Below are 72,089 nucleotides of genomic sequence, written 5' to 3' on the forward strand. Positions count from 1 at the left end.
AGCTGCATATATAATTTGAGTTTTTCTTGTCGTCACATTAAAGAAGCCAAAAGAAAAAAATTTCTATTTTTTATTTAACCCATTATGTAAAATATTTTTTCCACACACATGCACACATGCGCTGTGATCACTATCGAGCTTAGAACTCTATCCGCTCCAGTCGAGATGAGTTCCCAGCCCAGGAATGAGACCTGTGCTCTGTCTTCCCCATGCACAGACGCTCTCACGGGTCCAGAAGCCTCCAAAGAAAGCATTCCAAGGTCCAGGGTCCACTAAGTCACTGGGACCTCTTCAGCGAATATCCATGACTCGGGCTTTATGATCCATCTAATCAATGCATGTGCATGACCTCCATTCCCACCCCCTTCTGTGTGTGAGGGGAGGGGGAAGGGGGACCTGTGTAGCTCCTAATTGCCCTGATATTATGAAAAACAAGGACATCTTGATTACTTCATTGCCTCTGCCCCAAGAAACCAGAGTCTAAGGGCCCAAACAAGTTCTTGCCTAACCTTTTTTTTAAACATACTGTATATATTTACACAGCCCATCATATAATATATTACTATTTTCACTTGTTATAAATATAAACTATTGATATTGTATTACATTTTCATCCTCAGCTTTGAAAATCTAGTGCATACATTACAGTTACACACATCTCAGTTTGTAACAGCCAAATTTCAAGTGCTTAATAACCACATACAGTGGAAGCCCGGACCTCGATGCTAATCTGCTCTAGAAGGAACGTCAAGAAGTGATGCAGTCAAGTTCCGAATCCATTTTTCCCAGAAGAAATAACTGGAAATAGACTGATCTGTTCTCGACCACCAAGTTTTTACCCTAACCTTACCTTTTTATACAAAACAGTGGACAGAATTTCAAAGTAAATAAGTTCATAGTTACATAATATAATTTGAGTAAGAAACACAACATTTTAAAAGTTTTTAACAACTACAGTATGGCCCATACCTTGAGATGGATGAGGATCTGGGTCTGTGGACACCGATGTGGAGAGGAGGGATGGACAGAGTCATTGTTTGGAAGGGGAATCTCCTTCCATAAAATCAACTGGTAGCTGCTTTTCAGGAGTTTTTTCTCTTCTTTGCCTTTTTTTCACTAGGACCTGCCTGGCTTTCTCTAAAAACAAACAAACAAAATCTGTCTAATGTGGTCTGCTGTCGGCGTTTCCGTAACTGCTTTCTAAAAGGGTTTACTAAATTCTCATCAACAGTATTGATAACATGGTTAACCAGCTCCTTATCATGATAACGTTTTCAAAACACTCAGGACCCTTTTTTTTTCATCTAAATAAGCACAAAAAGCCACAAATACTAAGAAAATCATAGCAAATGCTTGGAACACCGCCACAAAAGGTTTAAACAACACGTACTAACAATGTCAACTAAGGCCGAGTGACCGAAACACAACTGCTTTTGTTTACAAAAATCACGTGCAATGTGTCAGATTCCCATGTTTTGTTGGCACTCCGGTGCAAAATTTTCTCAACATTTCACATCAAAATCCGATTGTGTCGAGTGCGGATCCGGTCGAGTGCTGGGGTTCTACTGCACAGCTAGTAGTTGTGTTAAAGCTTAAATTCTGAGCACCTGGTTTGCAGAAAGCTGTGGACGACAGTAGCAGCCCTGGTGGCATAATGGTAATGCAGTGGGCCGCAGTTGGAAACTACAAGGCCAGCAATTTGAAACCACCGGCTGGATCCTCGGAAGAAAGACGGGCTTTCTACTCTTGTAAACAGTTACTGTCCCGGAAACTCACAGGGGCAGTTCTGCTTTGCCCTAAGAGGTTGCTGAAAGTCGGCACCCCGCAGACGGCAATGAGTAAGTGTTTCATGACAGCGGCAGACCAAAATCCATTTGCAGAATCCCCACATCGATTAAGCCTCCATTGAATTCCTTCTGATCACTAACCAAGGATGAAGACAATGTGCCCTCAGGCAGGCTGCACTGGAAAGTGGATTACCTCCACGCATCCCCAGCCTGCCCGGGGAGGAGCTGTCTCTGGAGTCTGCATGGGTGAGCCCTCCCTGCGCAGTCTGCAGGGAGCGTAGCCAAGAGTCATGTCCTACCGGTCTCGCCCCGACTGCCTGGTCAAGGCCCTAGATCAATCTTGTAAACCCTTCTCTGGAACAAGGTATGTGGCCCAGTCGTGGTCCCGTTCCTGCTTTTACAATTCACAACCATGAGTGTGTGGCAGATCGCTCTGTTCTATGCCTATTTAGTGTCCCAACTGTGACTCCTGGGTGCCATTTTGACCTTGTGATAGTGGCCTCCCTCATGCATATGATGCTTCTGTGACTTTGTGTTGTCTTGGCCCTTTTAAGACTTAATAAAGGTCCTCCTTCAATGACATTTGAGATCAGGGCCTCTTTTGTACCTTAAAGCAAAGTGCACTGCATTTCTAGGAAGGTTCCACCGCACATGCATGCTCTTATATGATGTCAGGTAACTAGAAATAAAGAGGGCCAAACAAGCCTCTAGAGCTCTAGGAGGGCAAAGCACAGAGAATACGTTCAACGGGCGCCTTGCTGATGGGCATAGAGCTGCAGTTAGCCTGCACGCACCTCTCTGCAAATGATACCTTTTCGTCAAAAATAGATGTCATGTGCTGATTTTATTAAAATTAGACAATCAGCCACCACCAGCCAGACAATTACTGTGATAAATATACAAGCCTATGAAGTCTACAAAGTAAATGTCGCTCCTTAGAGGCGATGCCTTTGAGCATCGCCCTCGCTCTCCCGCTGCTCTGAGTCCATTCCAACTCATGACAACCCTGTCTGTAGGACACAGTGGAACTGTCCCAGCAGGTTTCCAAGACTGGAGCTCATTGAGCTTCGTCTTTCTCCTGCAGAGTGGACCTGCTGACGTTGAAGTTTGCAGCCCACTTGTAACCACTGCGCCATCCGGGCTCACAGTCTGCACAGTTGTACTGGGATTCTTGCTGGTTCCCAAGTCTACTCTGGCCCATGGCACCTTCCCGCCTCCCCATGTCCCTCTGTGCCCACTCCCAGCCCACATCAGAAGCTTTCTTCTTCAGAAACTCAGTTGTGCTGCTTGTCCCGAATGTAGCACAAATTGCAAAGGGTACAATTTCCTGGCACCCTAGCCTCCTTCATCTGCGTCCTCTTTCCTTTGACCCCCATATACTAATTAGCATGCCTCCTTCCTACCTCCAGAAAGGTCAAAGAGTGTCCTGAACTTCTAAATAACTATATTAACCTCCCATAGCCTCTTCTGGACTCTAAAGCTGACTAATTCTAGGACAGTCCTCATTGGCTCAATCTGCTTTCAGGCAAGTATACAAGGGGAGTACCTGGAAAAACAAACAAACCCTGGAATTGCCCAGGGTGGAGCAGAGCTTTCTTAGTATGCATTCCCCACCCCACCCCACCCCCTTAGGGGAGGAGCATCCAGCCTCTCACTCAGAGTTAGTGCACCAAGTGGTGTCGCCTGGGAAGGTTCTCTCAGGTCACAGTGAAATGTTTCTTAAAAGCAGTTTCAGTTTGCTCAAACCTCATTTTTTGTGATGGCCAATTTAAGAGAACAGCGTGAGACTGTGAAATGCTGTGTCCTGCTCAGGAAAAATCCCCCAGAAACTGTGGTAATGTTGAACACTGCTTACAAGGACAGCCTATGGGGAAACTCAAGTGTAGGAATGGTCCTCTTGTTTGAAAAAAGGTGAAATGTCCATTGATGACAAACCTTGTTCTAGATGTCTGTCAATTTCCTGAATGGATGAAAATGTCAACTTGTAGTCCATTTGGAGTTTATTTCACCAGGTCAGACTGTTAATCAAGCTTTCTACTTAGAGATTCTGAAAAGATTGTGTAACAGTGAGCTACAAAAAAGGCCTGATTTGTGGCAGACGGGGGACTGGGTTTGCTCACGCAGCCATCTCAGTGCACCAGTTGTGGGTATGCCTCTCTTGTCCCATGCACCTTATTCACCTGACCTCACTCCTTGTGACTTTTTTGTTTGTTTGTTTGTTTCGGCGAATGAGGAGGGGCATGAAAGGACAGTGGCTTGATGACTTAGAAGAGGTGAAGAAAAAAATGAGGGAGGTGCTGTCAGCCATCCAAACAGATGAGTTTAAAAATATTTCCAAGAATGGAATCACAGGTTTGACAAATATATTAAATGTAATGGAGAGTACTTTGGAGGTGATAAGGTTGTTGTTTTGCAAAAGAGAAAAAACTTAAATTAAATACATAGCTTTGAAAAAATACTCCAATTCTGTTTTGGGTACCCTCTCGTGCCTTGTGTATTTAATACAAGACTTCATGTTTCTCAGGAGTTTTACACATTATAAATACCCTTTGTACTAAGGAGGTGAGGATCCCCATTCTTAGTTAAGTTCCCATCAAGCATCATCAAGCAAGTAAAAGAATGTGTATCTTCCTGGAGCGGTTAAGAAGGTTACTAATTAAGTTCCAACCTACCTTGTCCTTAGTTCGACTACAACCAGACCGGCTCCTTAGAAGCAATTTTTGCTTAGGACACCTTCATACTCTGGCCACCTAAGAGACTCTGTGCTTAAGTAAATTCTTAAAAGTTTTTTTACTTTCTTTTGCTGCCTACTCAATCTGTGGGTAGAATTCTTGAGCTGATTGTATATAAAAAAGTATATTTAGCTTATGTTTACAGAAAAGCAGTGAGTGCCAACATGAAAATGATATGTGTCATCTAATAAGATTCACCGTGGTTGAATTAATTGGCAATAGCCTTGTTTTTAAGGAATCCACTGTCATTGAGTCCTTAGAGAAATCTAGGACTCACTATAGCTGCCCCTTAGGGTTGCCAAGACCGTAAGCTTTATGGGCACAGACAGCCTTGTCTTTCTCCCCCACCCAGCAGTTGATGGGTTTGAACCTTGCAGTTACTGCCCAATGGCTAACCCACAGAAGTCCCTTTGTTATTAAGTATGCCTTTTTTCACTCTAAAAGCTGAGGAAATAGCATCACATCTTGAAGATCCCATTCTTTTTTGCTGTTAAACAAGGATTTTGTTAAAATGTAGATTCTGGTTCAGTACTTCTGTGGAAATGCAAATTCTCAGCAGGAGGCTGAGCCAAAAGAAATGATTATATGCCCTGCTAGAAAATGAGTCTTGACCCCTCACCAGTTCTCTCAGCAATAAAGAATACTCTCCTCCAACTGATATCTGTCAAGGTCAAAGGAGAGTTTGAACGTGTTAACTTAAATGTTAACTATTGCTTAAGCAGGAAAAAAAACTGACATTATTCACACATTTTTAGAGTGATTCATGATGAGTGGGATAACATGTCAGACTGTATCCCAGACACTAATAGCTTGTCAACAATTAAGCATTTACTTAAATCAAGCCAAATTCACTGAAATATAGCTTTATTATAAGACTGGAGTCAAGGTTAAAAACAAGTCAACAGGTCAGGTAAGTATGGTTTCTGTAGTTGCTTTTGAGGTTGTGTCATGAATGAGCTCCTGAAAAGCAATGCTCATGGCAGAAGGCCAGCAAGATTTTGGCAGCCAGGGAATTAGCAAAGGATGGTAATCCTTTAGATTAAAGGCAAAACTGGAATTTGAATTGTAGATCTTGGATCCCAGCCAGCACACCTAGGAAGTCTGTGCCAAGAGACTAGATGGGACTGGGTATAAAAGAAGCCAGTGCCAGATCAGTTAAAGTAGGATATGGGTACATCAAGATACTTGGAGGTCAGGTGAATACATTGGCAAACAGGAAGTTGCCAGGTAGTTCTGTGAAAAACCTAAAGTGATTCTTTGCCACCGTTACTACTGGGTAACTTTGAGCAAAAGCATGGATAGAGGTGGTTTAAAGGAGCTGCCTCTAGAGCTAAGGTGGCACAAGCAAAGAATACAGCAGACTTGCTTTTTCCTAGCACTAATCCCCATCCATGACTTCATCCTCTAGGATCCTAATGCCACCCAGACATGTCCTGATGCTGAAGAGTTGGTGCTTACTAGAGTTTAACTGCTTTACTATTGATTGAAAATATTTAGGCCTAAAGAGTTTGAAATTTTCACAAAATGACATTATCTCCTAATTGTCTTGATGCTAGATTTTTGAGTTAAAAGTATGTATAAGGGTGCTTTACTCAATTGATATATGTATGGATTGTGATAAGAGTTGTATGAGCCTCAATAAAAGATTTATTAAATTAATTTTTGAAAGTATGGTAAAGTGGTCGATTAATTGGGATTCTAACCACAAGTTCAGTAGTTCAAACCCAAGAAGCCACTCCTCGTGCTAAGATGAGGCTGTCTGTTCCCACAAAGCTTCTGTCTCAGAAACCCTCGGGAGCATCCCTATCAAGTCAGACAGTGTTGCTGACTCAGAAGTCACTCAGGCAGTGAGTGAAGATCCTTTGCAGGCAGATCGCGCAGTTGAAACATGCATAGGGAAAGTGTTTTTAGAGGTTTGAGAAACACCTAATTGATAGAAATGTGATTTATTTTTCCAAATGTTGTCTTTGGATTGTTTGCTGTTGGTGGGAAGTACCACTGAGCCACAACAACCCTATGAACAACAGAATGAAACACCACTCAGGCCCGCATCATCTTCACACTTGTGTTGGAGCCCATTGGTGAAGCCACTGTGTCAGTCTATCTCATTGAGGGCCTTCCTCTTTGTCAATGACCTCCACTTCACCAAGCATGATGTCCTTCTCTAGGGAATGGTCTCTCCTGATAACAAGTCCAAAGTGTACATCTCACTTGCTTCTAAGAAGCATTCTGGCTCTGCCGCTTGCTTCCAAGACCGATCTGTTCATTTTCTGGTAACCCACGGTACTTTCAGTATTCTTCACCCAAAGCACGGTTAAAATGAATCCAATCTTCTTTGGCATGCCTTATTCATTGCTCAACTTTCACATGCATATGAAGATGCCGCTGGAAATACTGTGGCTTGGATCAAGTGAACTTCAGTCCTTAAAGTGACAACCGTGATCTTCAACACTTTAAAGATCTTTTGCGCAGTAGGTCTTCCCAATGCAATGGTTTGATTTCTTGATGGTTGCTTTCATAAACATGGATTATTGATCCAAGCAAAAGAAGCTTGCATATGAACAATTGACAGTCTGTTCCACATTCACACTGCCTCATTTTGGCTTATGATAATAAGCTTCTACATCATCTCTTCTCACAGACATAGTCTATTTGATTCCTACACATTCCATCTGGTGAAGTCCACATGTATAGTCACTATCTGTATTATAGAACAGAAGATACGAGTCATAAAGAAGTTTTCGGTCTTGCAAAATGTGATCCCGGACTTTGTATTTATTAGCCAAGGTCATATTTTAAACCACTGATCCTTCCTTTTTGTTTGAAATCATCAGTAATTATCAATGCACACGAATAGCAGGCTCAATCAATTTCAAATGAAAGAAGTTAGTAGAACTCGTCAATGTCTTTGTAACTAACTAGCTTTAGTGGTTGTGTGAAATGTGAGCAATAATTGTGGTGACTTAATTTCCTTGTAGGCAGCGAGAAATTGTCCTATCCCAGACAGCTTTGGACTTCCCAGGAGATGCTGAAATCACTTTTGGCAATTAATTCAACGCCGTGCCTCTTCAACACCATTCCTCTGGGATTTGTTATTCTAGCATGATAAATCACTGGGCCACCTCAAAATGGCTTAGAGAGTCCACTTCAGATTACTGATATCTAGGATGTCTATGTTTATGCATTCCTTTTAGTTTTTCATGACTTCTAATTTTCCTAGGTATGTTCTTGGTACATTCTGTGTTCGGATTATTAATGAATGTTTGCAGTTGTGTCTTCTTATTTTTTAATCATGGCCCATCAGCAAATGAAGGTCCCCAAAGCTTTGCTCCATCTACTTGCTCTATGGTCTCCTCTACCTGGAGGAGGTGGCTGCTCCCCAGTCATCTTTTAAGGGGCTCATCTTCCAGCTCTGTATCAGACAGTGCCGGTGCTGTTCAGAAGGCTGTCAGTGTCTAGTCCCTCTAAAGCCGACTGCCTATCTGTCTTCCTTGGCAGTTTTTAGTTTAGAAACTCCACAGAGCCCTGTTCCGTGGGGGAAACATTGCTAGCATTTGACTTACAACCGGCATACCTTCCAGCAATACAACAACAGAGAAGTCATCCCACAACAATGGAAAGACGAAGGGTGGTGGTGGTGTTATAGTTTATAAATTTATGATTCATTGTCATTTCTTCTCTCACTGTGCCTAAATAGCCCTAAATTTGAATATGTATTTTTCTTGAAGTATCATTTCCCAAGATTGTATAAACATGAGGTGCCATAAATCATGCATTTGCTCCTGTCAATTGTGAATCCAATAATTCCTACATCATTTTAGTTGACACAAGCCCTCCTCCAGTTACTTAATAAAACTTAAAATCAAGGAAGCTGTGAATGTTTGTGATTAAAAATTCCTTTGTACCAGACAAAACTGAGCATGAAGTTACATTATTTAGGCTATGTTGATTACACCACTGAGCCACTGTCTGTTCTGTGGAAATTGGTGAGAGACAGAAACGAAATCAAAGGTAGACTTGAAACACACCAGCAGCCACCTTAACCATCAGTGTGCATCACCTTTGTCAACTCATAGTGAATTCACCTTCGGAGCTTCAGTCAGCCCACTTCTCATTGGTTGGGAAACTGAGAGGCGAGAGGCAGGGTGTGGCCCTTGGATGTGTTTCTCCTTTTCAGCTGGTTTCTCTGCAGCCGTGTTTTCTCACTTCTCGTCTTAATCATCATATCTGCTTGTCTAAGCAGCAGTTGATGGATAGACACCCTGTCGTGAGAGCCACCTCGTTCCCCGGATTAACTTCCCTGGTTAAAATGTCCGCAACTGTTAGCACAATTTAAAACTCTGGACGCGTTCAGCCCAAACTCCCTCCGAAGGGTTCATTTGAGCCACTCGTTGACAAGCAGGAGGGTGCCAAACAGGCATGTGGTCATCTTGGAAATTATGCCCTTACCATGTTCTGGGAAGTCTGTGACTAAAATGTTCTCTGAAGTTACTTGTGTGAACTCTTCTGAGAAAAATATCTGACTTGAAAACAGCTAAACTGATCTGAAGAAGGCAATGTCTTTGAGGTCATTGAAGTTTAGATCGTACTGCCTTGACTTCAGGAAAGCTCTGCCCGTGTCCTCGCATTTGGGAACCTCCCACTTTGACATTTGTGCTGCCCAACAGAATTTCCCCAAATAAAACTCCGTCTTTTCTACTCCAACAGAGTATGAGAAGCTTTTCTTTGGCATTAGTTTACATTACTGAAGTGTGATTTCAGAGGCTCATTGCCTATAAACAGCTCCATCCAGCCAAAGACCCTGCCTCTGGCGTCACTTCCACACACTTTACAGGCCATCACAAGGTAAGTAATCGGACACCGCTCATCTGCACTGGCAACCCTTTGAGTGTCATGGTAGGATTTGTTTACTGATTTTTCTTGCTAGTTTGGAAATATGAGACCTGGCATATTTGGGAACACAATTCAGCCACCCTCTGGTGGGACTCCAGCCACTACATAAACAAACACCTTGGTCTTTAAATACATACGTTTTTATATAACTGGCATCCCCTCACAAAAGATCCTTTGAACAATCAGTGGCCCCATCTGGGTCTTTCCAATGGGAGAAATCAATATGTCTGAAGTCTAAAAGAAAGGACTAGATGTCCAACTGGCGATAGTTTGGTTACAAAGTAGTGAAAGCAGATTTTGTAGATTTGTTATAAAGGAGTCTCAGACTCTTTAAGACTCAAAATGTGGTCAAGGGTGGACCACCATAGATGCCCTTAAAGGGCTCACCACAGACAGAGGGACGGCTGTGTAGAGGTAAACTGGAACATGAGATGGGCAGAGCATGGGGCCGCTCGACAACCACAAGGAAGCATTCACGCAGCTGCAGCACGCGATCACGCACAACACTGACCAAAGCCCGCCAGAGATTCCCTACCAGGAGTTTTATTTAACACTAATAAATCAAAGTCTCAACCCGAGAGATCCTTGATAAATGAGACAGGATTTATGCCCCTCATCCATTGGCATGCTGATTTGGAGTTCATGCTAAAAAATAAATGAAGTACATATAACATGAATGTACTTAAAATAAGCGAATCTCATTGATTTCTGTGGGAAAATTAGTTCCTAACTGCATTGTCTTCTTTATTTTTTTAAGAAATTCTGTTTTGTGCATTCTTTCAACTAAAAGATATGATAAAATCTATCTGAGACTCTGACAAGTTTAGTTTACTTCAGACATGTTTTTCTATTGAATTAAGTCAATCTCATCCAAGATTTACTATGTAGATTTTTAAAAACTGGATCCCCCATGCTTGCCTGGTGTAATGCTGAACAAAACCTTGAGTTTGAGATGATCTCACAAACTAGTGCATTTTTGTGTGTTTTGCCTCATTTTGTATCTGTATGTCTGTCTTGTCTCAGAAAACTGTGACTAGCAGTTGCTAGTTTTGCTTTATTTAATTATAATAAACTAAATTTTGTTTTCCATGTGACAGCCTTTTAAGTCATAGAAAAACTGCTACTGGTGACTGGTTTATGAATTGGACTTTCAGTAGCTATATTGAGAAAAATCTGACATAAACTGATTTATTTACAGTGTAGTGAAAAGGAAAAATTGTTTATATGATTGATATAATAAAACCTAGAAAATAACAAGTTACACCAAATTACTCCCTAAAGGATCTTCTAAAGCAAGCAAAAGACAGGATTATGAAAATAGTCAATCTTGAAAGAAAAATTTTAGAAGTAAAACTTTTCAAAGTAATTTCAGCTAGATATTACATGAAATGTGTTTTATTTAGGGCAAAGGAATAATTTTTACTAATTTCAGAATAAAAAGACAGAAAGATAAGCTACTTAATAAAGGAATAATAAATGAAACTGCAGAAGAAATAGTGTTTACATGTGACTTGCATTTTAAAATCCTAGGCTAATTTACATGCATGCAAATTAATTGATATTAACTGATTTTTAAAATAATAATGTCTTTGAGACCGTATTGCTACAGCTAATGTTTTCAAAAGATTCCAATCAAGATAAATAATGTGGATATTAAGAAGTTCTAAAATTGGATAAATTGTGTTTTAATACAGTTACCCAAAATTAGGAAGATTCTCAACATAAAAGCTAAAAAACCTCATGGACAAATCTATGATTCACTTGAAAGGGAAGGTCCTTTCATCAATACATACTTAATCTGTGTTCTGAACAAATAATCTGGGACATTGGACTATATGAAGAAGAACACAGCATCAAAATTGGGGGAAGACTTTTTAATATCTGCACTATGCAGATAACACATGTTGCATGCTGAAAACAAAGAAGATATGAGGCATGTGTTGATGAAGATCCAGGACTGCAATCTTTCAGTGTGGATTACAACGCAACGTAAAGAAAACAGCAGTCCTCACAAATGGGTCAATACTAGGAAAGAAGAAGTATCGTGATAAACAGAGAAAAACCAAAGTTGCCAAGGGTTTCATTTTATTTGGGTCCACAATCGATATTCAAAGAAATAGGAGTCAAGGAATCAAACATTGCATAGGGCAGATGGGCAGATCTCAAATCATCTCAAATCTGACTTGGAAAAAGTACAGCCAGAATTTTCCTTATAACTGAGGATGGAAAGAAAGACTTCATCTCATGTCCTCTGGAGATGTCATCAGGGGAGACTGGTCCCTGGAGAAGACATTATACTTGGTAAAGTAGAGGATCTACCAAAAAAAAAAAAAAGATGACCTGACCCCATGGCGGCAACAATTGGCTCAAACGTAACAGTTGTGAGGGCAGTGCTGGACTGGGCGGGGTGTTGGATTCTCTTCTCCACAGAGTCACTGTGAGTCAGGCCTGCCTCAAGGGCACCAAACCACTACAATAATATGCCCGACTCTCTTTTCTTAGCTCTGTATGTGGTTACCAGATTACCACTTCCCACATTACAAATTGACTTAATTACTTTAATTTATTTATTATCATTGAATATGGCATGAAATTCTTCTCTACAAATTGTAGACAGGCTAAAATTTCCAATACCATGCTTAGAATCATGTATTTTAAAGATACTAAATCCTTAGGGGTATATCTTTTATCTTATGGTCTAACTTTCACTGTATGTGTGTACCTTTTAATTCCAATTCTTTAAAAAAAAAAATGAAGCTAAACAAACAAAAAATCACCCTTCTTTATTCTACCTGAATGTTTCATGGCCACTGTTTATTATTGAAGTTCTTTGAATTGTTCCCCCAATTGAACTTGTTTGCTACTATAATTTGTCAAAAGAATTACTCTCCCTGAAGATAAAACCTAACAACTTGAGAAGGTAAAGAGAATAATTACTAAGCAAAAGGTCTTTCAATCAATAGAAACCCCTTCCAGAAGAAGGATTACTAAAATGTTCTCTGGCTTTGCTTGTGCTTATTTTGACAGTAAATGAACTGGTGTGAAGAAAGAATTTTCTATGAAATAACTGGGTTGGGTTATGCTGTCCCACCTCGGTGAACGCTCTGCCCATTATTAGCATGTGGGAGCGTTCTGGGCTGTCATGTTGGGCTGTCCAACTCAAGCTGTGCATTTCCTCAGTAAAACAAATGGTCTTTTCTATTATGATAGTGTGTGAGTTTTCCTTCAGCTGAGCTAAAAGGTGTTTCTAAATTCACTCCTGACCATAGACTGAAAAGAAACAGCCTCCACCCTGTCTTGGTTCATAATTCTTAGAAGCAGCAAATCATGCCACCCAAGGCCAGGCTTCCAAACCCCATTGAACATACTGGTGAGATGGTGATGATGATGGTAACTGATATTAATTGAATTCTTGCTAGATTCCAGACTGTGTTTCTAACACTTTTCAGTATTGTTACATTTAATCATCACCACCATATATGATACAGACTAAGATTTTGTTAATCTTATTCTTTGATGTAGACATTAAAATGTTATTGATTGAACGAATGACTTAAAGTATGTCTGTAGATTATTAAAATACCATAGATTCCCCAATGGAGAAGTTTCACAGAATGGAAGGAAAAGGGTAGATAGAGTTAAAAGACCACGGAAATAGTGAAATCCTCTAGTTGGCGGGGTCAGAATTTGGAGGGAAAATTTATACAATTTGTATCTATAGAAGTGTCGGTGTGTAGGTTGAGTCGATAGACGGGAAATTATCTTTTGCTTTATGGCTGTGGAAAACTTCTCAGTTACTCTGCTAGCATTTTCTCCTCCAAGTTGTTTCCCCCACTGATATTTAACTCAAAAATAGTAACAAGACAAGAAGTCAAAACAGTGGCTCATCATATTCACCAAATCTCATCATCAGGACTATATTTACTGAAAATTTTTTTTGAAATTTATTATTTTAGGGTTTATTTTTTAAATAATCAAAACCGTGTGAAATCATGACTGCTGTGTAAATAAACTCATCATCTGCCAGTTCCTTTGATATATTCTCACACCATGCTGCTCTGTGCTTTATACATTTTCTTATCACTTTTCAGGCTTAGCACGTTTGTTTTTTCTTAAAAATATCTAATTTCCTTTCAATTCATTCCTCCTTTGGCTTGTCCTCGTCATCTTGAATACATTGTGTATGTATGAAGATGGCAGTGTATATAGATGAACGATGTGAATCAGAATATATTAAACTGACACTGTCAGTCTTCTTTCAACACCAACCTCATGAGCATAAATTTCCTACTTTTTTTTTAAGGGAATGAAAAAAACAAGCTTCTTACTAAAGAAACCCCTTTAACTATTTAAGACCAGTTTTCTGGACTCATTTCCCAAATAAATGTCAAAACTCACTATTGAAAAATAAGGAGAATTCCATCTCGATTACCCAGAGTTACTCGACAGCAGCAGACAAAGAAGCGTTGTGTGGGGATCTCTGCAAAAGTTGTTTTGCATTGTTTTGTTTTCCTGGAAAAGAGTTTTTATGAAGTCGATCTGATTTAGTTTGGGCTTTCATCATGAAATGGAGGGAACTGTCTAGGTAGGTGCAAAGGCCTTTACATATAAAGAATTCATATTTAAGAAAGGAAAGAAGTTTTATACAAAAGGTGATAAAACCAAAATAAGAGTCCTCTTTATAAATATTAGTACCATTTAAAAATCTAAACTTTTAAAATACTAGTGCTTAAAATATTTCAACTAATTTGTAATTATCCGTAAATTATTGACTCAATATTTTATTTCTGTAGCATTAACGAAGAGCAATGTCTTCATTAAACAGTGAGATAGGCTGATGGCATTTCATTGAGCCTTAAAATCTACCAACTCTTGTTGGACATTAGCTCTTAGAATGTCTCTAAAGTCATACACTTGAGGGAAAGCAGGCAGGCACACATGTCAGCTCTTAGAGGTCAAGGTGAATGACAAGCGGTAATTTTCCATGAAAGGTAGTTAATTGTTTTATTATTGAACATGACAAATATGAAAATTTTAAGTGACTTAACAAAACAAGAGATTTCTAATCATTATGTCAAAGAGATTTACAAAGTTTTAATTTATAGAATTTTCACTGATATAGTCATTCATCTTTAATTCTAAAATTTACAAGAAATTAAACTTGAGGTTTTAATTGGCATCCCAAGGTTGTGTTTTCAATGGCATGAGTAAGCGTTATAAATTAAAGGTTAAAGTTTACTTTTAGAGTTCTTTCCACACATGCTAATATGTTGCAGATTTCTTCATTGTCCACTCCTTAAGCACTCATCTCCCTAAGAGGACGTGAGAGGTAGAACGAAATAAGGCACTGGGTGTAAAGAAATGGAAAGGTACGGCCAAAGAGCTTTGCACTGAAAGAAATGGAAAGGTACGGCCAAAGAGCTTTGCACTGAGGCTTCTCTAGTCTCTATAGCCCAGGAACTGTCTGGAAAGGTGGGCCCTTTGATTTTGCAAATTGTTGTTGTTGTTACTATTAAACATCAACATAATTAGGGGGTACCCAAAAATTATCCTCCAAAATACTGACCCAAAAGTAATACTCTTAGAAATACACTTATCCGTGTGTCTATCTTTAGATCCATGTGTTGGCCACCAGTTTGTGCCCCTGTGGTGGCTGGTGTGTTGCTGTGATGCTGGAAGCTGGGCCGCTGGGATCTCAAATGCCAGCAGGGTCACCCAAAGGGAACAGGTTTCAGCGGAGCTTCCAAGCTAAGAACTGACCACGAAGAAGGACTTGACCCCCACGCTGAAGGAAAGAGCTGCTGAAAATTTAACGCATAGCTTCAAACACATTGTCAGATACTAAAGGCCTAAAAAATGGAAGCAGAACATTGTTGGAGATAGTGCCACGGGAAGGGCCCGTCAGGTCCAAGGGCACTGGAATTGTAACTCAGGAGGATCTGATTTCTCAGAATGGAGTTGCCCATGGCAACATCTGTCCAGAGAAGCCTGTAAGAATGGAGCTTTCAGTATCTTCATTTGCTGATGGGACATGATTCAAGATAAGGAAAAACATCTGTAAAAATCTGCTAATGATCAGAAAGTGGAATGCGTGAAGTATGAATTTAGGAAAATTAGAAGTGGTTGCAATGAAATAGAAAACACAAAGTTCAATGTCCTAGGCATTAGTGAACTGAAATGGACTGGTATTGACCCTTTTGAAACAAATCATATGATTTACCATGCCGTGAATAACATATTCAAGAGGAATGGCATGGCTTTCGTTGTCAAAAAGGAAATTGCAAAATCCATCATGAAGTGAACTACTATTGTTGGTAAGATCATATCTATCCACCTTTAAGGAAATCCAACCAATAAAACTATTATTCAAATTTATGCACCAACAATGAAAGCTAGTGATGAAGAAATTGGAAAATTATACTATAACTTCAGTCAGAAATTGATGCAGTCAAGATGCATAGATAATTATTGGTGACTGTAGTGCAAAAGTTAGAAACAAAGAGGAAGGAAACAGTTTGAAAATATGGTCTTGGTAATAGAACTGGATCTGGAGATCACATGATAGAATTTCGCAAAACCAAGGATTTGTGCATAGCAAATACTATTTTCAACAACACAAAAAGCAACTATACACATAGGCTTCTATAGATGGAATACAGAAATCAAATGGACTATATCTGTAGGAAGACATGATGAAGAAGCTCAATATCAGCAGCTTAAACCAGAACAGGGACTGACTGGAAAAGACCCCCAATTGCTCATATGTAAGCTCAGGATAAACCCGAGGAACATGAAAATAAGTCCACGAGAGTTGAAATACAATCTTAAGACTATCCTACAAGAAATTTGAGGAACATCTCAAGAACAGATTTGACCCCTTGAACACTAATGACAGCAAATCTGGTGAGCTGTAGGAAGACATTGAGACCGCCTGGTTATCAGACAGAGAGTATTGTAGATTAAAATAATAAATCTGACTTCAGTGGTTAAAACTTTGTCATTCAATCTCCCTTTTGATACTCTGTGTTTGATCTGGTTTTTAATATTTTCTCTGGTTTTCCTATTGGGTTTATCTGTGTTGTATTTTGAAATTCTTGCTAGCCTTCTTGACTCACTGTTATTATTTTTCTATTTTTTCTTATATGAAATCTAGGATTCTTAAATCTACAGAGACAATAACTAGAATAAGCGTGGGATTTTGAGACATAGATGGAAAGCTAATATTAAGTAGTACAAGAGAGAAGAAAAAGTTTTAAAACTGATTTTGATAACAACTATACAACACTTCTTGCTATGACTGAACTATTGAATGGTATGATGTCTGGATTAGGTCCTAATAAAAAGCTTTGAAAGAAAAAAATACAGGAAAGAAAGGATCAAATTGGATGTCAGAAGAGACTGAACCATAAATTAGCTAAATAAAATGGAAGAAATTATTTTCAAAGAGATGAACAGAACATTTGAAAGGACAGCTCAAGAAGACAAAGCCAAATACTATAATGAAATGTGTCAAGACCTAGAAGTAGAAAAGCAAAATGGTTGACCAGGCTCAGTATATCTTAAATTGAAAGAACTGAAGAAAAATTCAAGCCTCAAGTTGCAATCTTGAACGTTTTTGTAGGCAAAAATACTGACTGATTCAGGAAGTATCAAGAGAAGATAGAAAGAATAAACAGCAACACTGAACCAAAGAGAAGAAGTCAACTTCCTACCATTTCAGGAGATAACGTATAACCAAGAACCAAGGGTGCTAAAGGATCAAAGATAAACTGCACTGAAGGCATTAGCCAAAAACAAAGCTCCAGGAATTGATGGACTACCAACTGAAATGTTTCAACAAGCTGATAAAGCACAGCTACTTGGCCAACTGAAAGGTGACGCCACAGAATACTGAAACTATAGAACAATGTCATTGATATCACACACAAGTAAGGTTTTGCTGAAATCATCCAACAATGATTGCAGCAGTATATTGACAAGGAACTGCCAGTTCAGGCCAGATTCAGAAGAGGACATGGGGCAAGAGATATCTATCATTGCTGATGTCAAACGATATTTATTTTTGTTTCATTGATTATGCAAAAGCATTGAAATGTGTTGACCATAGTAAGCTATGGATAACTGAGAAGAATGGGAAATCCAGAATCCTTTATTGTGCTCATTCTGAACTTGTGCATGCATCAAGAGGAAGTTGTGGGAACAGAACAAGGGACTATGACATGCTTTAATATCATGAAAAGTGTCCGTCAAGATTGTATCCCTTCAGTATCTTTCTTCTATCTGTATGCTGAGCTGATCCCCACAGAAACAGGCTTTTATGAAGAAAAATGCGGCATCAAGATTGGAGGAAGGCTTATTGACAACCTGCAATAAGCAGATGGCACAACCTTACTTGCTGAAAGTGGGGAGGATTTTCAGCACTTGCTGATGAACATAAAGACTTGCAGCCTTCTGCATGGATTTCATCGCAATGTAAAGAAGACTAAAATTCTCACAACTGGACCAAAATTCTCACAACTGGACCAAGAGTAACATCATAGTATCATGATAAATGGAGTTTAGGTTGAAGTTGTTAAGGATTTCATCTTGAATCCACAATCAGTGCTCCTGGAAGCAGCAATCAAGAGACAAAAGACATGTTGCCTTAGTTCAGTGGTTCTCAACCTTCCTAATGCCGCCACCCTTTAATACAGTTCCTCATGTTGTGGTGACCCCCCTCAACCATAAAATGATTTTCATTGCTACTTCATAACTGTAAGTTGGCTACTGTGATGAATCAGGTGAGCCCTGTGAAAGGGTCGTTCCACCCCCAAAGGGGTCGCGACCCACAGGTTGAGAAGCACTGCATTAGGTAAATCTGCTGCAGATGACCTTTGTAGAATATTAAAAGCAAAGATGTTGCTTTGAGGACTGCTGTGCACCTGATCCAAACTGTAGTGTTTTCCATTACATGGAGTGTAGCCAGAGTGCTCCTTGCCGGCAAGGATGGCAGGATTTAGTTGTATATACTTTGGACATATTGTCAGGAGGGACCAGTCACCAAGAAAGACATCCTGCTTGGTAAAATGGAGGGGTGGTGAGAGCAAAGACGGCCCTCAAGGAGATGGGGCCACACTGGGAGCTCCAGGGAGCTCAGGCACAGGAATAATTGCAAGCATGGTGCAGGACCCGCCATGCTTCATTCTGCTGTGCACAGGGACCCTCGGGGCTGTAGCCGACTCAATGGCACCTAACAACAACATTTATGAGCTAAAAGGTGGGGAGTCCTATCACTGCAGATTATGTTGGGGGGGGAGACACTGAAGGACTTACTGACGTGGGAGATAATAGTTATTGCTGTCATAATTCATTAGAAAAGAGTTTTCCTATCTTAACAGCAATCATTTCCGAAAGCAGATGTCCTCCAGATGAACTCATTTGAATATCCATACATTCTCACTTTCTGATTCTTTTTGTTTTGTTTTAAGTTTGTAGGACTGCTTAGAAAACAGCTGTCTGAAAAGGTAAATTTCACCTGTTAAGTTATTATGATTCCTAGACATTGTATTCCTCAAATCTTTCATAAGTGCTATTTTTTTTCATGGTGCTGAAAACCTGGCTGAAATTTAAAATAAATCAATCATCTTGACTTTCTGATAGCCGCATTTTGGTGTTTTTAAAACAACATGAAGTGCCTGCCTGTGAATATGTTTCTCCATATTGAAACCCCCCTCAGTGAGTTCAGCCAGTTAGTCATGCATAGCTAATTTGCCTGAAAATGCGCTTGGCTAATTTTTGCATATATTTTGGTATCAAGTTTCATTGCATTAAAAATATAAATAAAGTTAATATTTATATTAGCTTGATTTTAAAGTTTGAAATAACTGAGTGGAAAAGTAATAGATAACAGAGTCAAAGTTGGAAATGTGAAACTAAGGTAAGATTATATAGATTAAAAAAAAAGAGAGAGAACCAGGATTGGTGTTGCCTTGAAAGCCTGTGGTTAAACGTTAGGTTGTTTTGGTGTAATTTTACTGTAAATATAACCTATAGAGTTATGTATAAAACACAGACTATGAAAGACATAAAATGCAAACAAACAAACAAAAATATATGAAGGCTGTGGACTTAGAATTCTCTCAGAATTCTGTACAAATGTGGACTCAGAGCTTAAGTGCTTTGGTATCAATAGAGATCTTTCAGACAAGGGTCACTGTACCATTACCCAATGCCTGTCTTCCATGACAGACTTTTATCAATATAGTCAAGTAAATAATGTTCAGTTCTGTTTGATTTTGATTGTTTATGCGCTCATTTTTATGCTTTTGTCCTTAGTGCAAGATATCTCAACTGTGTACCACACTTTTTCCTTCCCTGAACTGTTCTTTGCTGAACTAATTCTTCCTCATCTTTGAAGATAACTCAAAAATCATTTTAAGAAATTTTATCCCATTTCATCCCTAAATAATTAGTTGGAAAATTTACATTTGACAGACAGTATTGCAAAGGTAGGGAAGTTGTGGCTCATTGGTAGAATTCTCATTTTCTCTATAAAAGCCTGAGGAGCCCTGATGGTATAGTAGTTACCCTTTAGGATGCTAACTGAAAGTCATCAGTTCAAAACCACCAGCCGCTCTGCAGGAAAAAGGTGAGCTTTCTACTCCTGAAGAGCTACAGTCCCAGAAACCCACAGAGGCAGTTCTATCCTGTTTATGGGGGAGCTTTGAGCCAGAATTGACTCAATGGCCATTGGTTTGTATGTGGCAGTCCTGAATTAGATGACCTAGCAATATACCTCATGGAAAGTCACTTCCTCCCTGGCATTGGGACTTAAGCATTGCTATTATGATGAACAGGTTTCCGTGGAACTTCCACACCAAAACAGAATAAGCAGAAAGACCTGGCAATCTAATTCCAAATATCAGTCCACGAAAACTTTATGGCTCACAATAGTCAAATAGAACAGAAAAGGCAGCATTCTGTCCTGGCATGCATGGGTTCATCAGGAGTCAGTTTGCCTTAATAGCACCGAACAACACAGCAGACATACTGGCCGATCTTTGGGGCACAGAGGCCAGTAAGAATAGACGCTAGATGTGATCAGCCAGTACCCATATATAGTCGGTGACACTCAGCTGTGCTCAAAGGGTAGAGGATGATAAGGTGCAATGAGGTTTGCACACGATCATGGTAATTCTCATGCTTTGAAATCTTTTCTCTACCTACCTCCTTTTAGTCTATGACCGTCCTTATAGACAGGTGCCCATCATACTTACTCTGAAATCCTATGTTGTATGATACTTGCTATAAAGAATACTTGATATTTTGAGTTAAAATAAAGTTCTATAATAAAAGAAACTCACTTGAAAACATTTTTATATTATGTTATTTTTATTATAATAATAAACCGCTTTCTATTATTTCAGAGCTTTTACTACTGGTAGTTCATGAACAATGAACCCACTTCCTTTATCCAGCTGGAACACCTCCGGTGACTTTTTAAACAAATCCTGGGATACAGAGTTTGCTTACCCAAATCTCAACATTGTGGATACAGTCATCCTCCCTTCCATGATTGGGATTATTTGTTCAACAGGGCTGATTGGAAACATCCTCATTATAGTTACTATAATAAGGTAAGGACTTTTTTTAACCTCCTTAAAAAACTCTTAAGTAAACTCTCCCCTGTAGGTTTTACTGAATAAAATTACATTTGGAAATATTTTATTAAAACTGTTAATGAAGATTCTATGGATATATTATCATGTATGAGGTAAACGCTGATTAGTAAATCACAAAATGGGAAGACATAAGCTAATGCTTATGGCAATGCTAGATCACCTGAGTATCTTTTAAAATATTGATACTCAATCAGGTCCCAGAATTAAGAAATAAAAATCTCTAGGGCTGGGTCCTGGACAGGGGGTGGGGGTGTCATATATTTGGACATGAGAGAAACTCTCCCTAATTACCCAAAGATCTGGTGGCTCACACTGGGTAGACTTGCTTCATCAATATACACCATATCCCGAACAAGGTGAGGGACATCTGCTCCCCATAGCCAATGACCTTTATCCATGTCTTCTACCTCATTTGGGGACTTTCTCCTTCCTCCCAAGTATGGACCATAATGTTCTAAGGATTTGACAAACGGACTTAGAGTTAATGCATGCACCCTTGCTGCTTGATATTTTTGCTCTCCTGATTATGTTTATACTTTCAATTTTTTCATCTTTAATCAATAAAATTTAATTTTTATCAATAATTGAATTTTTTAAATCCTGGACTCTGATCATACTTATAGTTCACCCTGATCTCTAAGCATACTTACAGTTACCACTTTGAAAACAAACTCACCTATGCTTACATATTATAAAAGACATGGTTCCAGAATACTGCATGTGTTCAGTGTTGCGACTGTTATACTGTGCATAGGGGACCGTTAGAGGTTGGAACTGACTTGATGGCAACTAATAGCAACAGCAAGAGGAGGAAAACCATTCAGGCCTCGCATAAGGATTTGGGGAATTACTTGGCGTTAGTGAGACATCTAAGTGGAAAACCAACAGTTTACATAGGTGAAAATAAGGCAACTTCAGAAAGTGGATCCCAGGTGGGGATGGATATAAGGAAAGAAAGAGAGATTACAATAAAATCGTTGGTTAGTTTTGATTGTGGTCACAAAAAGGACTGAAGAGGTAGGGAAAGGTTTTCAGTGACAAATGCTTATATAGTTTATTTTTGTTTCTCTCAAGCCAAACTCACTGCAATCAAGTTGATTCCAACTCCTAGTAGCCCTTTAAGACGGAGTAGGACTGTCCGTATGGCTTTCCAAGACTGTGGCTTTCACAGAAGTAGAACTCCTCATCTTTCCCCACTGCATATTCATAGTCATAATATCATAGTGATTACAGTCTATACTCTTCAGAACAGGTCACAAAAATGTTCAAGTTTATGTAAAATATTTCTTGGACCCGACTAGTGATAACACTAAAGCTTTTTGCTTAGAAACTGCTTATTCAAGTGAAACTTTCTTGGTTGCCAGGGCGATAATGAGCTGGTGCTCATGTTTCTTCTTGTGTCTCTTTTTAAATATCTTTACTATGAAAGAAATATTTTCCAAGTCATTTTATACCAATGCATCTTTGTTAACACCTTGGGGTGTACTCCTTCCGCACCCTGGCTTGGCTGCAAAGAAAATGCCCTCTTGGTTATTTAGGGAGCCTCGCAATGACCACAGGCAGAGAGCAGGCGCTCATTCGGGGAGCCAACAAGAGTTTCTGGCAGGCAGGGCTGCCAAAACATGGATACGTTTAATTTAGCAAGAGCTGGTTTTACTTTAATCATTCAGCTTTGCTCAAAACAACTTTAGATTTCTCCTTTACATGCTATTAAAACAAATTACAACAAACTTCCCTAGAGCACATTACATTTACAAAACGTACTTGCCAACTCACTTTACACTCAAACGCCCGCACCCTTCCTACCCCTTTGTGAGGAAAGAGGCCCTGGAGAGTACCTAACTCCTCCATCTGACTTAGCTGGCACCCGGACCCAGATTCTTGTGCCTTCACTTCCAAGATCCAAATTATTCCTTTCATGCTAATGAAAGTAAAGAAACGAATGAACAAATAAGCAAAATGGATAGTTGTTTGATTACCTGGATAGGTAGAAGAATACACACAAAACCAACTAAGACCATGAGTGAGCAGCCCTGGGAAGATGCAAAACTGAGAGTAGCTGTCCGTAAGAAAATGACTAGTCCCTTTTCTCCTGGTAGATGAAAGGACCTAGCTAGTCCTCTTTGAAACATTTGTTTTCTCTATCTCTATAAAGTGCAGTATTGTTTTTCTATTTCACTATCTTTAATTAAAGAAATAGTTTGTACAGTGGGCTTCTAGTCTTAGTAAATTCAGGCATTCTTTAAGATGTCTTGAAAAACCTTTGAGAAGTATCAAGCATTTTAAAGTGGAAGTAATAGTTCAATTACTTGGAATATATGGATCCTTAAATACCTAGTGTGTGGACAGTACTGCCCTAGAGGTTATAGACATACCAAAGAACATTGTGTCAGCATCTGCCTCTCTAGTCATAGTCTAGTGGAGATGTTCAGACTAAAACACATGAAATTAGTCCGAAAAGAATAGAATTAGAAAAAAATACATGGCTCAACTACTGTGTTGGAAGAGGACTTAAAGCAGTGAAAGATTAGTAGGAAATTTTAAGGAGGCCTCGGTGAAAGGCAAGAGCCAGAGAGAAGAGGCTGACAGGATACGAGGATGACCGCCACCGGCCTGTCAAGAGGGAACAGGGCAGATATTGCAGAGTCGGAGAGTGGAGGTGAAAGCTTTTATCATGGAATCCTGGAAGTCAGCCAGTCAGTCGGTCCTTGGAACAATTTCTAGCTCATTCATAGTTGCCTATTTTACCTGAAAATTTCTCCTCCTATCTTTCTGAGTATTTTTGTCTGGTTCTGCTAAAGCATGTAGTGTCTCACACACCCTAAGAGGCTTGCTCTCTTTAAGGGAGAAAGAAGTCTTTAAAAGGATGTTAAGCAAAAACCCATTGTCGACGAGTAAGTTCCATCCCAAAGGAACTGGCCCCAAAGGGTTTCCAAGACGGTTAGCTTGACTAAAGCCGACTGCAGCAGCTTGCTCCTGCAGCGTGGCTGACGGGCAGAACTGCTCATCTTTCCGTTAGGAGGCATGCATTTAACCAAGGCAACAGCAGGGCTCCCTCTCACAATCAACACTTATATTCAAAGGCTTCAATGGTGAAATTTCAGAATTTTGAACTAAAGAACCTTCCCGGATCCCTCAATTCCTACCAGTAGTAATAGTCTGCTTCTACCTGCTCATGTACAGACAGATTTGGGGGGACCGGAGGGGGGGCAGATTATGGAATTTGAAGTCTTCTAAATGTCTATGGTGAGCTATAATGCACAAAAATATATTCTCAGCATAAATAATCACTTAGCAGGAAACAAAGAAGACCTTTCCCATCATACTAATCTGTTCATGCTGATTATAAAAATTGATTTCCTTATATTATTACCACTTTATAGATTATATGTGAGAAATAGTTGAGTAGAGAAATATGAATAAACTCATTAAATGAATATTCTAATCTTTCAAAAAACATTGAGGTGCAATTGACTATATCTAGCACTTCCCCCCCCCCCCATTTGATTATGTGGTAAATTATTCTCCAAAAATGTAAGGAAATTTTCTGTTTTTACATTGCTTTGCCATGAGTATTTGTTACTCAGGTGAGGTAAAATTACTTAGAATAGCTTATCTATTCATGTATTTGGAACTCTCACCAAATGATTGGGTAGAATCATGCAAATAGAGTATGTGAAATACTAATACAGGGGATTGGTCAGTTTTGCCATTTCACTGAATACATAAGAACGAGCCATCTCAGAAAGAGGGAGAGAAAATTGCGTGCTCACCAAGAAAAAGGAGCCTGCAGTGGAGCACATGCAAGATCCATGAAGTGGCAGAAGGAGCAGAGGCACCAGAGGCCAGAGCACTGAGATCATGAAACAGAATAGAGGAGCCTCACTGTGACCATGATGCAGAACAGAGAAGCAACATGATGACAATAAGGCAGAAGAGCTGGTTTCCTGGCCAGCCGAACACAGCAGAGGTCAGAGGGCCACATTCCTGGTAGAGTAGTGACTGGAGAGAGATATGCCTACCAACCTGGTTTAGAAGAGGCACTGAAGACGAAGAAGAAGAAGAAGAAGAAGAAGCAGCAGCACTGAGGACAAAATAACTGTATCCTTAATATCTTATCACCTGTTAGATTTCCTAAAAAAATTCCATCATCATGAGTATGTTTTAGGAGTTCTGTGTGATCATGGTAACACTAGAGAAATAGAGTGGCAAAGCAGGCTAAAGAAGAATGGAGGGTGGAGGCATGTCTTATCTTTACTTTGGACCGGTGTGGCGTTCGAGCCCCATTCTCTTTTGTATAGCCAAAAGAAGTCAGACATGACCTCCATACCCTTGCCTCAGTTACCCTCTTAAGAAATGAATGGCACGGTGGAACGACTAAAACTGTGCTAAAATAGGAGGATGGAGACACATTTAAATGGGATTTAATTAACTTCCCATTTGTGGCGGAACACATCAGAGAATGAGCATCAATAAAAGTAAAAGTCAATAAGCTCATTAGTGTGGCTGAGAAGGAGGTAGTGAACTAATTTATGAATTTGTCAAAAGTAGACTAGTATGTTCCTTTAATAGACATACATGAGATGGAGCTTCAAGAATAAGCTCCTTTCGGTGACTTTTTAAAAAAACACAAAGTGGTCAGGAAAGTCATCAGGCCAGATCATGACCCCTCTGTTGCATCTACTGGACTGGGCAGGCCAAAAGAATGTCAGTGTAGAGAATGTTAGAGGAAAATGCACATTTTCCAGCATTATATCTTCCCCCATATTCCCAGAAGGCCGATTAATGAACTAAAGTGTGTTTCACAGTCACTGCAGCCTCGGGGGACAATTTTCTACATCAGTCGCCTACCTCCCAAGCACATCCTTCCTTTGGCTGCTGACAGAGAGTAAGACTCTCTAAGAATGCTTTAGCGTCCGCCCCCCCCCAAAAAAAAGTTCCTATTCTGTCATTTCCTTCTCTCCTTATCCTGTCTGGTTAACTCTCACTTTATTTAGTCACAAAGTACTAAATATACCTTCTTTTTAGCCCTTCTAATAGCCCCTAAAGGAGCCTTGGAGGCTATGATTAAGCACTGCACTGCTAACCCAGAGGTCCGTGGTTCAAACGCACCAGCTGCTCCGTAGGAAAAAGATGTAGGATCTGCTTCCATAAATACCACAACTTTGGCAAGGCTATGAGGCAGTTCGATCCTGTAAATTGTAAACAACTCGATGGCAGCAGGTTTAATAACACCTGTGGAAATCCCTAGGTGGTGCAAACGGTTAAGCACTCTCCTACCAAGCAAGAAGTTGTTGGTCCTAACGCACCCAGAGGCACCTCCAAGGGAAGGCCTTGACAACCCCGTGGAGCGCATTGATGTCTCCTCTAGAAGACCTGTCCCTGTCATGAATTAGAATCTGCTTAACCGCAGCTGGTGGGTAACTGGCTCCGCCCCTTATAGGGCGATTACAAGACGGGCAGGGGTTGGCCTGAAGAAATACTGTCTAGTTGTGGAACTCCGTTCTATGAAACAGACAAGGAGGAGAGAAGATTTTGTTCGGAGTCCTCTCCCTTTCCCCCACCCAATTTAAGCTGCAGTTAATTCCTGTGGTCCAGATCGCTTCTCTTCCCAGAGTGCCAGCCTGACGAGAGCTCCTGGGGGCACAATCATGTTCTCAGCTGCACACATACCCTACATGTAAAATATTAGACTCCACTGTCACTTCTGCTCAAAGGCACCGGAATATTGGTGGAAGACTCTTGCTACAGTCCATTTGGTCAATGGACCAAGTCACCTGTGCAATCTAAAAAAGTTGAATGACATCCCCAGGCCACAAACAGGAGGGTATTAAAATGAAAAATGAAACCCCACGTTGGTTCTCCTTCATATATATTCTACTATGAATCTCAGAACCTCAAACTCACTGCCATTGAGTCGATTCTGACTTACAGGGACCCTGATGAAGACATGAATCTAAAGCAGGGCAAATAGCTTACTTACTCTAATACTTCCACCCCTGGCTGGCATCTCTAACCTCACCAATCTGTCCTAGATCGTCTATATGTGGCTCAAAATTCTTCTCAGCACTGTGCTTCTGGAAGTCACAAATATTCCACAGAGTCTGCCTCACAGAGGAATTCAGTTATAGTTAACTGCTGAATGGGGGGGATTGGGAAGGTGAGACAACAAAGAACTTAACAGGGGCAGGAAGTCACTGCTGTGGTCCACCACTGTCTCCACTCCACCAAGCTCATTTTCGATCCAAGCCAGCTGGAGCGTGGAGGAACTTATTTTACAGGCACCAAGAGGCTAGGCCACCTACAGCCGCAGCAGTAGCTACCAGGAGGAGGCGGAGGAAGGATTGAGGGGGCTGCAAGAACAAGCTGGAGCTGTAGAAGGCATGCAGCGCTGCAGCCATTGCTCAGATGCCGCCAGCAAAGACAAGACGTTTCAGTGAGTCCACATCTCTCCTGCCCCCCAGCCCCCATTAGTGTTTCCTATTGGCTGGATTTAGCCAGAAGCCAGTTTGCAAGGGAGCCTGGGGATAGTGTAGGGAAATGAATCAGAGAGATAAACTTGTAAATGATTGCCAGAATGACCTGCAACTGTGGTGTTATGTTTTCTTAGTGTTATGTAATCCATACCAGGCATTGTTCTCTCTGATTCCAAAAGGTGAAGATGTTTTTTAAGGAAAGTATATATATCAAAATGCATGTGGCATATTACAGTAACAATCAGTGATACCATCACTAGCATTGCTGGTGTCACCAAATATGTAGTCACTGCACACACATGATGTGGCACTCCAGCATATCAGGCACATGTTTATTTAGAATTATGCTGGTTGACCGTTGATCTTCCTCTTTCTTTCAAACATTATAGGTATTTTCCTATTTGATTGGATATTTTTCTAAACTATGTTTTCTAACAGCTATAGCATATATTGAATGATATAGAATATAATTTATGTGTTAATTTGTTTCATTCCTCAACTTATTGAATGTTAGACATGTTAACAACAGAGCAGCCTCGGTGGCCTGGGTGCTAATCATAACGTCAGCAGTTGGAAACCACCAGCTGCTCCTCCGGAGAAAGATGGAGCGTTCTACTCCTGTAAAGTGTGGCAGGCTCAGAAACTCACAGGGGCAGTGCACCCTGCCCTGTAAGGTCCCTATGAGTCAGCATTGACTCAATGGCAGTGTGTTTGGTTTGGGGTTTATGTTCACAATATGGGAAACATGATAGCCAAAATCATCACCAGGCCCATGTTTCTGAATATAAGTATTTGATCCATTAGCTCTGGCAATAGGAAATATGAAGATAAATTTTGTCAGAAGAAAAGGCTAACTATACAATTTGTACAGTTAGAAATTATAGTTTGAAAAATCATTGTTATTTCTATGCTGTCATTTTCAATAAAGAAATCAAAAATAAGTATAACATTATTATTATTATTACCCTAGCATGTTATGTATTTGCATAAGAATTCTCTTTGTTGTATTCACAATACCATCTAGAAACATTTAAATTTAAAAATTGCTAATTAATGGTCTGCACTGTTCCCAACAGTGCAATTTACAGAATTCATTGTCAGCAAATGGCAAGGGCCTTTCTAAAGGACAGCAAGGGCCTTGGAGCTCATTCTTGGCAATTAGGACCTAAACAATTGCTTATGGTTTATATCCCAACCCAAATGCAAATCACATATATTTATATGTTAACATGTGAGCCTATATTATTTTCAGTATGGAACTATTTATTATTTATTATTCTATCTAAACTGTCATATGTGTCATCTCCACCTTCTTCACCATTCCCCATTCCAAATGGTCTGACGAAGGCAGGGGCGGAGAAAGCGAGAACTGCCAGTAGACTGTCCTTTGGTTAACCAGCTCTTTGCCCAAGCTTCTTTCCCACATTCCTCCTGGGATCCTGGAAACAACCTCTTACATGCTGAATAATTAGCTCCAGTGACTGCCCTGTGCAATGTATATTTCCAAGCCCTGGGAAACATATCCTCCCTCAGCTCTGCATCGTTCATGATTGTGTCCCAATTTGGAAAAGAAATGCACAGGCTACAGAGTTTGCAGCTATCTTCCAAACAATACACATTAACTTTGGATCCACAATAAACTAGCAATTAGGGCTGATTCTTACAGTTCTTTACATTTTTCTTGTCCTTGTCTTCAACTCAGGTGCTACCTCTATGAAAAAACTTACCTTAATTGTTTCGGGGGAGGTCCTCTCTTATGTGCTCCTTGTACTGATCTCCAGCTTTCTTTCCTCACAGTGTAATGTGATTATTAACTCTGCTGGTTTGCCATGCTATGGTGATTTGTATTTTGCTCTGATACTGAACAAGTCCATGAGAGCCAAAATACAACCTTGAGTCTATCCCACTTGAATTTCAAGAACATCTCGAGAACTGATTTGACCCATTGAGCACTAATGATAGGAGACCTGATGAGCTTTGGGGAATATCAAGAATATAATTCATGAAGAAAGCAAAAGTCATTTAAAGGCCAATTTTTAAAAAATAGATTAAAGTGGATGTCAGAAGAGATTCTAAAACTTGTTCTTGATTGTTAAGCAGTTTAAGAAAATGGATGAAATCAAAGAGCTAAATGGAAAATTTCAAAGGACAGCTACAGAAGACAAAGTCAAATATTATAATGAAATGTGCAAAAATGGAGAATTAGAGCCAGAACCAATGCTAATGAAAGAAAAATTCAGGCTACGCTGAAAACATTAGCCAAAACACTGGAAGCACTAACTCATCTATGGTAGGAAATTTAGCATACAACTACTTAGCCAGTTGATTGGCAGAGAACCGTAGTTGTGCCCATTCCAAAAAAAGATGGTCCAGCAGAATGCTCAAAATATAGGATAATATCATCGATGTTACATGCAAGCAAAATGTTGCTGAAGATCATCCAATGATCGTTGCAGCAGTGCATTGCCAGGGAGCTGCCAGAGGTCCAGGCTGGATTCAGAAGAGGACATGGAACAAGCGTTATCATTGCTGATAACAGGTGGATCTTGACACAAAGCAGAGAAATACTAGAAGGGTGTTTTCTTGTGTTTTATTGACTCTGACAAGGCATTTGACAGTGTGGATCATAACAAACTGTGGGTTGCCTTGAGAAGAATGGGAATTCCAGAACACTCAATCCTGCTCATGCAGAACTTTTACTTGGATCAAGAAACAATTGTGTAACCAGAACAAAGGAATGGTGCGTGCTTTAAAATCATGAGCGGTATGTGTCAGGGTTGTTTTCTCTCACCTTACTTATTCAGTATGCTGATCAAATAATCAAGAATATTAGCAATCTGCGAGATGCAGGTGACACAATCTTACTTGCTGAAATTGAAGTCTTGGAGCACTTGCTGATGAACATCAAGGATTTCAGCCTTCGGCATGAATTACAACTCAATGTAAAGATGACCCCAATCCTCGCAACTTGACCAAGAGGTAACATCATGTAAATAGAGAAAAGATTGAAGTTGTCAAGGATTCTGCCTTGCTTGAATCCATAATCATTGCTGATACAAGCAGCAGACGAAAGATCAAGATGTGTTGCATAGGTAAATCTGTTACACAAGACCTTTTTATAGTATTGGAAAGCAAGGATAATTGATACTCCGAAGACTAAAGTGTGCCTGCCCCAAACCATGGTATATTTCATTGCCTCATATGCATGTAAAAGTTGGACATAAGGAAGACGAAGGAAGAGTTTATGCACTGGAATTGTGGTGCTGGAGAAGAATATTGAAAGTACCATGGACTGCTGAAAGGACAAACAAATCTGTCTCAGAAGTACAGCCGGAGTACTCGTTAGAGGCAAGGATGGTGAGACTTCATCCATCTTATATACTATGGACATGTTGTAAAGAGAGAACAGTCCCTGGAGAAGGACATCATGCTTGGTAAAATGGAGGAGCATTGACAAAGAGAAAGGGATGAAGCGACACAGTGGCAGCAACAACGGGCCTAGGCATAGGTGCAATTGTGTGGATGCTAGAGGACCAGTCAGTGTTTTGTTCTGTTGTGTACAAGGTCACTATGCTATACTGAATTGTATACCATATACTGAAGATGAGTCCTCACAGTGCAAGTCAAAATATGACAGGGAAGAGCTACCTTGTCAACGTTCAATTAACCATAATGATGTGGATGAAGTACAGCTTTCAGGACATCCATTTTCTGATGCACCATGACTCAAAATGTGAAGAACAGCTGCAAACATTCATTTATAATCAAATCCCAGAAATGTGTGTGAAAGTCATCACAAATAAAATGGAATTCAAAAAGATCTAAATCCTTGGCATTTATAAGTTGAAAGAGCTAGTATTGAGAATTTTGAATCAGACAAACAAGGTCTAAGATGACAGGAATAAAAAGTGAAGGGGAGTAACATTGTGTTTATCTTTAAAATGAACGTCTCAAGATTTATCCTGAAGCACATCATTGTCAAGAACAGAATAATACTCATATGTCTATAAGGGAAACTAGTAAATACAACTATTGTTCCAACTTATGTAGCAGTATGTTAAAAATGAGGAATGTGTTTACCAACTTCTGCTAATTGAAATTGATCAACAATGTAAGTCAAGATGCATTGGTAATGATTGCTGATGAAATCTGAAAATTGGGAAGGAAAAAGAAGAAACAGAACCTGTGGAGGTCATATGATAGAATTTTGAAAGACCAACAGCTTATTTATAGCAAATATTCCTTTCAGCAACATAAATGGCCGTTATGCACCCGAATTTCACTGGATGGAATGCACAGGAATCAAATAAACTACATACAGGGAAAGAGGTGATGGAGAAGGTTAATAGTATCATTTAGAACAAAGCCAAAGGCTTCCTGTGTAACAAAACATCAATTTCTCAAATTCAAATTTAAGATAGAAAAAATTAAGACAAGTCACTGCAAACCAAAGTATGATCTTGAGGACATCCCACCTGAATTTAGAAACATGTAAGAATAGATGAGATTAGACGAGCAGATGAATTGTGGGATGACATCAAGGACATCTTAAATGATGAAGGAATAAAGTTAGTAAAGTGACAGGAGCTACAGCTCTCAGAAGAAATGATGGCATAAAAGAGCGGAATAGAAGTTTTCAAAGGATGCTTTGAGAAGACAAAGTCCCAGATGCAAGGGCTAGAGCTAGAAAAATCACAACCAGAATTTCTAAAGCAGATAGAATTTAAGAAAAAAAATCAAGCCTTGAGTTGCTTATTGAATGATTGTAGGGGCAAAATATCAAATCACCCTGAAAGCATAAGAAGAAGGTGGAAAGAATGCGCAATTACTGTGCCATAAGGAAACCTGGAATTCAGTATACGGAAGGAGGCTGTCCAAGCTGCCCTGGAGGCATTAGTGAGAAGCAGGCCCCGGAGTTGACGGAATACCACCTGAAACGCTTCAGCACGGAGATCCAGTGCTGCAGGCACTCACTTGCTTCTGTAAAAAAAGTCGAAAGACAGTGACCTGGCCAACTAGCTGTTAGAGATCAGTGTTTCTGCACGTTCTAAAGAAAAATGATCCGATGCAATGCAGAAGTTATCAAACAATATTATTAATATCGTATGCAAGTAAACTGTGGCTGAAGATGATTTAAAAATGCTTGCAACACTGCATACACAGGAAACTGCCAGAAATTTAAGCTAAACTCAGAAGAGGACGGGAAATGAAAGGTAGCATTGCTGATATCTGGGAGATCTTAGCTTCTAGCAGAGAATTCCAGAAAGATGATAGTTGTGTTTTATTAGCTATGCAAAGGTATTTAACTGTGTGGATAATAACAAAATGTGGATAATATTGAAAGATGAGCTCTCAAAATACTTAGTTGTGCTCAGGCAGAACCTGTCTGTATAGCAAGAGGCATTCATTTGAACAGTATGGTTTCAAATCGGAAAAGGTGTGTATCAAGGTTGTATCCTTTCATCGTTCTTACTCAAGCTGCATGCTGAACAAATAACCAGAGAAACGACTATATGAAGGAAAATACAACATTAGAATTATTGACAACCTGGGATATGCAGGTAACACAACCTTGCTTACTGAAAGGAAATAGGAGTTGATACACTTAAGGAGGATGAGCCAAGAATGGCGACCTTCAGGAAGGACTACACCTCAATGTAAAGAAAGCAAAACTCTTCAGGACTAGGACAATAAGCAGCAACATGGTTAGTAGATAAAAGATTGACATGGTCAAGGATTTCATTTTACTCAGAGTCAAGATCCATGGAAGTAGCGGTCAAGAAATCAAGGAAAATGTACTCCATTACACGAGGGGGCTGCAAACGTTCTCCTAAAGTGTTGAAGAGAAAGGGTCCTTTTGAGGACTAAGGCATATATGATCCAGGTCTTGGTATTTTCAGTCCCCTGATATGCGTGAAAAAAACTGTACAACATGTAAGGAAAACCAAATAAAAATTGATGCACTGAATTATAATGTTGGAAAATAATATTAAATATACCACAGACCGCCCGAAGAATGAATAAACCTATCTTGAAGTAGTATAGTGTAAAGTTTCTTAAAAGTTAAGTGGTAAGACATGGGACAGGTGATTATCAGGAGGGAGCAGACCCTGGAGAGGGATCTCATGCTCGGTAAAATAGAGATGCAGCCAAAAATGAGGAATAATTTCAATGATGTGGATCAACCCAGTGACAACACCAGTACGCTCCAACATCACAGATATCGTGAGGATGGTGCAGAGCAGGGCAGGGTTTTATTCTATTGTGTGGGATTGCTGAGTCAAAACTGGTATCATGGAGCACAGGCTGAGCTGCTAACCCCAGCAGTTCAAACACAGGGGCCGCTCCTCGGAAGACAGATCAGCGACAGCCTCAGACCCTCAGGGGCAGCTCTACCTGTTTTATGGGGTGGCCATGAGTCAGAGCCGACTCCATGGCAGAGGGTGTTTGGACGTAACAGCATAGTGTATATGCTCCTTAATAATAAAACAGGCAAACAAGTCAACAGTAGCTATCAACTGATTCCAACTCACAGTGCCCCCTGTGTGTTGCAGAGTTCAATGGCGCTCCCTAAGGTATTCCGGACTATGACTTTTGCAAGCAGATCCCCAGGCCTTCAAGGCGAGCCTCCATCTTTCAGTTGACAGCTGAATGTCCACTCTTCCCATGACCCATGTAGTATATCAATGCCATTGTGTGTGGTCCCGCTTTGTGAGTAGTTTTGTTAGCGGCCCTCGAGCGAGTTCTGACTCGTGGCGACGCTGTGTAGAGCAGAACGACACACCGCCTGGACCTGTGTCATCTTCACGATTGTTCCTATGCTTCACCCCATTGCTGCAGTCACTGGGTCGGGCAAGCAAATTGTAGAGAGGAACGGTAACTACAGATAACAATATTGTGCCTGGCAGATAAGGAGAGTGCTCAGTAAAATGTCTGTTCAATTAAGGAATCTCATCTACCAGATAAAAAAATACTCATTTATCATGAGAAGTTCTAGCTCCTTTAAGGCAGGGATCAAGTTAATTTACATTCTAAATTTCTGTTCTCAGAAAAATTGTTTTTGCTTACAAATGAGCATTTCACATCTACCCAGCATGGCAGTCACTCCCCTCAGCAGGAAAGAAACACCAGCTCTTTCTCAATCTCTTCTACCAATTCACTCATTTCCGATTTCTTCTCTCTGTCCACATTCCAGGAACTTCATTAATACCCCCTTGTTCGTGGATTTGATTTTACCCGGATATTTCTAATTGTTTTAAAATAAAAGCAAGTCTCAGGAATTGAACTTATATCTACAGTGGGAAGAAATGTCATTGGCCAACTTAGTTCCAGGTGCTTTCGTTTGGGGGTGTCATCAAGGTGATTTTGACTCATTGCACTCATTGCACACCCATATGCAGTAGAACTGCCTCACAGGATTTTCCTGTGATTGTTACTGAACCAGATCTTTCTCCTGCAGAGCCAATAGGGGTGTTGGAAGTGGGTCATATGGAACCCCCAGCCTTCTGTGGAGCAGCCGAGTGCTTGCTGAACCCAGGGCTGCTTGTCAGGGACTGTTGTTATGAGGTGCTGTTGAATAGATTTCAACACGTAGCTACCAGCTGAGCTCTCGCACAGTGCTGCCTAACCTGTACTCTTTATGCAAGCATATCATCAACAGCTCTGCTTTCTGTGGAGCCAGTGAGTGGGTTGGAACCACCAATCTTTCCATTAACAGCCGAGTGCTTAACCATTGGCCAGCAGGACTCATTTTTTCAGATGCTAGGAATTAGTGAAGACTAAGCCCTTTGCCAGAATAAGCGCAAAGCCAGTGTAACTGGTTTCTGCACAGCAAAACCACTGCACAGTTTAGATTTAAAGCAGCCTCACAGAAATCACTGACCCAGCAGTTTAGCTGGGTGATTTGGTTGGAGAATCTCTCTTCACGCAGCCAAGCTGTCCTCCAGGGCTATGGTCATCAAAAGCCTTGATTGGGCTCGAGGATCTGTCTCCAAGGTAGCTCACTGACACCACTGGCAAGATGAGACTAGTTGTAAGCATACCATTCAAGCATTTCCACGGGGACCTTTTCACAATGTTGGGTGAGTAGCTTTAAGCACGGCAGCTGACTTCCACCAAAACTAGTGATCTAAGAGCAAGAAATCCCCAGAGTTTTAAAATCCTAGTTTATTACATCACATATGGTTACTGTGACCACAGTCTACGGATTAGAACCCACTCAGCTGCATCTCCTAACGGTCTGATCAAACATAGTGGAACTGCCTGCTCCCCAGGGTGTCCCAGGCTGTATGGTTTTACGAGGCCGACTGCCTCAACATTCTCCTGAGGAATAGTAAGGTAGCTAGCTAGTGGATTTGAACCACTAAATTCTTGGTTAACGGACCAAACGTTTATCCACCGAGCAATCAGGGATCCTTGTCTTTGTTAGAAAGGAATTACTAAATCCATTTTGTATTCAAAGGGAAATGAATTATGCTCTACTTTTTTTAAATCGTTTTGTTAGGGGCTCATACAACTCTTATCACAATCCATCCGTACATCAATTGTGTAAAGCACATTTCTACATGCATTGCCCTCATCATTCTCAAAACATTTGCTCTCCATGTAAGCCCCTGGCATCAGCTCCTTATTTTTCCCCTCCCTCCCCACTCCCCACTCCCTCATGAACCCTTGATCATTTATAAATTATTATTGTGTCATAGCTTGCCCTGTCTAACATCTCCCTTCACCCACTTTTCTGTTGTTCATCCCCCAGGGAGGAGGTCACATGTAGATCCTTGAAATCAGTTCCCCCTTTCCAACCCACCCTCCCTCTATCCTTCTAGTATCGCCACTCTCACCACTGGTCCTGAAGGGATCATCTGCCCCAGATTCCCTGTGTTTCTAGTTCCTATCTGTACCAGTGTACATCTTCTGGTTTAGCCAGACTTGCTAGGTAGAATTGGGATCATGATAGTAGGGGGGGGGGGTGGGGAGTGGGGGAGAAGCATTTAGGAACTAGAGGAAATTTGTTTTTGAAAGGACTATCAAAGAATTTGTTAACAGTTTTGTTGTGTTGTTTTGTTTTCTTGTGATTTTAGGGAAAGTTTACAAGGCAAATTTATTTTCTATTAAGAATTTACACATATTTTGTTTACTTTCATTAATTCCATGGGAGCCTTGGAGCCACAGCTGGTTATGCTGGTTATGAGTCTGGGGAGACCAGAGAAACAAATCCAGAGACACTCATATGTGTATAAGAGAGAGTTTTATAGAAAAGGTAATTGTATAGTAAGAAAACACCCCAACCCAGTCCAGTCTAAGCCCATAAGTCTGATATTAGCCCATATGTCCGATACCAATCTGTAAAGCGCTCTTCAGACTCATGAAACACATGCAATGATGCGGAATACAGGATGATCACAGGCCAGTGGAATGGGAGTCTTTGGATCCAGTGGCACTGTAAGCATCTCAGCACTGGCAGGGATCTCCACGTGGCTCCTCCAGTTCCCAGGGAGCAGGATCTATCAGTATTATGCCATGTGTCTTGTCAGCAGAGCGTCTCCAAGGGAGTGAGCAGAGAGTCTCTCCCGCCTCCAACGAGGGAAAACCAGATTTCCCAGAATTCTCAGGAGGCCTCATTGGTTATATCTTGATTGATAGGCCAGACTCCACCCCTTCACTCATAATCCTCTCAAATTGACAAACAATTTTATAACTTCCACAACTGCTAACCTCAAGGTCAGCAGTTCAAACCACCAGCTGTTCTGAGGGAAAACGAAGGAAGAGGCTCTCTGCTCCCATAAAGATTTACAGCCTTGCAAATTCAGAAGATCAGTTCTGTGCTGTTCATCGGGGTCTCTGTAGGTAATAATTGACTCAATGGCAGTGGGTTTGGGATTTTTACCATTAGTTGAAATTCCTTCATGTAACAGTATTCTTCCAATTTCTCTGGGTTCCCTTTTTCCCCTTGTCCATCTTTCTTGCCCCTAACTGCTTTCTGAGCTTTGGTTAAGGGAAAATACTGCCTTTTGGTCTCCTATGGTTGATTATTCTGAAGAAATGTTCCTTAGCAATGATTGCCTACTTTATAGCCCAGTCTGTTGCTAGGCTGCACAGGGATCCTCAGAGGTGGTTCAGTTCCAAGTTTGAAAGGTGTATAAGGGTCACAGTCTCAGGGAATCCACCAGACTCTAGCACACCAGTAAGTCTGGTCTTTTATGATTTTGAATTTTGTTTTATATTTTCTTAAAAGTCTTCCCAGGTTTTCTGTGGTCTCAATACGAGTGGGTAATAGTGGTAGCCAGGCATCCTCTAGTTCTTCTTGTCTTTGAGTTCTGGAGCACCGAGTATCGAGTCTCCGGTGCAAGTGGCCCTTTAGCCCGGTGGGCTGATTGTCTTCCTGAGTCTTTGATTTTCTTCACTGTTGTTTACTCTCAAGGGAAGGAATGGCTACTAGCACACTGTCAATGCTTTTTATCCTGGTCTCAATGTTAGTTTACAGTTAGTTTTCCATTCAACCATTCATACACATTTTGATTCATGACATTGATTCCAATCCCTGCAATGGAACAGCACTCTTCCCACATCACTCACCACAGTAGGATGTAGGATGCTGTCTTTGTGAAGCATGCTGTGCCAGGATTTAGTGCCCCCCCCACCCCACCCCATCCCCAAGACAATGATCCTAAGTCCCCAAGCCCAGTGACTCATTCTCTTATGGTACTTGGTTATGGCCAAAAGTTTTTATAACTTTATACCCCGCTGGCTACATTATACAAATGGATATTGTAAATCCACTATATTTTAACAGTCTCTTGTGGCAGTAATATAAATAGTTAGGATGTGGCTGCTAATAATAGGTTGGTGGCTTGTGCCCATCTAGAAGTGCCTCAGAAGATAGGTCTGGTCATCTGCATTGAAAAGATCACAGAAATGAAAGCTCATGAGTGTAGCTCTGCTTTGACACACGTGGGGTCACCAGGAGTTGAAATCAAGTGACAGCAATAGCTTGCCATTGGTTTTGATCTTGAAATCTACAGTTAGTTATAAATAATTCAAAATGCTTAAATATACACAAGACTAGGCATTCTCATATGCTTTTGTATAGATTTTACCTTATTAAAATTCATCGTGGCGATTGTTATCATCTAGCAGGTGCATAAATTGAAACAAGTACACGTTTCAATGTAATTTCTCGATTTTCCTCCCTTTCTTTCAGGTCAAGGAAAAAAACAATCCCTGACATTTATATCTGCAACCTGGCTGTGGCGGATTTGGTCCACATCACTGGACTGCCTTTCCTTATTCACCAGTGGGCCCGAGGAGGAGAGTGGGTGTTTGGGGGAGCCCTCTGCACCATCATCACCTCCCTGGATACATGCAATCAGTTTGCCTGTAGCGCCATCATGACTGCGATGAGTGTGGACCGGTGAGCGAAGGGGCTTGGAAAGCCACCCGGGACTCCTCTAAGGGGTTCCGATTTAAGTAATGTTGGTGCAAACCTCTCTTTCTTTGCTTATGTCATCATAGGACTGATTCCTTAAGAACATTTTTTTTTCATGTGTCTCAGAAGTTTGCTTTTTAAGAGACAATTAAAAACACTAAAGTCTCTCTCCCCATTCCCCTTGTCATTCATTATTACCTTAGTTTTAGTTACAATTCACTGCAAGAAAAAAAAATCACAACATTATGCAATGTTAGAAACCAGAACCAACTCCCTCTGTCATATTGCAATAAGGCAGCTGAGGCCCAGACCTGCAAAGGGATTCGCTGAAGGTAAGCGGGGACTCAGCAGCAGAGCTCCTCACTGCCTGCATCTACTACCATCACCTCAGTGCCGACTCTTAGTGAACCTACAGGACTAAGGGGAACTGCCTCCTGGGGTGTTTAGGCCTTACATCTGTACAGAAGCAGGCTGCCACGTCTTGCTCCTGCAGAGACTGGCCGTTTGAACCACTGGGCTTTTGGTTAGCATCCAGGAACTTAACTGCATCACTGGGTTCCCAACCTCTCTATCAAGGTTCATTGTTCCCACACTCAGATTATCACCTAGCAGCTCCCTCTGAGTAATCAGCAGAGTGGATAGGGTTCATGGCTAGCTCTTGAGATGGCTGGTTATCAGGAAAGCCATCTTTTATACTCATCAATATATTGCTCAACGAAAATTGTTGCCATTTTACCTCATTAGAAGTTTGTTTCCACTGTATTCTAGAATGTACAGTGGCTATATCCACCAATCCTATAAGCTAATGATATTCATGATTCAATCACTGTGATGATGATGATGATGATGATGGTGGTGGTGGTGGTGGTGGTGGTGGTTCCACTCATGATGGAATGACTGAGTGGCAGATCCTGGTTCACATTCAGGCCACCTGACTCTAGAAACGACAAGCAGCTCATGACAACTTCACGATCAGGCTTCTGGGAAGCATGAGAGCTAGGGTGTTTCTTGCGCCGTTCAGATGCCAAAGGCTCCACATGCAGACATGGGCCCTGAAGACAGCCATCACACGCACCACTCATATGCGCTCTAGGAGACTCTCATTCATAGTCTACGTCGATTCCATCCCCACAGCTCAAAGCTTCTATGTCACCCTCACCCCTGATCTACATATTCATCCTTAGTTTCTGTTTCTTTTATTTTTTATTTGTTTAGCTCTACCTACCTATGAAATGTGAATTCCACAGAGGTAGAGTCTTTGTTCACTGACATGTCCCAACCAACTACGTCCCAATGCCTGGCCCAGAGTTCAAAACCACACCCACTGGCATCAAGTCAATTTCAGCTCATCAAGAACCTGCAAGGACCGAGTAGACCTGCCCCGGAGGGCTTCAAATATTGTAAATCCATAGGGACACAGCTGCTTAAAACATTTGACGAGACACTGGATACAACGAATGTCAGTCTTGAAGACAGTATTCCATTTTCCTGGATCCATTTAGAACTTTTCCTTGAACACTGCCTGTTTTCCCTGTTGAAGTGGTCCTTCCCGGGAGGAAGTGGTGAGCACATCCTCAGAGGAATGAAAGGTTAATATGAACCTGCCACTCAGATGGAAAGGAATAATGATGGTACTATTTCATGCATCATTATATCCTGCTCCGTTACTGGAAAGTACCAGCCTATTCAATATGTTTCTCAATGTATAATTCACACCATATTTTCTCATTAATGTATAGAACTGAGTACCTCAGATGATGCCAGCCAATGCTGACCTGGCCTTGAGGGACGCCTAGTGAACTTGCCTGTGCTCAGACACTAGGGAATGAATCTTGCACATGCCGGCCCTGTTTTAGATGAGCAACTTAAAGAAGAGTCTGACTCTTGTGAATAATGCAAACATCTTTCTACCCAGTACATTGGAGATAGGAGAGTCTGGACAGCAGACAGGGCATAGTAGAGAAAGGCTTCATGATCTTGGTAAGAATTCCAAAGGTGTCTAAAAGGTGATGGGAATTACTAACGAGTTTAAAGCTGAGGATGCATGAGATCAAAGGAGAGCTCCCCAATCTAGTAAGCCCATGACTCCATGAGCATTCAGAAAGAATAACGGCTGGGTTGCTGGCAATCACTAGCTTCCTCTCTTCTCCAGCAGGGCAGGTGGAGAGGCCAGGTGGCCACCCTACGCACAGCCTACACCATCTTTCCTTAGCCACGGGATGTCATTACAGCGGCGTGCTGAAGAAGGCTGCGGAGACACCCACACTTGGAAGGTTCTCCTTTAGGCAGCGGAATTGCTAATCTGATTATTAAATGTTCTGCCTCATTTAAAAAATGGAATGAGGAAGAAAAAAATGATTCTTACATTTTTGTGAGTTTTTTTAAGTAGCTCTACAAAACCTTGGAGAAGCTTAGGGGACCGTTGAAAACAAACTTTTCGGGGCAGAGATGGTTCCATGGGAGAATTCTTAGCTCTGCCTGGGAGACCCAGGGTAATTCCCAGCCCAGTGCAGAACCCCTTGTCAGTGGTGGCCTCAGTGTCACTACAATACTTGGCAGATTCCGGCAGTCTCCAGTGGGATGCCTAAGGAAGGAAATCTTGGTGATCTACTTCCAAACATCAACCAGTTGAAGACTGTCATAACTCACAGGGGTTCACTCTACAACACATCACTGATTCCTCAGGACAGGCAATGGTTAGAGGGCCCCTAAATCTTGGACCAACTTAATGGTGATTAACAATAATAACAAAACCATCTTTTACATTTAGTTTATTTTGGCTAATATTGTCTTTTACCTCCAACGCCAGCAAAACTATTTTTTCAAATACTGTCTCCATAGAATCTGAACACTTTCCATAGTTTTGTTTTCAGGTGGCTCTGGAAGTTTGGGGATTTGTCAGAGGTTAATATGTCCTGATTTCAAGTTTGATCTATGATAGTCTTTTTTTCTGAATCTAATGTAAAAAGTAATTTTTCACAAAACCTATTCCCCAGAATACTAACTCATTTCCTTCCTCCAGCCTCCCGGCTAAATTCCTTGGAGAATGTATATTGTCTAAATAAGTCAGACTCATTTTATCTTCACTGTGATTTCTGTAAATTGAATCTCCAAGAATCTGGAGAACCTATTGTAAGCCATAAGGGCAAAATGTCTATTAGATGTACCTAGTCCTGCTGGGGAGTCTCTGTCAGCCTCACACTTCCTTCCTGCCTCCAGGGGAGTAAACCCCAATGGAGGAAATCACTGTTCTAAGACAAAAACCTTCATGTACAAGGTAAAGAAAGAGTTTGCATTACAGGGTGTTCCCAGAAGGACAGATGTGCTCATGAAAATGATGGCTATTTTGGTGAGGGTTTACTTAAACAGTTGGGGTAAAGAGTTGTTTTCTCTGTAGGGACCAGTCGGATCTTAGAAAACATTACCTTCTTTTGTCCTCACAGAGGTGTGCTTCAGGGAGGACCCAAAAATGGAGTCATTTACTTTCGCCGTAAACTTTTCATCCTTGAAGCTCAGTGCCGTTATTGATTGTTCCCAAATGCTTCTAAACTGGCTTTGCAGGTACTTGGCTCTTGTCCAACCATTTCGTCTCAGGAGTTGGAGAACAAGGTACAAGACCCTCTGCATCAACATGGGCCTCTGGGCCACCTCTTTCATTCTGGCGTTGCCTGTCTGGCTCTATTCAAAGGTCATCAAATTCAAAGATGGTGTCGAGAGTTGTGCTTTTGATTTAACATCCCCGGATGATGTCCTCTGGTAAGCTGTTAAGCATTAAGAAAACTAGAAATGAATTAAGTTGGGAAGCCCTTCGTCCTCCAGGTCGAATTACCCCGAAGGCAAGATAAGCCTGGGCTTAGCTGTACTTGCTCATCTATAATGAGCCACTGCATCTTTTTTGACACCACATCCTAGATTCTGCTTCTAGGTAGAGTTGGCATCTGTCTCTCTTCAAACCCACAGCACCTGCCTACAAAATCAAAGCCTCTTCCCAAATGTGCACTTCCTGACAAGGCTGTGGTGAAAAGCAAACCGAAACGGTTCACTACACATAAGTGAGCGAGCATCTAGTATTTGCCCCGTTCACCTTCCTCATCAATGAGCTGCCTCCTACAGTGTCATTGGGAACCCTTTGCTCGTGAGTCTCCTGACTTACTGTCTGCTTTCCATGATCATGTTGATTGTATGGTTTTTACCGGGTGCTTACTCTTTGGGTAGCATTTATAGAAAATATTTTCAATTGAATTATGTCACCTTAGTGGTTGCAGAAACACAAATACATTGAAACACGAATGTCAATGATACATAGCAGCCAGACAAGCCAGGCATCCAGCAATAGAGTGAATCCAGCCTTTTTCAAGAGGGCCTCCACATTTTACAGACTCGAGCCGTATCAATGGGTGCCCCACCCAGCCATTTCAGTTTTTTATATATTCCCTTGAAAAGAAAAATTAACTCAAAATTTTCCTACCTGAAGTTTGTAAAGATAGCATTGGAAGTCCATGACAAATTAAAGTTTTGAGTACCAACTAAAGGCCAGGCCCATGGGTGGCACAGTTTGCTCTCAGCAACTAACCTCATGGTTGTAGCTGAGACGTACTCAGTGGTATGACATGAGAAAGATCTGACTGTCTGCATCTGTAAAGACCATGGCCAAGAAAACCCTATAGAACACTTCTGCTTGATAATGCCTGGGGCCGCCAGGAGACAAAGCCAATGTGATGGCAGCAAGTTTGGTTTGACGTGGATTTGTTTTAGTTTCCTAAAACAGTTGCAGCTCTCTACTTCTGTAAAGGTCAGAACCTTGGAGATTCTGTAGGACAGTTCCCTGGTCTCTAGGACAACAGTGAATCAGAGTCCGTTAGTTTAGTTTTTCAAAGGCCATGAACCACTCTAGTTGCTTTCTATATCTGTCACCTCTGTCAGCCTGGCAAATTTCTTTTCCCATCCCATCACTTGTCAAACGGATGAGTCACAACCTCATAATGTAGAGAAGTACATACCCTGCAAGGCCACAAATCCAGGGAAGACATCTTCCCAATAATAGGACTGTTCATTGATTATTTCTTCTACCGGTATTTATTGGCTACACTCAACATACAAACACCAACAGCCAACCAAAAAGAACCAACTGTGATTCCTAATAATTAATCACTTAATCGCTAATGGTTGATATGCTAACATGGGCCACAGCTTGCTTAAAATACAATCTAAGGCCCACTATACGATATTAAAAAAAGAGAGATGATTAAAAAAAAAGATGGACTAGTCTCTATCTACAGTTGCATCTGGTAGTTTTGGTTGATTCTCATAAGGGTATTCTGAGATGACAATATCTATCCTTCCTCCTGGAATTAAGTCCTTACACTAGCTGATGTTGGAACTACCGTACTGTTCCCTGCTCCCAATGATTTTCCCTGTCCACCTCCACCTAACTGGGGCCTGCCTTTTCCTCGGAGGCCAGGGTTTTGCCAGGAAGGAGAATACGTGGTGTCTGTGCAGGAATGAAGGAACACCATGACCAAATTGGACAGCCTGCCTTCCGTCACGCCTATGGAGTGCCGTCCGGTGTTAGGGTGCCCGTGGGACTGTGTGTCCAATTGTCATTTTCTCTCAAATCACAAGTCTATGTTCACTTCAGCTGATACATCGATAACCTTATGTAGCTTATAGAGCCTTATGTCTGTGCAGCCAAACAACACATTGCTCAGACCTGCACCATCTTCATAACCACCATCATGGTGCAGCTACTCTGTCAATCCGTAACAGTGAGGGTCTCCCGTGCCCTTGTTGGCCCTCTACTTCCCTGGGCATGGTTCCTTCTCTAGGAATTGATCCCTTCTAATGACATATTTAAAACCAGCTAGTAGGACAATGCTCTGTTGCTATCTATAAGGTTTTATTTTTAAAATACCATATCTACCTTCATTGTCTTGACCTGAAAACTCCACTGAAACCTGGCTATCATTGGTCTACTGGTGTTTGAAATACTGGTGGAGAGCTTTCACCATCACAAAATACGTAAGCCACCACAGCGAGAGAGCTGGGCTGGTAGGGGGTGAGAATAGCGCCTATTGCATAATGAATGTTATGTTGTTCTTATTAATGATAATAATAAAGGCAACTTTAATGATAACTAGTATTACCTGCTCTTCATTCATAGAGGTGGGCTTGGCTAAAACGGAGACAGGCAGCATTATTACTCAACAGGGAAGAGCTTGATTTCTCCCCCAAATAGCTTTTCCCTAGAGACCCTTGCCCTGAAAAGTCACAGAAGTATGCCTCATAAATTAGAAAAGTTAATTCCTATTACAGTGAATAAAACAGTAATGTTTTTTCTCTCTCTCATTTTACAGGTATACACTTTACTTGACAATAACAACTTTCTTTTTCCCTTTACCTTTGATTTTGGTGTGCTATATTTTAATTTTATGCTATACTTGGGAGATGTATCAACAAAATAAAGATGCTGGATGGTAAGAGTCTACCTTACTTTTCATATAAAATGTATAATTGTTTTCTGTGCAGAACTTTTTAAACATCAGCCTTGGAATTTCTTGAGCTTCTTGAATATGTAGGTTCATGGATTATATCAAATTTGAGAACATGTCAACCATCATTTCTTCAACTCTTCTCTCTACTCCTTTCTCTCACTTCGCTCCTCTGGGACTTCTATTGTTCTTATGTTCCTGTCAGCAAGCTTGGTAGTGTTCCACACGTTTCCACGCCTCTGCTCTCCGTTCTTTTTACTTTCTGTTCCGCAGGTTGGAGCATTTCATTTGCTCTAACATCAAGTATGTTCATCCTTTCTTCTGTGTGTATCTATCTGCTGGTGAATTCCTCTAGTGAATTTTTCAGGTTGATTGTTGTACTTTCCAGCTAAAAACTTTGTATCTGGCTCCTTTATATGCTTTCTGTCTCTTTTGATACTGTCTACTTGTTGAGAAATCATTCTCCTTGTTTCTTTTAGTAATTTCTTCATGGTTCCCCTGGCACTTTGAGCATATTTAAGATAGTTGAAGTAAGTCTCTGTCTAATAATGTCTTTCCTACAGAAAGTTTATGCTCATTTCTTTTTTCTGTTAATTAAATGATACTTTGGAGGGGGCTCCTTTTTTGGGGGGCACACACCCTAATTGTTTGCTGGAAACTAGATATTTTGAATATGATGATATTAATAAAGTAAAAAGAAGAGAAAATTATTATTTAGGTCTTTTGTATAGTAGAAGAAATATACTCAAGACTTCAATGCTTAGCCAGGCCGTTTACAACTCTGCCTTACTTCCTGCTTGCCAGAGCTTAAAGACTATTAACCTAGGGTCTTGTGAAGTATTCTGATTATGTCCTGAGCATGTGTATGGCTCTTCGGTATGGCTTTATTGGTTACCAGCTATGCAGAAATTTTTCAAAGCTTGCATTACCTTTCAAAAAAATCTTCTTTGCTCCCAGGCTTTCAGTTGATCTGTTTTTGACCAGCTGCTCCTTGCCGGTTGGTAACTGTTTGACTAAGCTTTTATTGTTTGCAGGTGACAGTGGTTTCTACATTTAGTTTTCATTGCTTTCAAGGAATACGCAGTCATAGGCACTCCATCCTGACAGCGTTCTAACTAGCCAAAACAAAGAGAATCTCCACGTGCCAGCCATCTGGGAAGACCTCCTGATCAAGTGTATAAGTTCTACATTAGCCCCCAAGTCCGATATTAGCTCATGAATTCCTCTTCAGGCTCACACAGCACATGCATTGATGTGGAATGCAGGAAGATCACTGGCTGCCTGGGTGGAACATCCTGTGGATTCAATGGCAGTGGAAGCATCTCCAGGACTCTGGCTGACATCAGCCTGGCTCCATGTGGCTTGTCAACAGGAATGTGAAGCAGAAAGAGAGTGTGTCCTACTTCCAGGGAGGATTAGAGGAAGTCCCAGAATCCTCATGAGAAGACCAGGCCCACAAGGAGGGATCGCCAGACTGTGACCTGGTTGACTGGCTAGACTCCACCCCTTCATTCTTATTTATCAAGTTGACATGAAATCGTGTAACTACCACAGTGGCCTAGTGGCTATGCATTGGGCTGCTAACCACAAGGTCAGCAGGGGCTTTCTACCATGTAAAGAGTTACCTACCCCCCAACACACACACACACACACACACAATGTATAAGCAATGTAACCATCATGAGTGAAAATCTGCAGCAAACCCCTAATACCAGTATTATAAGTACCACAACCTTTTCCCCATTTAGCTTCATGAAATTCCTTGATACATTTTGATAGGTGGTTCATTAAGAATTGGTAAGGTAAGACGCTATAAACATAGGGGGGGGGTTGTAGCTTTTAAATGCATCTGAGGAACCGAATCGATGAGAAGATTGAAATGGAATAGTACAGAACACAGAGACATGAAAAGTTAGAGAATGCTTTAAAACAGTCCTCCAAATCACGTTCTTTTCCTCCTGACACTTTTTTTTCCAGAAATGCTAAGTCCATCTTTTTGGGGGAAAGATTGCACAATTTAGATATGCCTCAGAACTCAAGAATGCAGCAGAATCGCGCCCACAGGCTGATTAGCGGCAGAAGAGCCACTCTCCCGTTACAGTCGAGCCGCCTCACCTTGTTTTGCATTCTCTCCCGGGCTTGTTTATTTGCCTTCACCGCGTCCCCAGGGAGAGTTCTGCTAAATGCCTAACTACGACATAACCTGAAAAAATTGGGGAACTCTATGCTAGTTTACAATAACTTTAATTTCACAGAAAAGTTGCAAAGAAAATACAGAGATGTTGTATATATTCCTGAAGTGTTACCTCCAAGTGTAATTAACTTAATGAGGGATAACTTTAACTATGAAATTCAGCAAAAACTGGTTCTTATGAGGCAGAGGTCAAATATACCTCAAATCCCCAACTTCCAACTCGTTCCGACAGTCATTGCAAAGCCCCCTCTCTGCTGGCCTCAATAAAGCACAGCAGGGCCCTCAACGCTCATGAAGGCACCACACCCACACCCACAACTTTAATACATTCGAGAAAGCATAGACAATCAATGTAAAGTGAATTGAAGAGATGCAGGAGGGGAAATCCCAGAGGCCTCCCAGCTCAGAGCCTGAACATCTCAAAGAAGCCACTTATCCTCTCTATGAACACATGCTTACTCGCATACGTTTCCCTGCAGCAGATGTGCCCCCTGCTGGCACAGCTCTTCCACCGCTGGGGTTCTGCTCACCCTCTAGGCTCACTGGTCTACCCTGCCTCTGGGCCGCCATTGCTGCCATTGACAGCGCCGTGAATGCTGCACTTCTCCTGAGTCTAGAAGCATTCTGAGGAACTGGTGGGGGTGCCTCATTCTCAGTCTTCAGCCAAAAATTGCTAAACCATCTGTGTTCTATTCCTTCATGGAAGGCATGGGATCCCTGATGGCACCGTGGCTTACGTTTGGGGCTGCTACCCCAAAGGTCCACAGTTGAAAACTAGCCTTCATTTCTGCAGAAGAAAGATTTACAGTCTGGGAAAAGTCTGTGGAGCAGCTCTCTGGCATGCGTGGGCCGCTGTGAGCAGCATGGCTTGGCACACGGTATAGATCGAGCATCGGTTTCAGGAGGGGTCTCCCAAGCCAGAGTGGAGGCCAACCAGTCCTTGAAGCCTTAGGAACTGATCACCCACAACTCATGCCGTATCCACCAGTCAGGCAGCAGCCCAAACAAGCAAACAAACAAACCAAACACAGTAACAAACTCAAATTAGGAAGGAAAAAGAAGCGCCAAAGCCAACTCGGGAAATCCTCCAAGCCATTTTTCTAAGAACTAAGGGCAGGAACCCCAGAAGGACTCTCACTGCGACACACTTCCTCTTCTGCTTCTTCACGATCAGCATCTCACATCACAGTGGTACCTTGGTCAGAATAAAGAAGCAGAAGGGCGGTCATTACCAAAACTTTCAGAATGCACTTTCTGATTTGCTGTGGACATGGCCATAAAGTCTTTCCCAGGGGGCTTTTGTCTTTTTGCTACCTTGCGAGCATACCACCAGTTGAGGACATTAATGGCTGAGATCGGCACTAATAGAAATAATGAAGCTACACATTTTCTAGAAGCTTTATCATTATACTCAGTTAAATTTTGTTGTTGTGCTAATTTTTCAAGATCTGCAATTCATGCCTACTGGATAGCATCTTCGCAACAATGGTGGATTTTAGCATAGGTTCCTTTAAAGGCTAGCTTGAAGATGAAATTTTACAAGATTTGGAGGAACTAAATTGTAACTGATGGATGGCAAATGAAAGACATGTAAAATTCCTTTGATAAAATTTATGAACATGAACTAATATTTGTAAAATAAGAACTTTTACAATGTAAATCACAACAGAAGTTTCCACATGACTAACACTAGACATTTTCTGGAGCCCTGGCGGTCCAGTGGGGTAAGTCCTGAGCAGCGAGCTACTCCGCCAGAGAAAGATGGCCTTGTGGGCCTTCCTTCCAGTGCAGCCTCATAAACTCCAGGGCCAGTTCTACTCTGCCCTTCTGGATGGCTATGAGTCAAAATCAACTCCGTGGCATTGGGTAAGACACTGTTTTTCAGGGCACCACATTGTGTTTAGTTGTCAGTTCTTCCCAGTCTCCTCTGGTCTGTGACAATTTCTCAGTCTTTCCTGGTTTGTCATGACTGTGACCATCTTCAAGAGTACTGTCTTGTTACTCTGTACGATTTCCCTCCATTTGGAACTGCCCCTCACATCATGTGAGGGAGTCCGTGACGACAACATCGCTGATGAGGTTAACCATGATTGCTTGGTTAAAGTATTGCCAGGTTTCTCCACTATCAAGTTACTGTTTGACTCTTTCTCTAGTGAATGAAGTAAGTCACTAAGTCTAGCCCACCTTCAAGAAGAAAGTGGGAGGCAGGCCTGAAATGGCCAAGCTCTAGAGATGAGTGTTGTTAGTTGACATTGACTGGGTTCCAGCCCATGGGAGAATCTACATATATTACTTGGAATTCTTCATTAAAGCTCTGTCTCTTCTGCTCATTGTCTTCAATCATTTGCTTTTATCAGTGCAGACTTATGTATACCTATTTAATCCTTTGGGTAATAATTCTATACTCTGTTCATTATTTTATTTTATTTTTAATGTTCCAGCTTGGGAAATTTTTTAACAGGAATCAAAGCCAATCTTCACAATGCTCTAAATAAATTGCAACAACACTGACCTTCATATCTCACTACAAAGCTACTATGAACTCTCTGAATGTTCTAGGAAATCGTTGCCCTGTTATTTCTACTGTTGCTTCTGTTCATGTCCATTCTCATGTCTTCTTTGCAGTTATGATGCCAGTCTCCCAAGGCAGCGAGTGATGAAGCTCACGAAGATGGTGCTGGTGCTGGTGGCAGTCTTCATTCTAAGTGCTGCCCCCTATCATGTGATACAACTGGTGAACTTGCACATGGCGCATCCCACGGTGGCCTTCTATGTGGGCTATTACCTCGCCATCTGTCTCAGCTATACCGGCAGCAGCGTTAACCCTTTCCTCTACATCCTGCTGAGTGGAAATTTCCGAAAACGCCTGCCTCAATTTCCAAGGAAAGTGACTGACAAGAAAATCAACAATATGGAAAACACTCTGAAATCAAGCTTTTAAGAGAGCAAGTGGATCACTAACAGTCTAAATAATTTCATCTCTGTTATTGACATCATTAGAAAGGCCGGTGAGATTGTTTGTATATGACCATTGTTCTTGTATGTTGATGACTTGTAGCATCATGAAACAGAAGTGTCACCAGCCATCCAAATGAAATGAGTTTTATTAATAACTTTATTAAAATGTAAAATGTCGATCTTTATTGGGGGTAAGCAATGGACTCGTGTAAGAAACCTGAGCTCCCATGCTGTATAGAGTTAGGAGAACATGCTAAAGACTGTGCACTGATAGAAATATCTGCCCGGGACCATCTACTGAAAACTCGCCAAGGAATCAACAACTACTGGCCTTTGCGTCCAACCCGTGGCCTCACTTTAACAGCTGGTGCCCTCCCGGTTCCGAGGAGAAGACCACCTTACAGTGAATCTGATACTCAGTTATTGTTTACCCATAAAAATGGCAATTTTGTGTGATCTAATCTAATGCATTCCATCGGCAAGCCCCATTTTTAGCCTCCAGTCACAATCTAGATGCGTGTAAGTATTGACAGGTGGCAAGCATTATTACATAACTTAGCCCAACACTTAGTCAGGCTCAGAAGGTTAAGTGATAAGCATAAAATGACACAGCTACAGAATCCCACGACTCCCATAAATCATCTGACCCACAACAACTCAGACACATAAATAGTAATTCTGAGTTTTTAAATGTTCACCAGGGCAGGTAGTCTCATTTTCCTCCCACAGAACAGTTGGTGGATTTGAACAACTGACCTTGTAGTTAGCAGATCAATGCTTACTTGGCATCATCACAGCTGGGATGACACACAGATCTGTCTGGTTCTGTGTTTTTCCATGCATCATCGCATTGGTATACATCTGGAAAAAGCCAGTGACTGGAAGTGTCCTCTGCTTTCTTCCACAAGAGCTGAAGTATGAAATAAATAAGTTGGTGACTGAAATATATTCTTTTGGATTTAGTTTGTTCTCATACCTGCTCTCTTTAGAAGTGAGCCTCTGCATTGTAATAACAGTATTCTATTCGGGTGTTGTACATACACCTGACACAGTATCTTTAGTTTACAGAGTCTGTGCAGGGCTGTGAAAAAGCAAACAGCCCTCAAGTTCAAAATATGGATTGTCCATCTTTTCTCTTTGGCTTCTATAAAACATGCACTTTTATTTGGTTAAGGATCCCTGGGTGGTGCTTTGTGCTAAGCATTGGTTCAGCTACTAACTGCAAGGTCGGCTGTTCAAACCTACCAGTGGAGAAAGATGGGGCTCTCTGGTCCCATAAAGGTTTACAGGCTCAGAAACCCTTGATAGTGTCACGAGGCATCAGATGCATGGCAGTGGATTCTGTATAGTTTAGGGAAAGAAGATTTTGCTTTGAAAGCCTAATTTTCAACAAAGGCATAGAGTTACTTTGTTTCTGAACAGGATCTGCAAACCCACTCCTTCATCCAAATACATAAAACTGATTGTTCCAGGGACATCTGAACCTGATCTTTAATCTGCTCTTTTTGAAAAAAAAAGTCAGAGACCATTTTATAAATAACCTCATCCTCTTTTCATACTCCTTTCAGACAAATTTTAAACCCCAAGAGTGGCTTTTAACCCAGTAGGTCAGTTTTTAGATCTTTTGGACACTATTTTGGCACAAGAGCCTATTCAACTGTGTATCTAGACAAGGGGGCATGTGGACAACATAAAACTACAATCTCAGACAAGTCACATCTGAGACTCGAATTCTGCTTCTGAGTCTCCAGAGTGACGCACAGAGGCTGCTTGATCCTTCATCCACTGTCACCTGGTGGATCCCAACTTATGGTGACTATATAGGGTTTCCAAGACGATAAATCCTCTTTTGCCCAAAAACCTGCTGGTGAATTTGAATCACCGAGCTGGTTAGTCCCCCGACACCTAACCTGCAGGGTCACCTAGGCTCCTTGAATGATGTCTTACGGTTGCCATCAGAAGCTATGCCGCTCCGCCACGGTTTCAATCCCAGGAGCCTTCACTTTTACTTCTCTAAGGTGCGACGACAGTCAGGTTCGGGCAATAACCCTGACTCTGAGGACCCACACATGGGGGGATAAACAAATGCTATCACTTGACATTTAAGAGTAATTGTCCGCTGACGTTATCTTTGTATTGCAGGAAATGCAATGATTTTGAATGTTTAACAGCATTTTCTCACAGTGTTAAAATGAGCCTCCAATAGCTCCCATAGACAAATTTGTCAGTGGATTATTTTAATTTGTATTAATTAAGACTTGTAAAGAGTTCTAAGGTTTAATTACAGTACAAAATAGAAAGAACGACTATACATTTTTGTTCCTCTGTATAGCTTTTTTATGCACAAGCGCATTTATATACAGAGGTGGTTTGGCAAAATTCCCTGTGGTTTTTTTTTCCTGTGTTGTATCTATACACTGAGTTTCAAGTGAATTTAATGGTGATCACTTTCACATATTTAATTAATAGATGGGTGTTGGTTATGATATAAAATCATAACTCTACCCCTGCTGTATGCTTATTCAATTTCAGGTGCCTCATTTAAATTTTGATCATTGATTAATGTAAATGAATGTGTGAAAACTGTTTTATATTAATTTATTTCCTTGTACTTCTAAGGTTTTCTTACATGTAAATATTTCAGATTTCCTAACAGATATAATTTTTCCTGCACAAATAAAGATCTGCAAAAGAATGAGGCATGTCCTAAATATAGCTGATAGTAAGAAGGCACTCATGACCGCTCATCTTCTCAGAAAGTTAGGCACTTGTATGACTCTTTAAGTTCCAGAAATTTCTGATTTTTTAATCATTTTATGGGGGAGGAGGGACTCTTACAAAGTTTATAACAAACCAGCATTCAAGTGTATTAAGCACACTTGGACATATGTTGCCATCAACATTTCAGAAAAAATTTCTTTCTACTTAAGCCCTTGGTATTAACTCCTCTTTTTTCCCCACCCACCCACCCTGGTGAATCCTTGATCAATTCTATATTGTTGCTGTCATTTCATGTCTCACAATGTCCATTGCCTCCTTTTACCCACATTTCTGCTATTCATCCCCAGGGGGAGTGGGCTATATATCCAGTCTTGTAATGAGTTCCCGCTCTCTCCCCCTTCTCCCTCCCCAGCCCCCACCATCCCCTTACCCTCATGATGTCACTACTCCCACTACTGTTTCTAAGAGTTTTATCTGGCCTGAATTCCATGTGCTGAAAGCTCTTATCTGTACTGGATTGTAAGGTATATCTAGATTATGGTAGTGCGGGAGGAAGCATTCAGGAACGAGAGGAATGATGTGTGTTTCCTTGGTGCTTTACTGCACCCTGCTTGAATTGTCCCTTCATTGTGACCCGTCTGTGGGAGGATGTCCAATCGTCTGCAGATGAGCTTTGGGTCTCCTCTCCAACCCCCCTTTTTCACATCACTATAATTTTTGTTTGGGATCTTTTGATACCTGATACCTGATCCCATCAACACCTCATGATCAAACAGGCTGGTGTGCATCTTCCCTGTGGGCATATTTGCTTCCCTACTAGATGGCTGCTTGTTTAACCTCAAGCCTTTAAGATCTCAGATGCTATATCTTTTGATAGCCGGGGAACGTCCACTTTCTTCACATTTGCTTATACACCCATTTTGTGTTCAGCAATAGTGTCAGGAAGGTATCAAAGAGTGCCAGGTTATTAGAGAAAAGTGTTCTCAAGTTAGGGAAGCATGGAGTAGAGGCCCAAAGTCCATCTTCTGTCTTAATACTTAACATAGAAATACATGTACATTGGCCGCTATCCCTTTCATTATAAATTAATATATTTACATCTATATAGGCCTGTAGTTATACTTCTATAATTAGCATTTGCCTCCTACTTATTTCCTCTATTTCCTTTCACCGTCCTCCTGTCCCACTATCATGCTCACCTTCCATTTGGCTCTCAATAATTCCTCTTGGATACATTGCAGTTGACCAAACACCACCAGGCATTATACCTCCTCCTCGCCATCAATTTTAGATCTCTTGCTGTTTCCTTATCCCTGAGTTTGTTGGCTTCCTGCTTTCCCTTCCTGACCCCTCCTCTCCCATGTCCCCTGGGACCACCAGTCCCCTTGTTTTCCCTCAGGATTGCTTGCCCTGCCTATCTTTTACAGGTTGATATAGGGCAAAACAAAAACTGATAGCTAGTTCTAGGTCTGTCTGCTGACCCTTATGAGTGTTTTCCACTCTGATGAGGTGCTAAGCCCTGTGTCCCAAGTCAGAAGTCTATTTTCAGGATTCCTCAGGGACTTGGTTACTTTGCTCGCCTTGCTGCCCTGTTGCACTCCCTTCTCATTTCACCCACTGTGTGTGGGGCAGAAGAGGAACATTTTCCACACAATGTCTCCAGTACTGTCCCCCATAGTGTTATGGGTCAGTGAGGGAATGTCGTGTCTCCTGGTAGGGCTGGCCCTAAGATCCTCTCTGTGCATTGGCTGATCCAAGCAAAGATGTCATCCCTGGGGCTTGGTGGGCCAGGATAAGGTCCATTCTCTCTCTCTCTCTCTCTCTCTCTCTCTCTCTCTCTCTCTCTCTCTCTCTCTCTCTCTCTCTCTCTCTCTCTCTCTCTCTCTCTCTCTCTCCTCCCTCGTGGTCTGGACAGACCTGCCACTCTCCCTGGGCTATATCTTCAGTGATGTCCTCTAAATTCTGCTTTTTTAATGCATTGGAGAGTCATTGTACTTTGGGTCTGAAAGGTTTTTTTGAGTAAAAACATCAAATGTTAACGAGTATTACAGATAAGACATATCAAATTATTTTTAACACAGTGTCGTGTGTGTTGAGACCCACACTTCATAAATTCCTAGAAACCAATACTGAGCTCTTACCACTGAAACATAATTTCTTTTTTCTGAAACAATGAGGTGAATATGGTTAAGAAAATTGTGGTTGACATGTAGTAGTTACAGCAAATTCCTGAAAGTTTAGTTTAGTAATTAAATAAAGATTGCATATCTATGCTTCAAAAGTTACAACGTTTTAAATCGATAAATAACCTTGACTTCATAATTTACCTGAACTTCAGATCAGGATGACCGAAATTCACCTTTTACTTACTGCACAGACTGCAATGGAATCAAACCAACATAAAATCAAGACAATAATATTTGCTTTCACAGTCGCTAATTTTTGTTGCTACCTCTCTATACCAAGAAGTAATTCACCCTGAGTGAGCCCTTCCCTCACCCGAGGGTAGGAATAGCATGAACGTTGTGTGTGACTCCTTTGTGACTTCACTGCCAAAGGTATAGTATCCACTGCAGCTTGAATGATGGTCGCCCCGTAAATACCATCCTGGTCCAAAGAATTTGTAAATATTCCCTTACAAGGCCAATGGAACTTTAAGTTAAAGAGCTTGCAGTTGGGAGACTCTCCTGGGTTGTCGGAATGCCATGGAGTCATTGTGTCCTTTAAGAGGAAGCAGAAGGACACTGGCTAAAAGGAGATGTCACAACCAGAAAGGGTTGAAGTGGTGTGAGGGTACCAGTGGCCTCCAGAAGCTAGATGTGGTAAGGAAACACATTCTCTGCTACCATTCCCATATCAATTAGAGAACACATTTGTGTTGCTTTAAGCCACCCAGTTGGCGGTCATTTGTTATAGCAACTACAGAAAACTAATACAGCATAAAATTGTTAGGTGTTATTTAGGTTTTTTGCTCTTTTCCCAATTAGTTAAACTATAGTTATACCTATTCAAAAGTCTCTGCTTAATTGGTATGTTGATATCCATTCATGTTTTAACATGTATTTCCAGAGCACTGGGCCTGTAAGTCATTGTGCTGTACTCCTCTGGAAATTTAAAAACACCTCAAACATTACCCCTCAAATTCACTGTCATGGACTTGATGACAACCATATGGAGTTTACAGGACAGGGTAGAATGTGAATTTCCCAGGCTGCAACTCTCTCCCCGGCTGGTTTGGTACTGCTACCAAGTATGCGGCCACAATTCCATCGCTCCATTGAGTAAAGAAGACCAAGGAAGATTCCATGCATTTGAAATGTGGTGCTGGAGAAGACTTTTGAAAGTACCATGGACTGTCAAAAGAACAAACTAATCTGTCTTGAAAGAAGTTCATTCAGAATACTCCTCGGTAGCAAGTCTGGTGAAACTCTGTCTTGCATCCTTCGAGCATATTACCTAGAGAGACCGATCCTGGAAACGGACAGCATGCTTCGTAAAGCAGGGGGCAGCGAGAAAGCGGAAGGGCCTTGATGAGATGGGCTGACCCAGTGGCTGCACAGTGGGCCCAGCGTAGGAACAATTGTGAAGACGGGGCAGGAAGGCGCGGTGGTTTGTTGTGTTGGTCAAAGGGTTGCTATGGGTCAGCACGGACTCCAGGGCACCTAACAACAACAAGGACATTATTGCTATCGCAAAAATGGAAAACCCAATGTCTCCTGTAGCTAATCTCTGCCTGTATCCGATAACCTCTATATGCATCGGAGAACACTCGTCATAGGCTTTTCCCAATTCTCAAATATATTTGATTGTGAGTTGCACCGCTAATGTAGTAACTGCTTCCTGAGAAATAAAAATACAATGTTCAATATACACAATGTTGCATTTAATGATGTAACCTAATCAGAAACACTACGTGTGGAAAATTTCATGTCACATAATTGATAAAAATAGTATTGGCACAAGAATTTTCCCAAGATTAAAATTGAAATTAAAAGATAATGTATATTTTCACAAACTTTTGAAATGCCCTCATGTACACATATTCATTGTTCCATGAAACCATTGTCCACCGAGTGGGTTTTTTAATTGCTTTTTATTGTTAATCTGGTGAAAATTTACAAGGCAGATCCTCAGTTTTACATAGAGTTTGTGCCAATTTACCTACTGCAGCTCCCTGAATGTAGCATAACTTAGCCCATCCCCCACCTTCCCTGTGTTTCTATTTCTACTCTTCCTTCTTTCCCAGCCCTATGTCCTTTCTCCTTAGGGAAACATGGTCCTTCTGACCTTAAAATGTGGATGATGCTAACATGGGAGTGAGTTCACTTCCCGACTGGAAAGGTATCCACGAGTTTTTATATGATCAGTAAGCCTGGCAGCTTATGATTTTGAATTTTGTTCCACGTTTTCCCACGTTCTACTCAGGACCTTCTAATGTGATCCTTTCAGACGGTCAGTCCTGGGAACTGGGCATCGTCTAGTTCTTCTGATCTCAGAATCATACAGGCTGACCCTGTCCATATAATGGTCCATTGGTCCATGCAACGCACGTTTCCATATATCTTTTGATTTGCATAATCTTCTCTCCAGATGAGGAGAGACCCATCATTGTTCCTTAGATGACTGCTCGTGAGTGTTTAAGACCCCACTTGCTTGTCACCAAAGTAAAGTGTAGCGCATTAACTTTGTGAACTAATGTATGCCAACTGGCCTTGTGCACCAAATGATTTCATCATAACTGATAAATGTCATGATATAAAAGGATAAAAAGCAATTAAACATCTTACAAAATAGTTTACTTTTTCCTGCCATAAGATTGAGAAAATGCGAATAATCTTGAAATAACAGATTTCTGAAGTATCAAAACCACAGATTTCGTGATGTTAACAAATAAAAACTGATCATCTTTCAAGCACAGTTTTAAGCTTCTGAGGGATGGAAAGGTATCTTGGGCTGCAGCCTACCATTCCCGAGCTACTGCTTCAACCTCGTTCTCTTCTATCGAGAGCATTGTGAAAGCCTGACGCAGCCCCTTAACAAAACCAAAAGGGAAGGTTTCTAAAACTCGGTGTGGTGCTTGCTGATCATAGGATATAAAATGTCTTGCACTTAATTAGCTTAACACTTAAGCCAAATATCGACCTTTTGCTACTAGGCCTAGGAAACATTACTACTTTTTAACCATATCTATCTAAAATATCATTTGTAGAATTTTCCCAAATTAATTGAGAATCTTTTTTAAGACATGAACAAGCTGCTTGTTTTCTCAGTTTTCATTGCTGTACAGAGACCCATGATATTCCCAATGTCTCAGGAGAGTGGGTTTACATTTCAGCTGGGTCCACCACTAGATAGGGCAAAACCATTGGCTAACTTTATATATAGATTAGTTTATCCCAAAATTACAGTTTTTAAGTAACTAGGTTTTTTTTTAGTTAAAACAAGGACAGGATTTTGAAGTTCCTTCTTAATTTTAGTACCTTCCCTGCTTCACTAGTACTTCCCTTTTAGAAAGACTTCACTGGAGGGTAATAAACCATGCCAAGAAATGTGACCTAAATTAATAAGATCCCTAAAGCAGCGATTCTCAACCTTCCAGATGCTGCGACCCTTTAACACAGTTCCTCATTTTGTGGTGATCCCCAACCATAAAATTATTTTCGTTGCTATTTCATAGCTATAATTTTGCTACTGTGATGAATCAGGTGACACCTATGAAAGGGTCGTGCAACCTCCAAAGGAGTTGCAACCCACAGGTTGAGAACCACTGCCGTAAAACTTTGTGGAGAAATCTGTATGATAGTCCTATCTGTGCTATTGGAAATATGAGGATGAATCAAAGAATATTGCTACAAAATCAAGGAGATATTAATTTTTTAAATGTAAGAATTTAAACCTATTAGTTCTTGACATATCTTCCATCTATGTCTATTCACTTCTAAAGATGATATTTCCTTCTCTCTAGCCCTTCTACAAAGAATTCTGTACTCTTTGATTTACATTATATTAAAGCAGAAGTTTGGCATCCTCAAATGACTCAAAGTGTGTTCCTTTGAAATGTTCTTTGAGTTTGGGGAAGAAAAGGACATCTAAGCAGAAGACTGGCACTACAGAGTGGATAGGGTCAGTTTAATCAACACAATTCTCATAGGACAACGCTTGCTACCACACAATAATGGGCAGGTGAATTGTCATAATAGGGAAATATTTTCTTGGTGCAAATTTCTTGGTCTTTTCCTCACCAATGCAATTTTTCATTTTCTTAAAATTTCTTCATAATAAGCCCACATGATCATCCTGTGTCTTCGAGAAAATCTATCAAGATTACCTCCTTTGAACTAAATTAAAATAAAGCAAAATTTACAAAGCTGTTTTCAAAACCTTCTGAGCTGACTTCTCTGCCTTGAATTTACTGGAAAAATAGATTCCCTTAAATGCCAGTGATTTGATTGGACCTTTTTTTTTCAATGTTTACTTTTTAAAAAATCATTTCATTGGGGACTCATACAGCTCTTAATTCCATGCATACATTCATCCATTGTGTCAAGTATATTTGTACATATGTTGCCATCATCATTTTCAAAACATTTTCTTTCTACTTGAGCCCATGGTATCAGCTCATTTTTCCCTCTCTCCTGCCCTCCTACCATCATGAACCCTTGATAATTTATCAATTATTTTTCATGTCTTACACTGACCAATGTCTCCTTCCACCCACTTTTCTGTTGTCTGTCCCCCTGGGAGGGGGTTATATGTCAATCACTGTGAACTGTTCCCCCCTTTCTCCTTACCCTCCTGATATCGCTACTCTCATTATTGGTCCTGAGGGGTTTATCTGTCCTGGATTCCCTGTGCTGCAAGCTACTATCTGTAACAGTGCACATGCTCTGGTCTAGCCAGATTTGTAAGGCAGAGTTGGAGTCATGATAGTTGTGGGTGGGGGGCATGGAAACATTAAAGAACTGGAGGAGAGTTATATGTTTCATTGGTGTAATACTGCACACTGACTGGCTCATCTCTTCCTTTTGACCCTTCTATAAGGGGATGTCAAATTATGTACAATGGGCTTGGATCTTCACTCCACCCTCCCCCTCATTCACATTGATATGTTTTTTTTGTTCTAGGTCTTTGATGCCTGATGCCTAATCCCATTGATACCTCATGATCACACCAACTGGTGTGCTTGTTCCATGTGGGCTTTATTGCTTCTCAGTTAGCTGGCCGATTGTTTATCTTCAAGCCTTTAAGACCCCAGACACTATATCTTTTGATCAGTTTTCTTCCCTACATTTGATTATGCACCCATTTTGTTTTCAGCAATCATGTCAGGAAGGGAGGGTTATAGAATGCCAGGTTACTAGAACAAAGCATTCTTGTGTTGAGGGAGTACTTGATCATATAAATACATGTGCATAGATCTATTTCCCTATTGTTATATATAAATATATTTACATATGTAAATGCCTGTATTTAGACCTCTATAAATGTCCTTTGCTCTTGCTTTCTGGTGATCAGACCAGCATACAGCCACTTTAGGTAGTTCTCTGTCTCCACCTGTGGGCCTCATTTTTGAAAGCATCCTAAGGTGACTAAGACAAGCATATTACAGAGAACAGGTGTCTAGAATTATGCCATCCCCTAATGCAGAGGCATTTTGTTTAGAACAAATACATGCTTGTACCAGCAGTACTTTTTTATTTTCCCTGACTGCACTTCTTCCAAGACTTTCAGCTGTCCATGGTACTTTCAATGTTCTTCTCCAGCACCGCCAGGAAAATGCATTGATTATTTCTCAGCTTCCTTATTCAACGTCCAATTTTCACATACATATGAGACGACTGAAAATACCATGGCTGAGTCAGTTGCATCTTACTCTTCAAACTAACGCCCTTGCCTGTCAGTACTGTAAAGAGTTTTTGTGCAGCACGTTTATCTAATGAAACGCATCCTTTGATCTCTGCTGCTTCCATGAGCGTTGAGTATGGATCCAAGCAGGACAAAAGCCTTGACAACTTTAATTTTTTCTACATTGATCTTGATGTTGCCTATTGACCTATTTGTGAAGATTTGGGTCTTCTTTACATTGAGTTGCAATCCGTATTTAAGATCAATCCATATTGATCTTCCTCAGCAAGTGCTCGATGTCCTCACTTCCAGCAGCAAGGTGTGCCATTTGCATATCGACAGTTATTAATAAGTCTTCCTCCAGTCCTGCTGCTGCCACATTCCTCTTCACATCACCCAGCTTCTCTGATGATTTGCTGAACATACAGATTAAATAAGTATGGTGAGAGGATACAATGCTGACAGACTCCTTTCCTGATATCAAACCTGGAAGTATTCTCTTGTTCTCTTTCCACAACTGCCTCTTGATCCATAAACATGTTCCTCGTGAGCACAGTGAAATGTTCTGGAATTCTCATTGTCCTCAGTTATTCATAGTTTGCTATGATCCACAGTTGAATGTGTTGGCATAAAATACAAGTAAACGCTCTTCTGGTATTCTCTGCTTGCAGACAAGATCCATCTGGTGTCAGCAATAATAGCCCTTGTTCCATGTCCTCTTATGAATTCAGCCTGAAATTCTAGCAGCTCAGCATCAATGTACTGCTGTAACTGTGGTTGGAGGATCTTCACCAAAAATTTACTTGCATATAATATCAATGATACTGCTCTATAGTTTGAGCATTCTGTTGGGTCTCCTTTCTTTGGAATGGATACAAATATGGATCTCTTCCAATTAGTTGGCCAAGCAGCTCTTTTCCAAATTTCCTGGCATAGACAACTAAGGGTTGTCCAGTGCTTCATCAGCTTGTTGAAACATTTCAGTTGGTATTCCATTGATTCCGTGTGGCTTGTTTCTAGTTAATGCTTTCAGTGCAGCTTGAACTTCTTCCTTCAGCACCACTGGTTCTTGCTCATATGCTACCTCCTGAAAAGGTGGACTGTCAACTAGGTCTTTCTGGTACAGTCACTTTGTGTATTATTTCCACCTTCTTTTGGTGCTTCCTGAATCATTGCATCTTTTGTCCATAGAATTTTTCAAGATTTCAACGAGAAGTTTTGATGTTTTCTTGAGTTCTTTAGTTTAACATAAGCTAAGCATGCTCTTCCTTGTTGGTTTTCTGACTCTATATCCTTGAGCGTTTCATTATTAAATTTTGCTTTGTCTCCTTGAGCTGCCCTTTGAATTATGCCTATGATTAGTTACCATTCATTGAGTGCCTACAGTGTGCCATGTAGTATACATAATCTTATGCGATTTTCACACCAATGCTCAGAACTACATACTATTACGTGTCCCATTATATACATTTGGGATCCGGGACTGAGAAAGATAAAGCAATTTGTCCTTAGTGATCTTATTATCTTATCCATTATGTCAATGTTTCTCAATCTTTATGGTACATGCAAATCATTTTAGGTCTTGATAAAATGCATATTCTGATTTAGTAGGTCCTGAGTGAAATCTGAGGTTCTGTGTTTCTGAGAAGCTGCCAGGTGATGCCCATGCTGCTCAGTCACAAGCCACATGTCTTAATTATCAATCGCTGCTCTAACAAAACACCACAATCAGGTGACTTCAAGAAACAGAAATTCATTCTCTCACCATTTAGAAGGCTATCAGTTCAAAATCAGGGCACCAGCAAGAACACACTCCTGTGTGTCGCCTCTGGAGGAGGCCTTAGCGTGTCAGCGTCAACTCACTATTACCTTCTAGGTTTCCATGTGCCCTGGCATTACTTGTTCCTGGGTGTTGGAGTTTTCAGGGACCTCAGGCCCAAAAGAGGTGCTCACCTCCTGGCCCTTCTTCCTTAGACATGGTCAGATTCTTTTTCTATGTTTGCTCTCTCCTTTCATCGGCTGTAAGATAACCCTCTTGCAAGGCTGTCACAGCCAACTCTAATCCCACTTCTTGAAAATATAACAAAATGAAAGATATTTCTATCAGATCACACCATGGAGGAAACTACAAAATATTAGGAATCGTGGCATAGCCAAATTCACACAAAATTTTGGTGAGACATACTTCTATCCATGATGGTTCCTGCAAGTCAGTGTGGCTCTCTCATTGGGAAAGGTGGTTGCAAAAGCAGAGAAATTCGAGAGGGTACAGGGGCTCAGTCCAGGTGGCTGGAGATAAGCTTCCCAACTCAACTGAACAGGCCATCACTCTTGCTGGCATTCCGAAATCCATCATTGAGTGTGGCAAACAGATCTGCATGGTCATGTTGGAGCCCCCACCCTCACCCCAAGGGCGTGACTCTCCCGTACCGGCCCAGTTCTCCTGTCATATTTGCAGGTGGTCAGGCCTATCCCACTCAAGGACAGTATGCCATCCCACAGCCAGATCTGACCACGCTGCACGAGTTGGCAATGCAACAGCCTCATTTTCCTATGACACATGGCACTGCCGGATCCAGTGGCATTGACTCCAGCTCTCCAGAGGAGAAAGGCAGGTTTGGATACGTCTGCTCAGACAACTTCTCCTGAACTCACCACTCCAAATAATTTGATTGGCTGCATAATTGGGCGTCAAGGCGCCAAAATCAATGAGATCCATCAGATGTCTGGGGCGCAGATCAAAGTTGCGAGCCCAGTAGAAGGATCTACTGATAGGCAGGCTACCATGACTGGATCTGCTGCCAACATTAGCCGGGCTCAATATCTAATCAGTGTCAGGCTATTCTCGGAGACCGGTGGCAGGGGGAGCAGCTAGAACCATGCCATTCATCCATAACTCCTTTCTGTGCACACCACCACCCAGGATTCATCTGTGTAGTTTCTGAAGTCAGCAATTCCAGGCTTTAAGGAGTTTGTAATTTTCAGTTTATTTAGCATCCACTCGTGATTTTTAAAAAATAACTCGTGATTTTTTTTTTACTTAAGACGTTTTAATTCCTTTCTCTTTTCAGCTGAAATCCATATTTTGTTTTATAACCTTCTCCTGTTTTTTTGTTTTGTTTTGGTTCATGAAAATTTTTTCCTGTTTGTCATGGATATGTAAGAGTGGAATTTTGATACATTTCAGTTTAGTTCTGTAATGTCGGGAATTTTTCAAAAAAAATTAAAAGCTGGACTGGGGAAAAATATGCAGAGAAATTGGGAGAGAAGAATGGAAAGAAAACCACACGCTATACAGTCAGTCGATCTGTGTCTATATACCTACTTTGCCATCTGAGATAGTTAAGGTTTATTGTGCCAACCTGGCCGATAAACACATGTGGGGTTAATTGAAGGGTGGAGAGATAAATGGCTCGGTGAACCTCACCTTTCTAGTTCTTGGGTCTCTTGCTTTCTGATGGTCAGACCAGGGTGCAGCTGCCTTAGCCAGTTCCCTGCTTCAGCTGGAAAAGCTCACTTCCTGCAAGACATCCCTGAAGAGAACCCACATGGACCTACCCCGATGTAGCCCTGGGTGCTGAAGCAGCCACGTGGAGACCCCTGGCCAACGCTGAGATGCTTATACACTCACTGATTGAGTTTTCCTCCTGCAGTCGGCATCATTGTGTGTGTTTTGTGAGATGGAGGAAGACTTTATAGATTGGTGTCAGACATATGGGCTAATGTTGGACCTATGGGGCTTGGGCAGCACTGATTTGGGATGCTGAGCTAGGTACACTTACCCTTCATATAAAACTCTGTCTTATACATATGAGTTTCTGTGGATTTGTTTCCCTAGTTTACCCAGACTAACACCCCCATCTACTAGGTGCATGACTTTGGGCAAGTTCTTTAACTACTCTAGCTCTTCGTTTCCTCTCTCTGAATTGGGGGTGAAGATGCTGCCCGCGTACTGCTGTCATGGTGAGATCTGAGCACTTGGATAAAGAACATTGCTTCACTTCTCACTACCATCAATTCGAGCCCAACTCACAGAATCCCTATCAGACAGGGCAGATCTGTCCTTGGGGGTTTCCAGGAGTAGAAAGCCTTTCTTTGGCAGACTAGCTGATGGTTGCAAACTTCTGACCTTGTGGTTAGCAGCCCAACGCATGTCCTGCTACCATGGATTGGCAAATTGTGGCTAGAGAGCTATCTGCAGTACTTTGGGCCGGTACATATGGCTCAGAAGTGAAAATCAATATTTGTAAAGGATATTATTCAGAAAATGGTGATCTCATTTGTAAAAATATATTTATGGCTCTCTGATAATTTTTAATGGTTGTGAGAAATAGGATGCCTTCTTCCATCTCAAAAATTTACCGAGCCCTGCACTATGCCAATAGGGTTCCCTGGTTTGCTCAGATAGTATAACTAATCGGTATTTTTCCCACCACCATCATTTCCGAAAAGTGTCTAGCAGATTAAGAACCATGGCCATTGTTTTTTGCATTTCCTCCCTCTGTGGATCTGAGTTGGCCTGCTCTTTATTTTGACCAATGGATTGTGACAGAAAGACACTGTAAAATTATGAGTTCCAATGCTGAGATCTCCAGAGACGTCCTAGTTCTGCCATGAGACACCAGATAGGGAAGCCATATAGTCCACAGAGGAGAGGCCACATGGAGCGCCACCAGCTGGTTCCAGCACCAATCAAAAAACATGAGTGTTAAACCATCTTGGGTCTTATCATCCAACTGACCATGCCACTGAATGCAATATGATAAGAGGCCCAGATAAAACCAGCCAAGGAACCATCCAGCCAATCCACAGAATAACAAACAATAAGAATAAATAAGAAAAAGGAATAAGTAGTGTTATTTAAGCCATAAGTTATGAAACAATATTTTACACAGCAATAGCTTACCAAAACAAAAATCCATGAAGTGAAAATTAACAAAATGACCCTTTGGTGGTACAACATTGTGTGCCCTAAGATATAAATCATTGCAAATATGATTGCTCTTGATAAGTTCCTTTATTCTCTAATTGATATTGAGCACCTATCAGAGTCCAGGTAGAATGTTTAAGGCATAGCTTTGTGAACAATACACATTCTTGATTTAACAGAATTCAGTTAGCATCAGACAGGTAAAACAGGAGTGAGTCTTCAAGTACAAATCATGACAGGTGCTGGCACCTCTGCCATCTGGGAGTGGAGAGCCTCATTTTCTCCCACTGCGCCACTGTTGAGTTTGAACTGCTGATTCTGGCCAGCAGTTCACACTCCCCCTACAAGGCCAGCTGGGCTCCTTGGCAAGTGCTTGTAATAAAGAATAACAAAAGAGACATAACTTTAGCTGTCATGGGTTGTTCATGATCAGTGCTTAATCACTGAGTTCATTATCTAGTGCTGCTATCTAACAAGTATCACAGGTGGATGGCTGAAGGGTTTTACAAAACAGAGATTGGGATGGTAAAAGTCTGAATACAGAAAGTCAGTTCTCTTGGCTTTCTCTGTTGGTTCTACAAGAAATCCCTTGTCTCTTCAGCTTTTGCTTCAGATGTTCCTGTGTCTTGAGATCGAGTTGATCTAACTGCATCTCTGCTGTGCTTGCTTGCTTAATCACTTAGCAGAGATTGACTCAAAATATCCTCTACATGAATTCTGCCTCATTAACACACCAAAGGCAACCCCTTCTCAAATGGGATTATAATCACAGGTTGAGGTTTAAAATGCATATTTTAGAAGACACAACACAATTCTTAATGGACACAGAGCAGCTGTGAAATCAAGTTCTCTCCGAAGCATTTTATTCTAAAAGAAATGGTTACTGTTTAGTTTTCCAAATGTTGAAAGCATGAAGGAACTGCTGTTCTGTCCCTTTTTTTTCTCTTTCAAAGAGCAGATTTAAATAAACTGCCTACCGAGATGGGGAAAACAGATGGATTTTGAAAATTCAGCTCACACTGAATATAATTAACTTGGAAAAGGAGAGAAGTCCGTGACGCCTGAGATTATAGGTGCCAAGGAAACAGGCAAAGGGCTAACTTATTTTTAACACCAGAGTGGTCTCAGCAGTAAGGAAAATTCCAACCCGATTAGAATCTCAGAAGGTGAAAGAGCACACGAAGAGGGAAAAAATGAGGCTATTGGAGAGTAATTAACATTTTGACCCATTTGCCACTCTGAATAGGTGTTCACTGCTTATTAACAGAGTTTGGTCCTCTTGGGTCATTGCAAATGAGAAAGTCTTGTGAAAATCAGATTTGGGCATTGTTTACTGTCTGATTCTTAAAGCGGTATGCCTGAAGAGACTGTGTCTCAGTAAGGCACATCTTCAGCAGGAAGGGACTTTTCCTTCTGCACAGAAAGGGCCTGCCTACCAGATGGAGTGCTCTAGTATAATTGCACCAGACATAACAATGTGGCCCTGGGTTCGAAATAATACACTTAGGACCTTGAGGATGGTTATGCCCCAGGCCACCAGGATGAGACTTATAAGAGGGAGCTTCAAAAAGCTCATGGAAAATTTTAATGAAAGGATCATGGATTTTTCTCATGAACTTTTTGGAAGCCCCTGCATATATGACCTAGCATAAGAAGTCCTTGGAACTGGTGCTTACATAAGAAGCAGTCCAGAAATAAAATGACATTTTCCATTGGGCTAATCTGCTGCACAAGACCTCTTTAAGTGTTGAAGAGTAAAGATGTCACATTGGGAACAAATGCATGCTTAACCCAAGCCATGATTTTTTTTCCCATTGCCTCGCATGCATATGAAAGCTGGGCAGAGAATAAGGAAAACTGCAGAAGAATTGATCCATTTTCATTATGGTCTTGACTAAGTGCATTAAACATACCTTCATGAACCATGAAATCAAGTCACGGTCTCTGTGTTTGTAGTTATAATGTCATCTTGGAGGGAGTTGTCTGTTACAGAGTTAAAGTGGGATGTGTTCTGAGTCTCTACCTTTGTAGTGGGTGTGACTCAAGCCACCACCTTTTGTGGGTATGACCTGCTGGAAGACAAAACCAAACCTTTGCATAAGAATGAGACATCTCAGAAGCAGGAGCACACAGTTCATCCAGAAAGAGGGTCTACCAGTGGAGATCTTTGGCTGAAGAAGGAGAGGCAGCGGTCAAGACCAGAAGTACCAGAGGCAGCAGCACAAGAAACTATGAAACAGAACACAGGAGTCAATCCAAGACAAGAGACCATAAACCTGAGCAGAAGAGCAGCCCTGACACTATCAGACTGTGCAGTATAGCAACAGGCAGAATTCCTGGCGCACACAGGCAGAGGCCAAGTGACCGCATAGCTGAGAGGCAGAGGGACATAGACGGGGCTGCTGGCTGAGAAGAGTCTCTTCTGTGGACCAGTAACTCTATCCTTACTGTTTTCTGACTTGTGATAACCTATGAACTCCCCTGATAAACCCCCTTAATTGTGCGTTCTGTGGGCCCCTTGCAGTGCATCACTACGGCAAGCAGAAAAGTAGAATGTCATGGGAGGAACAGTTGGTGTTAGAACAGGAAACAAAGGATGGAGCGGAGAGGCATATCTGGCCCCTGCCTCATGGCAATACGGAAACCAGTGGGGGTCAGAAATTGACTACACTCACACTTTGTTATTAGACTTCATTTATGCTTTTAGTATCCTTTTATTATACTTCAATATTACATATCATCAAATACTCCAGAGTATTTTTGCATGAATACATTTGTCCCAGGTATTTGATACTTATTTGGAATGTATTCCTAGAAGAGGAATAAATAGATCGAAGTAAACACACTTCCTTAAAGTCCTCATACACATTATCATCAGACTTTCCAAAGTTACCCAGTGAAACTTCCTGCTATAAGATTCAAGCATCTGTTTCTCATTCTCTCAATAACACTCAATATACTTTTTGCCTCTGCTAACATGATAAGCCAAAATTGTTTTATAAATTATTTCTTACCGACCAAAACTGGCATTTTCATTACTAATTGGTCATGTGTATTTCATTTACTGTGAACTTTAATTTTCTCAAGGACCTGGGAGATTTTTGATCCTGTAACTCTCTGGGACTGCCACATCACTCAACTGCTGTGAGAAAAAGAGCATTTTCGTCTTTATATTGCTGTTTCATGTTTTTCTTATTGTTTTGGGGAAAAAAGTTCATAAAATAAATGTTTGTTGCAAGTATTTTCCTCCAATATCTCATTTTCCCTTTAATCTTAATTATGACGTTCTTTAGTGAATTGTTTTTCATTTTTCTAGAGTAAAACTCATTGACTTTTCTTCTTTGAAATTTCTTCTATAGCTTTCATACTTATAAATTCCTTTCCAATTCTGAGATAATTTTTAATGTTCTTCCTATAAGTCACAGTTATTGTTGGCTTGGAAAAGGTATACATGACTTTTGTCAATGTGTTAATTTATACAGAGAGATTTAGTGCCTCCTGAGAATAACTTGAAGATTAATTGCTATGTTCTGACAGTTGCTAAGAAGTGAGAATGTGAGACTCTCAAGTGGATACATCTTCTTTTCAAGTATTCTTATTCTAGGGTGAATCTTCTGAGCCTATAAAGTCCTGTAGGCACTTTTCTGGTTAGAGTCTCAAAGGTCCTGAGCTCAAAATGGTTAACAACCACCACTAAGGGATAGTCAAAGAATTCTTATGCCTGGCTGTATCTGGATTACTCAATCTAAAAAAAATCATATAACTTTTCTATGAATTAAGAATTTGACACCCCTTAAAAAACAAGAACTAGGCTGAAAAATAGTGACTTCAGTTTAAAGCTGGGGAAACACATTCCACCCAAACTTGTCGGTACTTGTCATGCTGGACACAGACTTAGAACTTTGGCCGCCAGATTGTATGAGTGGCAGCCTATTTGTATGTCATTGAGAATTCAATATCTCCTAAAGTCAAATAGGTCAATCCTGTCATGTAATTTAGACTCGTGGATTCTTCTGATTGTCCAAAACCTTACATATCACCTAGAACACATGATCTTCACAATGTCTCTAACAAGCAATCACCAAGTCCATGACTAAACATTTCCAGGAATTGGGGACTCTTTGCTTCTTAGACGATGCACAAAAAATCCCCCCTTCTGGCCCCAGTTTCATGAAAAACCAAGTTTTCTATTTGTCTTGCTGAATTGGTGGAGCTCAGGTAATCAGCTACATCTGCAGGACATTTGCTGAAAAAGCTTTTCAGCTTTCTTAAATGGATGAGCTGAGATGTAATGTAAGCAGCATGTCACTACTATGTACAGATGCTTCCTGAAAGATTTAAAAAACACTGTGAGATTTTTAATAGAAAGTCTTCCTTTAAAAAACAAAAAATTGCAAGGTTTTCTACTCCCATAAAGAGTTACAATCTCAGATACTCACAGGGGAAGTCCCACCCTGTCCTGTAGGGTCCCTATGAGTCAGCATCAACTCAATTCAATGACAGTGTTTGTTTTGTTTGTACTACTTAACAATAAAGACAGAATTTCCACCCCCCTTTCCAGGGGGATGAATAACAGATCCATAGGGGAAGGGTCAGTGTAAGGTATGATAGTAATAATAATTTATCATTTATCAAGGGGTCGTGAGGGTGGGGTGGGGAGGGGAAAAAAGAGAAGCTGATACCAAGGTCTCAATAGAAAGCAAATGTCTAGAAAAGAATGATGGCAACATAAGCACAAATATGTTTGATACACTTGATATATGGATTGTAATAAGAGTTGTAAGAGCCCCCAATAAAATGATCTTCTAATAAAAAATTAAAGCCTATTGTAAATATATAAATACTCTTTCTGTTTGTACAAATAAATAATAAAATTGGTTTCCCCTCAAATAATAATGAAAGAAAATGAAGACAGAATATAAGTTTATAATATGATGACATGTGAGCTACTTTGCTTTTAGATCTCATAACTTAGGCAAACAAGGATAGTAGATCATTTGTGAGGAGACCCTGGTGGCATGGTGGGTTATGTGCTGGGCTGCTAACTGGAAGATCAGCAGTTCAAAGCCCCAGCTCCTCCACAGGACAAAGATGAGGCCTTTTACTCCTGTAAAGATTTGTAGCCCTAGAATCCCAAAGGGGCAGTCCTACTCTATCGTATAGAGTCCCGATAAGTCAGAGACAATTCAACAGCTGTGCATTTGGAGTTAATTTTGGATAGGTTGTCTTTAAGATATAAAGTCAGGCTATGTCCACATAACGGGTCATCTTAATAAAGCCAAGCAGAGATATGATCTATTCTGACTTCAGGAAATACCCAAACACAATATAGGCAAATATCTGAATGCTCTCTGAGGTTTTCCAAACCCAAGTGGTGCTGAGAAAAAGTCATTTCAATCCCAGTCAAACCACGTAAGAGGGTCCAGGACAGAACAAGGTGTTTCTTTCAGTTATCCAGTGTCTTTAGTCACTTACTCTTAAATAATTATAAAAATCTACATTTTATTTTTAAAGGCATGCAAGTTAAGTGTAGGAATTATCATTCACAGCAATAGAGGATGTTTTTATCATAAACCATTGGGCAGATGGCACTCAATGTGAGTCGGAGGCAACTTACAGGGCTCAACACTGGGTCTCTACTCTGGTTAATTGTTCAGTTCTGAGTTTTGTGCTTCAGTCTTCTATTTTCAATTATTTCTAAAGAGTTTTTGGCATAGATATTTTATAAATGTATTATCTCTGCACCACAGGTCCCAACTTGAGAGTGATTAAATCAGTTTAGTGCTTCTCAACCAGTTCAGTCCCTTAATTAATAAAACATAGAGTTCCTTATATATGTTTCTATATTTACACATATATAGACATATATAGACATATATAGACATATATAGTGGTGTGTTCACATACATTCACTAGCGTGTGTTGTAAAATATTTTTAATTTTGGGAGTCAAAATTAAATTCACTTGAAAGACATTCTTC

General features: G+C 40.9%; 1 protein-coding gene, 1 non-coding gene and 1 pseudogene across 2 annotated transcripts; all 3 read left to right on the forward strand.

Annotated features, from left to right (window-relative positions):
- Positions 1 to 20,845: 20,845 nt before the first annotated feature.
- On the forward strand, positions 20,846 to 50,596 carry MCHR2 (melanin concentrating hormone receptor 2). The gene is made up of 5 exons (XM_075554011.1): positions 20,846 to 21,027; positions 38,749 to 38,958; positions 42,535 to 42,729; positions 45,327 to 45,446; positions 50,281 to 50,596. The coding sequence occupies exons 1-5, from the start codon at positions 20,846 to 20,848 to the stop codon at positions 50,594 to 50,596; spliced, it is 1,023 nt and encodes a 340-aa protein (XP_075410126.1).
- On the forward strand, positions 48,878 to 49,000 carry LOC142454088 (small nucleolar RNA SNORA32). The gene has a single exon (XR_012785617.1). It is a non-coding gene; the product is annotated as a small nucleolar RNA SNORA32 (small nucleolar RNA).
- Positions 50,597 to 63,372: 12,776 nt separating the features above from the next.
- LOC142452805 (poly(rC)-binding protein 2 pseudogene) lies at positions 63,373 to 64,054 on the forward strand (annotated as a pseudogene).
- Positions 64,055 to 72,089: the final 8,035 nt, after the last annotated feature.

Source organism: Tenrec ecaudatus, chromosome 7, assembly GCF_050624435.1.
Source record: "Tenrec ecaudatus isolate mTenEca1 chromosome 7, mTenEca1.hap1, whole genome shotgun sequence".
Classification (NCBI taxonomy): domain Eukaryota; kingdom Metazoa; phylum Chordata; class Mammalia; order Afrosoricida; family Tenrecidae; genus Tenrec; species Tenrec ecaudatus.

Bases quoted from the DNA above. Each gene is read 5' to 3' on its own strand.
- MCHR2 (XM_075554011.1), top strand. From the start codon at position 20,846: ATGAACCCACTTCCTTTATCCAGCTGGAACACCTCCGGTGACTTTTTA. The intron at 21,028-38,748 runs GTAAGGACTTTT...CCTTTCTTTCAG, and splicing joins ATTATAGTTACTATAATAAG to GTCAAGGAAAAAAACAATCC. The intron at 45,447-50,280 runs GTAAGAGTCTAC...TCTTCTTTGCAG, and splicing joins CAAAATAAAGATGCTGGATG to TTATGATGCCAGTCTCCCAA.